This window comes from Falco punctatus, assembly GCF_963210335.1.
Source record: "Falco punctatus genome assembly, chromosome: 9".
Taxonomy (NCBI): Eukaryota; Metazoa; Chordata; class Aves; order Falconiformes; family Falconidae; genus Falco; species Falco punctatus.
In genome coordinates this window covers 46,757,850-46,819,543 of record NC_137589.1, presented here as the reverse complement: position 1 = coordinate 46,819,543, position 61,694 = coordinate 46,757,850, and the positions used below count along the sequence as shown (strand labels likewise).

Here is a 61,694-nt window from a genome sequence, read left to right as displayed (position 1 = left end):
GCAAAGCGTTGTGAGGAGAAGGGTCCACACAGCATTGCTGATGGTGGGATTCCTGTGGCTGGGTCTGTGGCAAGCCATAAAGCCAAGAGTATTAACTTTGGCCTTAGTTTTCTGATGTCTTATAATAATTCGTCTGTGTTTTTTATCTTTTATTTGCCTTAATTTATTGCTTCCCTTGGAAACATGTAACCTTGCTTTTGATGACTAGCTTCTGACTGGAAAAGAAATGGAGCCAGGGAGAACATCTCCTACGCGTGTGGGGAGAAGGTGAGCGGAGAAGGGAAAAGAGGGAAGGCATTCAGCAGGGTGGGAAGGAAGGAGAGATGTGTCCATCGCCTGGAGTCAGCATGCGGGGCTGAACAGGTTGTGGAGCAGCGGGAGGTTCAAAGCCAGCCGGGTGCTCCCGGGAGGCACAGGCTGTGCAGAAGGAGGGCTGGGTCTGTTTGCAGGGCAGCATCTCAGTCCTGGCTGCCACACCGTGCATCTGCCCTTGACTTCCTGCGGTGTCTTTGGCAACTGTACCCAGCAGCCTGCTTCTCTTCACCTCCTGCCAAGGGACATGTGATGAAAGCAGCAGCTGGGTTTGGTGACATTAAAGCAGGGGGAGGAGGAAGTACCCAGCCAAGCTTCTTCATTCTTGGCCATGTCAAGGCATGCATGTGCGTGGCTTGTGAGGCCTCCCAGGAAGGGCTGGTCGTGTGGGCAGCGCAAAGCCCTGGGTTGCTCAAGCTCCTACACAGCAATCCCTGCTGCTGGGTGCTGCAAAGCAGCTTCAATTGCCAGGAACCTGACAACAGTAAGATGATCCACACATGTGATAAAACTTCTTCCAGACCTCTATGTCAGTCTATCCACCCATCCACTGATCCATCCTCTTCCCTCTTTACCTGTCTCAACTAGCAGCTGGCTTTGAGAGACATCTCAGAGCCTGGCATCACTGCGTCTCATCTCTGTGTAGCTTGGGGTACAGAAAACAGCTCAGCATCCTGATACAGAGGTAGCCACACTGCTGTAGCTTGTTCCCATGTAGGCAGAGCTACTGACCAGTAACCTGGAGCGTCTTTGCATCAGTAAGCAAGGCTGCCCTAGGGGCTGACACCAGTAGGAAGGCATCACTGAAATCTTCTGAAAGTGTTGCCCTGGCAAGGACAGTGAAGAGTTCTGACCTGGGCTCCACTGTATCTACTGCTGTGCGCTGCAGAGCCCGCTGCAGGCCACTCGGCAAGGCAAGGCTGGTGGTTAAGAGCAGTTTGTGCAGAGGATGTGGGTGAATCCCATTTCCCTCCCAGTTGTTTCAGCTTAAAAGGGGCACCAGTGCATGGGAGGTGAAGTCCTCCTGCTACTTCTCATGTGGGTGGTATGGAAGCTGACGGCTGAGCCCACACTTGCACAGGCAGAGCCTCAGACTGAACCCCCCAGCTGCTGCCTTGGCTCCTGCTGCCCAGCGGTCACTCCCTTTAGCTGCTGTGCTTTTAAGCAGTAACACGTCAGCGTGCTCGTGACAACTGAGTAAACACTTGGGGAGGAACTGGACTGTCGACTCAGAGTGGTTTGAATGTAAGCACTGCAGTTACCCACAGGACTACGTAGCAACAGGGTTGCGTAAAAAGCAGAAGCATGAGATTGCTGAGCTGCCGTGGTGCTGGGGTTCTGCACGCACAGCCTCCGCTGGCCACTGGAAAGAAACACCCTGAGGGAGTTTGACTCTGGGAACATGCAACTAAGAGAGGAACATATTGCAAAAATATATTAGATATAGGTACAGAGCCTTCCTTCCTGTAACCTTTACTCACCATAACTCGATTGAGAAAGCAAGTGCGTTATGGCTCGGATGTTCGCTCCAGCCAGGCATGGTTTTATGGTCCCCATTTGTCAGGGCTGGGGTGCTTCACAGGTTTCAGACCTCACATAGTCTGTGCTCTGCAGGTGCCTTGGGACACCCAGCCCTGCTGCTTAACCCACCTAAAACCATTTCTCAGCCGTGCTTTTTAAAGATCTGCTTTCTCTGATCTTGTCTTACCTCTGCCTTGAAAAACGCAACCAGTTATTTAAATCCACCTAAGATACAAGGCTGATTTGGCATGGTGCTTATCCGCATGAGGAACACCACACAAGCAGCCCCACTAAGTGCCAGGGCACTGTCCCCTGGCTGTCAGTGAGGCTGGAGGTTGGTGTTTGCAGAGTCAATGTACCAGGAGTACACCCCAGCATGCTTCCCAGCACTGCTTTTTATTTTTTTCTTCTGGCAGACTGTGCCAAAAACAGGAGGCAGCAAAAACATGAGGCTGCAAGTTCTTACTGTTGCATTTGCATTTCTACACCCAGGCTGGAAATCCCCCTGCACCTGATGTTCTCTGCAAGACATCGCACCATCCGCCCCAGCTGAGGCTCTGAGTAAAATAATAGTGTACCAAGCACAGGACACAGCCTTGGAAACCGCATCTCCGCTGGCTGCAGCACTCGAGCTCCTCTGGTCCCAAGGCTGTAAAATTGGAATTGCTTTTCTTTTTTATTTTCCCCATTTGCAATAGGATTAGGCTTTTTCCCAAATGTCATGCATAAATAAAGAGAATCAAATTGTTTCTAATGGATTTTGTACTGGTGGAAGGGGCTGGGTGTTTGACCTGGAGACTGATGGACTGAACATGGAAGGCAAAGCCATTAGCCAAAGGCTTCTCTTGATGGGCAGCCTGGCACTGGAGAAGGGTTTGCTGTGTCTCCCATGTCAAAGACTCATCTCAGGAGGCCACCAGCCAGCAGTGGTATAACGTGCCCCACCTGGGCTGGATTCAAGTGATGGTGATGAGCTGTCAGGGCTGTGACTCTATTAGGTGCTTATGGCCAGCGCATGCCTGAGTGTGCCTGCATCATGCACACTGGTGCAACCTGCTTCTGAGACGGCAATCTCCTCATCCCCTCCTCTTCTGTTGCCTTTGATCCCTTTGCCGAGGACATGTAGCTGTAATTACAGGAAAGATGAAGATCCTGTTTCCCTGGGGAGCTGCAGTAATTACCACTGTGCAGCGGCCCCTGAGAGCTGGAGCAGCAGGAGACTGAAGCTTTGGGAGTTGAGGCAAGATGCGCCCCAGAGAGGAAAGGGAAGCTGATCTCTGTTGGGATCTCCATCCCTGCCTCCAAAAGGGCATTCCCCTTACTCCACAGCATCACTCGGTATCTGCTTGGTGCAGGCCCTGTTAGTAGGAGCAGTGCCCTCCCCCTCCCCCCGTACACAGGCAGCAAGCAGCATGCTCAGCCTTGGTGTTCCTGGGTCGCCAGAGCTGCCGGCGCTGTGCCGCAGGGTGTGCCAGTACCACGGGACACAGCAGTACCACAGGGCCTTTGGGATAAGCCTGTGAGTGCAACTGAACAGCAGCTCAGCTTCTGTGCCACGGGGCTGTTCCTCGAGCTGAGCTCAGCGCATGGGGAATGCACAGCACCTCCACAACCCCAGCTCGCCCCAGGGCTGCTGGTTGCTCTGCCTGCAATAGTGCACACCGCTTGCAGCGGTGCCACCGCCTCTCTTTGCAGTCAACTTTTATAAGCGATCCCATCCTCCTGCTCCTGAGCATGTCTCCAGCTCCCTTTTTTCCAAGGAAAAATGGACTCCAGCATCTGCATCGACACTTGCTGGGCTGAGCACAGGAGCTTCTTGGAGAAGAAAAATGGGTGGTGCTGCCACATAGCAATGGAAATGTACTGACATGGTTGGGGCAGAGCAGGAGGGAGCGGTGCAGCCTGTGGGGCTTTCAGCACAGAGACCATTTCTTTTGCAAAGACTCCAGTCTTGCCACAGGGATGAGCTCCCAGTCTTGCCTCCGGCTGAGCCACTGGGCAGGGACTGAGCTCAAACGCAGGGCTGGATCCCTGAGCAAGCTGCTGGGTCCTGTTGCACTGCTGCCAGGTAGCAACTGTATTTAGCAGAAGCACGACATGAAACCAGTACCCAGCACCTTGGGTATATTAAATCAGTACCTAGGTCTTCCTGGGGTACTTGTGTGGGAATGGCAGGTCTAGGCAATTTGGGGTGCTGAGTAGGATGCTGGGGTACCTGGAATCAGATGCCACGAACTCCCCAGCTGGTTCCCTCTCATTGCACAGTTTAACTGGAGCTGCCACTGTGTTGCAACTGGCTCAGGATCTCCTCCAAGTGTCAGAGTCCAGCACGGGGTGAATTCTTTTCCTGGCAGGCCTCCCTGGCCACTGGAAATAAAACATGTGCACCTCAGCGGGCTAAAATCCACACGGGCAAAATTTCTCCATGAAACAAACAGTTTCTCTGTTTCCCTTGTTATTGATTAATGCCTCTTAATGACTCCAGCTAAAAAAATCTTGTAGTTGCTGCCTGTCACGAAAGATCAATGGAGCAGCATTAGCGAGAGATACAGAGGCAAACTGTCCCGGGCGAGTTCTCGCAAAAGCCATCTCTGGGAGCAGCACCACCATCTGCTCAATCAATAGTTCAGCATGACCTCTCCCTCTTGCTTGCTTTTTTTCCCTTTAAGCTAGCTGGGCAGCAAAGGCTGCTCCAAGCTTTCACAAGGACTAGATTATAACTATCCCAATTGATCTGATATGTAAAGAATAAAGGAGCCTCTTAAGCCAGCTGTCTGCATTGGAAAAACTCAAGTGGCTGTGCAGACAGGGTCAGACCCTTATTAATTCCTGGATGCTCAGGACCCCGCTCACACGATGCATGAAACCTGTGCTGCAGCACTGGAGGGAGTCAATTAGTCATGACAAATCCAATCTGACTTGTCCCTGGAGCTTTCCCAGTCAGCTGCCTGTGCTGCCAGAGCCATTTCATGAGCCCACCACCACCGGAGCCACCATGCCCCATCTCTCCTGGCCCTCTTGTGATACTACCTTGTTTCTCTTATTCCCCCTTCTCCAGAAACCATGGTGCTCTGTGTGTGGGGAGAAGGGGGAAGCCCTTTGCTACTTCCCACATGCCCACCACCAGGCCACACCATAAGAAGCAGGCATGTGTCCCAGGTGAAGCGTGGCCATGTGTGGAGGTTCTGGGATGGTGGGGAGGTCTCTTTTGCTCAGGCAGCTGCTGTCTTCTTGAAAACCTGTGCTCTTTTGCACAGGAAGCCTCCAAACTGGAGCCTCTTTCCTGCAGCCACCTGAGGTCAATAAACTGAGAGTGCATGGAAGAGGAAGGTCGGCTTAAAACCGCAAGAGCTGTGTGTCTTTTCTCCCAGCACAGCACCACTTAGAGATGGTTCAGGTGGGCATGTGGGCTGATGCTCCGGATGAAACGAGTTTCCAGCTCCGTGCTGGTGCAGCTGTGTTGTGCTGATGCCATGGGCTACTTGATGTGGTTCAGATATCAGCTGGGAGAGCCCAGCCCCTTGTTCATGCACCAGCATGCTGGGCATGACCCCAGAAGGCTGCAGGGGTGTCTGTGACCACCAGTCTTTGCCTGGCTTGTGCCACACTGTGATGCCACCAGCTCTTGTTTGGTGGGGAGAGGAACGCTGAATGGCCAGCTTCAAGCCAGCAGACATTTGGATGCTGTCCCACTCCGAGCACACTGGTCTGTGTGTCCCCGCACACTGCAGGTGGGTCTGCTCATCCCACCTGCACACCTCTGGCTGCTCCAAGACCAGCTGAGTCCCGTGCCTGCTTCCAAAGAACAGCCCCTGGCCGAGCATGGCTTTGGGAGACAAATGCTCAGGGAGAAAGCCATGTCCTGGCTCTCGCAGCAGCAGGAATGCTCTACCTTGGGGCAGGGGAGTCGTGTGTAGGGGCTGGCAGGGGCTGTCTGCGGGTGCTGGCGAGGGAGGGATCCCCTGGGTTGTGTCCTCTAGTGCAAGCCGTGGTGATGAATAACTCCGTAACCAGCTAAGCCTGGGCAGGAAACTGCTTGCTCAGCCTCCTTGTCCACTTTTCCTCTCAGCTGGGAAGAGCCCATGGTTGGCACGTGACAGAAATCCTGATGAGTGGCTCCCCTTCCAGAGTGACAGAAATCCTGATGAGTGGCTCCCCTTCCAGAGCCGCTGGGCTGGCAGAGCCGCAGGGCTGCCGGCCACAGCCACCCCCCCAGCCCGCCTTTAACCCCAGCGCTGCCTGCGGCAGAGCCCTTGGGCTGCCCCCCTGCCACGCCATCCTGCTTCAGTGCTGGGGCTCTGGGTGAGGGCAGGGGTGTCCCCGGGGTATCCCCAGACCAGGGAGCTGGCGGTGAATGGAGGCTGAGACCCCCGAACTATCCCCAGCAAGCCAGCAGCTCTGCGGGGTCTGCATGCCTGGCTCAAAGCTTTCGACCCTCCCTAATTCCATAGTCCTTAATTACAAGTAGCAGGGATTTGGAGAGGAAGCAGAGGGGGTGAGCATAGGACAGATTGGAGGGAAGATTGTGCTGGGGGTGGCAGGACTGTCAAGCCAGAAACACAAGAGCTGATTAGCATTTCTAATTATAACCGCTGCGCTCAGGCTCAGCCCCATCAGGGCTCGTCAGACAGAGGCAGCTGACAGCGTTGTGCGGAGCCAGCTGTGGATGCCATGCAGGAAGCACAGGCAATCGGCCTCAAATCCTTAAAGGATGCACAGAAAAGAGCATTAGAGCTCAGATCTGTCACCTCCTGAGCTGCAGCGGCGTCTGGGAATGGTGGGTGCTGTCCCAGCCCCCCAGACAGAAACCCCTCGGGTCTGTGGCCACAGGGCCGATCCTGATGGCCGAGATCTGCTTGGAGAGGGGAGAGCATGGGCAGGGGGGGAGCACATGCCCCTCTTGGTTCTGGGTCCTGCACCCCCTGCCAAGCAGCAGCTCTAGGTACTGCAGGCAATGGCATTGGCCCGTGCTGTCCTTGGCTGTCACCCGCTGCTGACATCCCACCCGGAGGAATGTGGGTGGCAAAGGGAGTGCTCTGGAGGGGACAAAGGGACGGATGGGTCTGGGTCCTAGCTCACAAATCTGGGGTACTTCGCTGTTAGCACTGGCTGGCAAAATAATTCATTCGGTTTTGAATAACATTATCATGTAATCAGGTAAATATTATGGGCCAGCTAATGGCCGTTACAGGGTGTGGGTGCCACCCACCCCCCCCACCCCCCCCAGAGCTCCGGTGTCCCGAGGGCACAGTGCTCTTGGGATGTGGCTGGGAAGTGATCAGAGGCCAGCACACCACACGCTGTGGGTTTAGCAGAGATTAGCAGGGCTTTCATGGGCTGAGTGACCCAGGAGATACTAAAGTGATTTAATCAAGGGAGTGAGTGAAAGATTCCTAGGGAGGAGATCAGCACTGACTGCTTTTGGCATCTTCTGGATGCTGACAGCTCCTGGGGGACCACCTTCTCTTAACTCCATGCCACATGGAGCAGCTCTGGATGCCTTCCTGCTGCCAGGAGCCCAGCCTGGCAGTGCTGGGGGATTTCTGGGGAGCGGAGAGACCCCTTGCACAGGGGCAGTCCAGGCTGTAGAAGAGGGCAGCAACATGAACATCTCTGTGCCAGGTCCTCCAAGTGCCTGGGATATAAATGGGAGAGAGGCACTATGGGGAGAGATCTCACTGCCCTTGCGCATTGAATATAAGATATAATCACACCTGCAGAATTTTTATTACTCGTTTGATTGGATTAATTAATCATTCAGTGATAACTGCTCATTAGGCATTTCAACGATCAATACTAATCACTTAATTACTTGGTGTATTACAGCTGGGGAAGGTCTGCTCAGTCCTAATTAGATTCTCCGGCCAATCCACCCCTCAACGTTGCAGAGATCTGTGGCAGTTCAAGCCTCTTGCAGCTTTGGCACAGGCGTGTCATTTCCCATCTCTGACGAGGGTTTCATTCTGCCCGTATGCACCGCACTCAGCCCCCAAAATCAGGGTTAGAGGCGTGGGGAGATGCAGCAGGAGGGTGGGCTGGGGAGCGCTTGTGTGCAGTGCAGGATGCTGCTGAGCCCAGGTCACAGGCACAGAGGGGATGTCACTGCAGGCAGCCACCCCGGTGGGACAAATACCCAAAGGCAGCTCTGTGATGGGGTCCGTGGGCAGGAGTTGGGGTGGAGGTGAGGGGTACGGGGTGGGCAGGGCAGGAAAGCTGCTGCCACCGCTCAGCCTTCTTGAGACGGCACTGAGGGTGGTGGGAGCCAAATCCTGGCAGGCTCAGGCGTGCATGGTAATAACCGTCTTCAGGCTGGGAGGGAAATAAGGAATTTACTGGTGCTTGAGTAGAAGAGCTATTTCCCTGTTGCTGTGAAGAAAAGCAGCATGTTGCAGCACTGGGACCCTCCTCATCCTCACAGCTGACTCAGTTACTAGGCACCCAGTGATGCATCTTTCCTTCCCCACTATTTTCCGAATAACCAACCCCACCATAACAGAAAAAAAATAAAAAATCACAGAGGCTCTCTCTTTTACTGCTCTAATTAAAACTAAAAATAAGCTGTGTAAGCTCCAGAGAACCATCTCAGCTTCAGCAGGATGTAAAGACCTGCAGGAATGAGATCTGCAGGCGACGTTAACCTGGCCCTGTTACTGAAGCAACGCCGCAGGCAATGTCTGCTGGCTCAAGGCAAGCATGGAGGTCAGGGTGCCGCGCTGGCTTTGCACAGCGTGAGAGCAGCAGGGATCTTCGCAATGTTAAAAGAAGGCAGCAACCAAGCTGCAGGATTTGGGATGTTTTGGTTCGGTTTTGTTGCGATGCTCATTATTTATCATTGCTGTTCAGATCTGGCCAGCAAAGGCTTTTGCCAGTTAGTGCCTGGGCACCTGGTGCTAGACACTGAGGAGGAATCACTGGGTACGAAGGGACCAGCTTGTTTTCAAAGGTCATTTTGAGCCAAATTCAAATGGAAAGAAGCAAGCTGAACCAGGAAAAGGGGACATACGGATAATGTGAAGCCTTACTAATAGCAAGCAAGGAATTATCTTAACAATGACCTCATAACTGTCACCCCAGGACCATTTTCCATCATATTTTTGTCTCCCTTTCGCCCTTGCTCTAGCTTGCCTGTGTATACTGCAGCCCCCCTGGATGGGAGGCTGTCCCTGGCCTGTCTGCTGGCTGCCTGACACAAAGCAGCCCCTGTCTTGCCTTGAGGTTTCCCTGCCCTGACGCAGTGCAAACAGGGAGGACAGCCACTGCCGCCACTGCTGCTGGGCTTTAAGATTGAGAAGGGAGACAGCAAGGCAGTGAATGAACAGGGGTGGTGGTCTCAGCCTGGGGGGATGCAGCCCCCAGGCCATGCTCACAGGTTACCCACTGCAGACTGGCGGAGGGCTGTTCCAGGACGCCACTTGAAATAGCTTGAAATAAAATCTGAGCTGCTGCAAGTGCTGGGGGCCAGGGGGATCAGCGACTCCATGATCCCCCCCCCTCCACCAGGGTCATCAACAGGCCCTGGGGCTGGGGGAACCTGCGTTGCACCCCCTGGGTAGTAGGATGAGGCTGGGGCGGGGGGATGCCCAAGGGTTGAGATACCCAGGGAGATGGGATGCCTGGGTGGGTGGGACACCTGGTCAGTGGGGTGAGCCTGGGTTGGGATGCCCGTGGAAGAGGGATGCCCAGGGAAGTGGAATGGCTGTGGGTGGGACCCCTGGGTAGTGGGGTGAGCCTGAGGGTGAGATGTCTGGGGACTGGGATGCCCTTGGGAGTGTGATGCCCAGAGGAGTGGGATGCTCAAGGGGGCTGGGATGCCCGGGGGGCTGGGATGCCCGGGGGGGTGGGATGCCCAGGAATTGGGATCCCCAGGGAGGTGTGACGGTGGGGTGGGTGGGATGCCTGGGGGGGGTGATGCCAGTGTGAGTGGGATGCCAGCATGGGTGGCATGCCTGGAAGGTTGGGATGCCCAGTGAGGAGTGATGGCAAGGTGGGTGGGATGTCCGTGGGGGTGGGACCCCCGGGCGGTGGGGTGGGACCCCGAGTGGCATCCCCAGTTGGGGGAAGCTCTGGAGCTGGGCTGATCCGGCGTGGCTGCGGCCCCCGCGGGGCCCCGGGGCGGGTGGGGCGGGGGCTGATGCCGCGGGGCCGAGCCAAGCCGAGCCGAGCCGAGCCGAGCCCGGCAGCAGCCCCCCGCCTCCCCCAGCTGCGGCGGAGCTGCGTGCGCCGCCCCGCGCCGAGCCGGGCGGAGCCGCGCTGAGCCCCGCCGGGCCGGGCCGGGCGCGCTGCGGCGGTGCGAGCCATCGGCGCGGCTCGGCCCCCTCTCCGCACCCCCCCGGTCCCCGGCGGCGAGGCGGGGGCCGCGGCCGCCCCGGCCATGCCCCCCGGAGCCTGAGGCCCGCGGCCGCGGGGCGCCCGCAGCATGCGGAGGATCCGGCGGCTGGTGCATCTGGTGCTGTTCTGCCCCCTCTCCAAGGGCCTGCAGGTACCGCGGGCGGGGGGGGGGGAATGCGGCGGGACGAGGCGAGGGGGAGGACGCACCGGGCCGGGGGCAGCTCGGTGATGCCCGTCTCTGCATCCTGGCACCGGCCGTGCACAAAGGGACGCTCCGCTGCGATGCCCCCACCGGCCGGTGGCCAAGGGCTGCGGGGCAGGGGACCGGCACCGGGGGTCTGGACCGGCCCCGGGAGCCGCAGGCGGCTGCATAACCCGCTGCGCGGCGCCGGGGGAGCCGCACCGGCCGGGAAGCACCTGGGCAGCCCACCCGCCAGCCTGCATCGATGAATGAAGAAGCCGGTGCAAGCAGGGCAGGGATGACTCTTCCCTTCCCTTCCCGTCTTTCTTTCCTCCTCCCCCCGCGCCCCCCCCCCCCCCTTCCCATCCCTGAGCTGCCGGGGGGGCTGGCGGCCCCTCTCATCGCTCTGGGGACCGGCGGTGGCAGGGCCAGGGATGCTGGCCTGGGTGTTTTCTCTGCAGCCATGCGACGAAAACCCCTGACTCTGGTGAAGGTCCTGGACCAGAGAGGTTATCCAGCTGGAGGGGAGAGGCGGGGCACGGGGGGGGGACACCTGGTGAGCAGAGGGTGCTGGCAGGGTGTGGGTGCAGAGCCCTGGGCTCAGCGGGCGCAGGAAGGGCTGCGTGGCCGAGGGGAGGGTTCAGGGGGGTGGCTCTGTGGGTCCCCAGGACAGCCAGGAGCTGGATGGGTGCTGCAGCTCCACTCCCCGGGGAGATGGGCCTTTGGCTGCTGAGCTGTCTTCTTCCAAGACAAAAGGCCTGAGGAGCAGTTGTGGGGGGCTGCGGTGGGGGGCAGGGGCTGGGGACTGTGTCTAGCAGGGAGGTCGAAGCTGGGTGCGGAGTGAGGGTGGGCAGGAACTGGGGGTAGGTAGGCCTTGCACTGGCATCACCTGTGTGGATACCCCATGGCAGGGGGGTGACAGCGACACCAAACTGGGAGTGCACCAGCCCTGGCATGGTCCCCACTGCTGGGACCCGCTGTGAAACAACCCGTGTTCCCAGGGCGCTGCAGGGGAACCACGGGGATGGAGCAGGGTTTCATGATGCTGCATCCGTTTTGCCTTTGAAGTCAGTTATGGCCCAAAGTTGTTTCCAGGTACCCCAGAGTCACCTTAAAACTAAAGGGAAGGGTAACACCTGCTGGCGCAAGCTGCCAGCCGAGGGAGTGGGCAGGGAATGCAGTGGGCAGGGAAGTCCCTGTGCCTTGAGCTGAGCTTCTGGAGGAAATCTTAGCACCAGCTATGAATCCAAAATACTACCAAAGCCCAGCGGAACCTCTCATTGCAATGCATCCCCCACTTCCACATCTCTTCACAATGAAGCCCCATGCTGTGCTTAGGTCACAGTCCTGACCCCCCTTCTGCTTCAGGAATGTGGTGGATTCAAGGTCTGAATAAGCAAAATGGGACATTTGGGCCATGCCATGGCTTTGCTGTGCCAAGATGTGTCTCTAAGCGGATAGTCCATGGAAAGGGCCCCTTTGCTGAGGGCAGGGGCCCGATGGGTCACGTACCCACCACTGGGCAGTTTTCAGGGGGGCTGTTCCACTGGGGAGGATCTCACAGGTCGCAGTGGTGTGTTTGACTTCAGGGTCTTGAGCTGGTTTTCCACTCACAGGAGCAGCCACCAATCCTTTGTCTTGGCGAAGTCCTTGCTGTGCCCAGGTTCTCTTTAACAGCCGTTAATTAGCAGTGCCATTGCTCAACAGGCAAACCCAGCATCATGGCCCACTTCACACTTCGGCATTTCCAATTAACGTGCAAAATGTCACCATCTCGAGGCAGACCTGCCTGCTGATTCCTGTGCAGCCCGTTTGTCAGAGCCAGGGCGAGCCCAGCCGCTGGCTGCAGCCGGGGGTGGGGGCAGGCAGGCACTGCCTCTGGTTGCTGCCGCGGGGCAGAGCCCTCCCAGCGCTTGGCCGGAGGCCAGGGAGGAGGCATTTTGGAGGTGGGAACAGTTTTGGGCCACGGGAATTGATGCAACATCCACTCGGATCCAGCCCTGTTCCAGCAGCACCTCGCGGTCTCACCAGCTGATGCAGTGCAAGGAGAGAGGAGGGTTTGGAGGTGGCCACTGGTCAAGGGCTTACTCGGCCTGGTGTGAAGCAGGAATTATCTATAGAAACTGGAGGGAATGGAGTGTCTGATGCAAGGATTAATTCCCTGCCCTTAGCAACTGCCGGGGATCCATGCCATGTCATACGGGTCAGGTAAACCACCTATATTGCGGTGAGGCCAGATGGCAGCGCAGGGTCAGAGGGGAAGAAAGGAAACCAGGAAAACAAAATCCCACTGCCAGCCTCCGAATTGTTTGCACAAAGTATTACCCATGTGCTTCCAGGTTTGTTACTTGCCTGCTCCCACACGGCGATGGCAGCCTCCCGTGCCCACGGGGCTTTGCAGGGATGGTCTGCTGGGAAGGATCTCCCTGGGCAGGAGCAGATCCTCTCGCAGCTCCGACGCTGAACCCCGGCGTTGCAGAGGGCAGCGGGATCTGCCCTCGCGTTGGCAGGAGAGCGGCTGTACGTGGCTGCAGCTCCCAGGCACAGCAATGCACAGCATCCAGCTCCTCGCAGCCCAGTGCTGTAATCTCCCTGCTTTTAGGGAATTTTAAGTGACCTACTTGCAGCAGGAGTTGCATAATAGACTAGTGAATTTTATTTTAAAAAGGCTGAAGGTTTCACCAATGCTCAGCTTGGTTTGTGTAGAAGTCAGCCTTGTCCAACTGCCACCAACCTGTCCAGAGCCCTGCCCTTCACGAGTGTTTTCTTTTCCTTCCAGAGTCGCCTCCCGGGCATCAAGGTGAAATACCTGCTGGTGGTGTGGCTGGGCATCTTCGTGGGCAGCTGGGTGGCATACATGCATTACTCGTCCTACTCTGAGCTCTGCCGTGGCCACGTCTGCCGGATGATAATCGTGAGTGGTGGCCAGCAGCCCCCGTGGCTGTGTTGGTCCTGGTTTGGGGTGCTGGGGTGAGCAGGGCTGCGGGACCCCCATTTCCAGTGCCCCCAGCCCCCTGCTGCAGTGCCTTGCAGCTGGGCTGGCAGCACTGGGGCAGCATCCTGCACAAAAGCTGGGCCGAGGAGCTCTGCTGGCAGCTGCTTCACCAGCACTGTCCCTGGCATCACATGGAGCTCAGAGCGGGAGAGGTGACCTTATCCTGCCAGGGCGACAGTGAAACAATTTAATGAGATGTTGGAGGGAAGCAGGCCAGGGCAGGCCAGGCAGACACGGGCAGATTAATGTCTGTGGAGATGAAGTTGCAACGTCAGGGCAGTGAGCAGGATCTGCGGGCAGGGAGAGCATCGTGCCAGCCCCACTGGGTGACACAGAGCCAGAGAAAAAAGGGGAGCACCAGTCCCTGGGTACCTCTCTGTAACTACTGACATGCCCTAAAGAAAGCACCAGCCTGCACAAAGAGCAGACCCCTTGTGGGAGCTTGGCTTGGTGTGTTTTGCCCCTGCCTGGGGTTTGCAGTGGGGTGCAGCCTCTCCCCACAGCATCCCCGGGGCTGGCAGCCAAGCGGGGCCCCCCAGGAGTGCCGTGTGTGCCCCATGGCAGGGGAGCAGGTCGCCTGCCCAGCCCAGGCGAGGAGGGGGATGCCAGGCTCTGCCTGAAAATGCCTCGTTCGTCAATCTTTCAGCAGAGAAGGGAGGCAGGAATTGCCATAACAACAGCAATGAACGTTTAATTTGATTTTCTGCGTGACTCCGACCATGGGGTCTTGGGCGCTAATTCCTGCTCTGAGCTCAGGGTTTAAGACGCGGTGTCTGGCTGTGTCCCCTGTGAGCAGGTCCAAGGGTTAATTCCCGTCCACATTGATGAGGAGGGGGAATAAAAAAAGAAGGAAAAGATGCAGTGAATTTCTGCAGCTCCGTTTCCAGCCCTGAGGCTGCTGTGCCCTTGCTGAGAAGCTGCAGAGCTGCAGCCTCTCCTGCCCAGGGATGCCTCCAGCTCTGAACCCAGCCGCTCCACTTGCGGATCAGAGCCACCGTCTGTCCCTGTCGCTGCCGCTGCCTGGACCGGGGCCAGCCCGTTTCACAGCAGGGGCTGCTGCTCTGCTGAGCAGCCTGTGCATCCCCATCGCCGCCCAGCCGCATGCTGCCCTCTCCTCCAGCCCTGGAAGCTCCCCTAACCCCCTGGACTCGAAGTGGGAGTACCCAGGGGCTGTCCTCTGCTGTCCCTCCAGCAGCACAGGGGGGTCCCAGCTAGCCCAGCCCCACCGTGCCCACGGCACTGAGCCACCCCGAAGGGCCCTGCCTGCAGCCAGGAGCTCTGCCCACAGCTGCTGCCTGTTTGGCCAGGGCTCAGCCCCAGCTTTCCCTGCACCTCCTCTCCTGGGTCTCCCCTCTTAAAGTCCTTGCTCTGGGGCCAGGAGAAACCTTTGGGTCCTAGAGCAGAGAAGATTTTGGATTTCTTTGGAGGACCGAGAGTGGAGACTTTGCGGGTAGACTCTGAGCAACTGGCACTACATCTCCATGGTCTGAGCATAAGGCGCTCCGCTCCCTCCCAGACACCCTGAACTGGCTGAAGTGGCTGCCCAGGTGTGACATCACCTGAAGCCACCTGCACGCCGTGCCGGCACAGCCAGAATGCCCCATGGCTGGCACCATCTCATAGGTTGCCAAATCTGAGGCCAAAGTGATACTGAAGTGGTGCCCCCAAGCAGCCCCTCTATGCTCAAGTACCTCAAAATACCAGAAAAGGAAGATATTGTTGGCAATGGGAGATTCTTCTCTTGCCTCCAAACAGCCTGCGTGGCTTGGCAATCAGATGTGCCTCTTTTAAGGGGTGTTTCTCTCTTGTGTACGAAACTCGCATAAACTCGGAGGAAACGGGCTCACTGGGGTTGCGATAGCATTGATGATGCTGTCAGTTTACAAAGGTAAATTGAAAAACCAAAGTGCCAGCCCCAGCTCTGCTGCAGGAACAGGGGGATGAGGGGTTTGGGCACGGCAGGTGATGGGTGAAGGACTGGTGGGAGGCTGGGGAGGCTTGAATGCCCCCAGCTTGTGTGTGTGGGGTGCTCCACATCACAAGCTGTGGGACTGAGCCTGGATCCATCAGGCTTCTTCAGGCACATGGGGAGCTGTTCCCACTGATCTCCACTCTCTGCCTTCCCCTCCCCAGTGTGACCAGTACAAGAAAGGAATAATTTCTGGCTCCACATGCAAAGACCTGTGTGAGGAGCGCAGCCTCCTCTTCCAGCACTGCCTCTCCTCCTCTCCCACCCAGCAGGTAGGTCTCTGCGCCACTGGGGAAACCACCGCATGGCAGGGGATGGGGGCAAGCATCAGACCTGGGAAATATCCTCCTCCACCCACCCATGTGTCTGCTCCTCATCCCACCCCCAGTACCCGTCCCAAACCAAACCAGAAACCAGTTCTGTGCACTTGTTGCTGTTTTCCTCCTGTCTCGGGGGTGTTCCCCTCCTTTGCTGTAGGTTTACAGTGGGCTCTGGAGGGAGAGAGAGGTGATCATCAAATGTGGCATCGAAGAAGCCTTGAAGGCTGACAGCCACCCAGACTCTGTGCCCAGGAGGGACGTGGTCCTCTTTGACAAACCAACACGAGGGACATCGATGGATGAGTTCAAAGAAATGCTCCTCAACTTCCTGAAGGTCAGTGTGGAGGGTCCCTCTGGGAGCCTGTTGCCCTGGGATGCCGCTTGCAAGTCGGAAAGGCCAATTGTGTCTGTCCTCCCCCTTAAACAAAAGCTCCTTTGGCCCTTGCTCCCCCATCTGCTGCTGGGTGCCGGGCAGGGCTCCTGCCGTGTACTGCAGAGTGAGTACTGGATTAGCTGCGAAAAACCTCCATTCTGGCACGGAAATTCCTGTCGGCAAGATTTCAGTACCAGCAACCCTGGAGGCTGCCGTACCGCAGCTGTGGGTGGCATCTGCGCCGGGCAGAGCTTATTCGCCAGCCCATGGGCGGCCCTGGCGGTGCTGGCATGGCTGCAGCCGTTAGCCCTGTGCAGGGCTTCTGCGGCGGTGGCCAGCAAAAGTTTGCTCCCATCTGGGTTTAGAGCAGCCCTGAGGCTGGTAAAATTCTGCTGGAGCTGAATCTGCGCAGCCATACGTGATTGGTATGGTGGTTTTTTGTATGACAAAATTTGCTGGAGTACGATGGCGGTTTCTTCCTCTCCCAAGCTGGGTTCTCTGCTCCCCCAGTTCAGGTTTGCAATAGGAAGCCCGAACACCAGAGAGCTGCAAGGGTCTGATGCCGCTTCTTGTTCTGTTCACAGTCCAAGCTGGGAGATCAGCCTTCTCTGGCAGCCTTGGTGAGCCGGATCATTGCCATGGCAGATGTGAACCGGGATGGGAAAGTGTCTTTAGCAGAGGCCAAATCCATCTGGGCACTACTTCAGCTCAATGAGTTTCTTCTCATGCTCTCCTTGCATGAGAAAGAACACACTTCCAAGCTGCTGGGGCACTGTGGGGACCTCTACGTCACCGAGAAGATCCCTCACACCTCCCTCTATGGCGTGGATGTCCCCCCCTTCCTCCAGTCGCTGCTGCCTTCAGTCGTCCACCAAATCATCCACCAGTGGTTTGCACCAGCGTGGCCCCGGCGGGCAAAGATCGCCATTGGCCTTCTGGAGTTTGTGGAGGAGATATTCCACGGGACCTACGGGAACTTCTACATCTGCGAGACCGGCTTTAAGAACATGGGCTACAACGACAAATATGACTTCAAAATGGTCAATCTGAGGAAGGTGGCAACGGAGATGACAATCAGAGGTTTCCTCAAGGGACGTCACTGTGAGCAGAATGTGGACTGCACCTACGGGAAGGACTGTATGGCGACGTGTGACAAACTCATGAAGCAGTGCAAAAGCGACATGGTGCAGCCCAACCTGGCAAAGGTCTGCGGCTTGCTGCAGGACTACTTGCTGTACGGAGCACCGCTGGAGCTGAAGGAAGAGCTGCAGAAACAGCTCCGAACCTGCATGACCCTCAGCGGCCTGGCCAGCCAGATGGAGGTGCACCACTCCCTCGTGCTCAACAACCTCAAGACCTTGCTCTGGAAGAAGATTTCAAACACCAAATACTCCTAACAGGGGAAGCACGGCCCTGGAATTTAGAATCTGCAGTCTTGGAGTAAAGTCCAAGGGTTGAAGGCCTGTTTCTCCATCCTCTCCCCCACAGGAAAAATACACCCTGCACAGGGAGTTCAGCGTAGCTGCAGCCCCTTCTCTTTCATGGAAAACCAAGCATCATGACTTCCACCGCCCAGCAGGATCATCGACACAGTCGGCAAGAGTGTGCTGCGGAGCTGGGACACCGGGAGCCGGGCTGAACAGGCTCGAGGGAAGAAGATGACACGGCAAGCGATAAGGAAGTGGAGCCCAGCTGGATGCATCTAACTGTTTCTTGATTAACAGGAAAGCAGTGCAGAGAGACGAGAATGAATCATTCATGCTGTACTTGTCACATCTTCTTTTGATGAACGTCTCTGATGTAAATAAATAGCTTTTACGTGAATCACACCAGTACATCAATAGCAAAACAGCAGCCTTTTAAGTTCCAGCTTGCTTGTGATCTAAAAAGGAGAAAAAGGTAATTTCCTTATTCAAAAGTCTCTCCTTAAGTGTCTGAGTCATCTGCCAGCAGATCCAGCTGTAACTTAGGAAGCGGATAAGCTGCCTTTTCCACAGTGGAGAATCCTGGCAATTCTTTCGTTCCTTTTTCAAGTGCCTGACCCCAGACAGTGATGCGATGGCTTGTGTGAGGCTCCCGCCCGGCTGCTCCTGCCCGCGAGCCGCAGTTGGCAGCACAGGCCATTCCTCTCATTCAGCTCTGGAAGCGTCTAAGGCCAAGAATAGCTCAAAGGGCTCAACAAGAACAATTCTGGCTGGTTAATGGGTGCGTTCCACGTGTTACTTCCCACAATACTCAGAGCAGGGATAAGCCAACCTCTCGGTTTAATTCTCCTAAAACTAAGCTGGGCTTGCGCTGCAGAGGTTAAAGATTAATACCAGAATAATCCAGTGCTTCTCTCATTATTAAAATGAATTTCCAGGCAAGCTTTCAGCAGCTTTCAAGACATTTGTTTGGCTGTTGTATGTGCTACTGGGTCTCTAACTATAGTCTGTTTCCTTTAAATGCTCAATTATAGCAACATTTTAAAAGTACAGGTAGAGAGGAAGTTTACGTAAACTACCCCAAGCTTGTTCTGCTCCCAGCACAATCGTATTCCTGTTGATGGACCGTATGCCAGCGCTCTTGCCAACAATGGTTTAGTGAAGTGGAGCGTGTATCTGAAGTACAATCACAAAGGAAAAAAAAAATAATACATCTGACAGTGTATATCGCCTGTGAAGGCAATCGGTAGTGTCATGGCTTCAAATTCATGAGCCCTTTGGAGGAGAGGTATCAGGATTTCCTTCTATTAGTTCTATAGGATCATCATTACCTCTCAGGGTTATTTATGGAGGAAATGTTTCAGTGTCAACAGTGCTTTAAATCTAGCACGGAGCCAGCGTTGCTCGCTTCCCGCGGAGGGGCTGCCTTTACCACATAACTCATCCGCGGCGAGGCTGAGCATTTGTAAGGTTCCCGTGCTGGAAGGGCGGCACGGTGCTCAGTCACCCTTCAGCGCCCGTGCTGCAGCTGCACCTGCACGGAGCAGGAAGGAGAGGACTGGGATTTGGTTGCAAGGCTCCATGCAGCCACCCCAGCTCTTGTCCTGCATCCCCATGGCAACCAGCTTCACTGACAAATTAATTTTCTTCTGCTATTAGGAAAAGGAACCTAACCACCATGCCAAATCCTCTCTGATTTTCAGCAAAGCCATTTTTCACCCTCCCCTCTGTTTGTAATTTACTAGTATATTTTGTCCAGATAAACTGCATTCCCACCACACTTAATCCCCACTGCTCCCTCCCCTAAAAGCAGCAGGTAAGCACCTTGAAAGGTGGAGAAAAATCACCACGTTATCATGCTTATCCACATAAACGTGAGAATCTGTTTAGGCATTTCTGATGGGAAATTAAGTTCAAGGAGGACAGCCCCTGTCCCTTTAAGGAGCCGAGATAGCTTTATTCAAATAAACCCACATCCGACAAGCACTGTCACATCACCACACCAGTAACAGCAGTGGACGCTCCCAGGAGTCTCTTGTGATTCACACACCCCAAGAACACCAAGTTTTGCTCACCGCTAATAAAAAGCACAAGCATTTTCAGACACATGCTTAAGGTTTACAAGCTACAGTGCAATATGGGAGAAAAAATGACTAAAGACAAAGCTATTTTACACTCACGCCTTCTCCAGATTTCCCACATCAGCTGGAAAAAATGGAAAAGCCCAAACACTGGAAGACTGACAATCTGATCTCACCAGATGCTCTTTTAGCAGCATAGTAGATTTGTGCCACAAGGGGATGGAGGTAAGCAGCAACATTTCTGCCTTTCATGGTTTCAAGTAAAAATCCATCCCAGTTCTCATATCCACAAATAAAAAGTCTTAAATCCTAGAATGGTTAAAAAATAAAATTACTTGGGGTGCTACAAATACACAAGCATAATAATTTCAAACTTATTGTAGGTGGCATCTTTATTTAGGGGTGGTTTTCTTTTTTAAATCCTTCTTAACCACGTACAGAAAGCGCAGACTGAAACACCAGTGCTTTAGAACATGGCTGTGAAAACAGCGTACAAGCCGAGATGGCTGGGAAAAGGGCAAGAAGACAACTCTTACAGCTATCCCACAGCAGCACAGCACAAGCAGAAAGGACGCTTGCAGCAGAATGGTTATATTTTTTTTTTAATGGACATTTAAAGACACAAGTTGCAGCAAACATTCAGAACCACGAGCAGCACTGCATGCACTTTGGCTGTAGCATGCTTGAATCCACGTGAGGAAAGATGAACTTGGAGGTATCTACAGATCTTCAACTGCAGATGCTGCCAACCGTTTCTTTTGCTGTAGTAGCTAGATTTGCCAGAAATTCTAGGAAGCAAGGCATGATCTGCAAATAAAAAAAGGGCCAGGATGTTAAGACAACGTCAAATACAGCCAGCAAGAGTTAGCAATAAATGTCCATACTAAGAAGCTAATTAATCCATACCACCCAGACCCCTGCTGTTCACTATGGGACAGCAGCTGAGCCAAGGCACTGCAGCTAGTCCGGACAGAGAACTGCTTTTCATTTCAGAGGCAGCATTTTCAGCTAATTGAAGAATTGCATCAGGTTTGTCTTGGGACCGTCTAAAGATTTTTCACATCCCAGAGAAAAGAAAAAAGCTTTATAAAGTGAAAACAGGTTTTAGGGAAGTCATTAGCTGGGCTCAGTTATCATGATTCACAGGGAAACTTCAGAAAGCGATTTACTTAGTCCAGAACGACAGGAACCCCCTACCCTTGCACTGGCGGCTCTCACTGCAGTCAGAGGAAGCGGAGCGCCCGAAACTTGTGTGGATCAGGACCTAAAGCAGCGACAGAAGGCAGGTGGCACTAATAAATTAATTTAGGAGAGGTTCTTTACCACTACATCACAACGTGTTTTTTCTTTTTTTTGAATTATCTGGCTAAGCACAGTGAACTGTGGCAAGTCTAGGAAAGGGATAATTTAACAGCACAATAGCTGGGAGCCTGCTCTTAAGTTACTCCCTCACTCTTAGGCTCCCTAAATTCAACGGTGAGTGCCAGCTTCAATAGAGGCAAGCTATGAACAGCACAGAAAAGAAAAGCTGGGCTTATGCCAGCGTTCAAAGCCATGACATAAACCAGTTCTAAATGATGAAGGTCTAGTTAATGTGCAGAAAGATTTTTTAATTTCTCTCATAACCACTTTATTACAAAATATTCATCTTTTCCACAGCTGAGAGCCAGGTAATTCTCTCAGTAAAGCAATATTCATAGCCTGGGATTGCTGCTCAGTCTTGTAAAGATGGTTAACAGCAAATGCCATTATTTTAATAGCTATCCTATGCCTCACACAGTACAGTAAAGTTCTGAAGAGAGACTCATTAGGCACTCACTAGCCCTTCAGGACCCTTGATGCGAGCAAAGTCTGATGAAAAAACTCAAATATGTATTTCAGGGTTAAAAGAAGTCAGGAAATTTAAATAGAAGAGTCACATCTTAAGGCATGCCTCTTTGCATAACCATATCCCCAACAACCTTATTAGCATTCTTTACCAGAGCCACTGCAGGTAGGCAGTGACTTTTCCCAATTAAATGGCTCATTTTGCAGCCAGCAGCTACCCGCTTGGTTAATGGCACCTTTGGCCCTCATAATGCCCATTTAATGAGGACATTTTCCACCATTTAGCACTGCCAGATTTTGTCAAGCTATTAGTCACTGCAAAGCCTCTCGGAGTTTCACAATACTATCTTTGTGCAGCCAGAGCTTCTCTCACCACTTATATTACATTAACACTTAAGTGTTTAGTAACACTGGCACAGCAGAGGCTCTCGTGCACGTCACCCAAGAAAGGGCCGTGACACACTGAACTATTAGGATCTATCGGTATCTGTGCTCCTTAGCGGCTCGCTGTCTCAGAGCTCAGGTTCCTTTGCCATCACGCTAGCACAAAGACACCGCAGAAACCAACTCAAAAGTCATATTGTGCTCAAATATATTTTTGCTTTTTGCCTGCCATGTTACCAGCTAGAACATGATGCACAAGGAAGCTTCTTGTCTTAGGAAACATGGCAAAGCATTCCAGTGATGCACTTACTGAAAGTCAGAAGGACTTTTTAGCCCTTAAAAGGATGCACTTTGGGAGCACAGAAAGGCAGTTTGAGGAAGTGAAATGAAGTTTATCAGAAGAGTGTTTAAGGTTGCTTACAAAAATTATTGCATTAGCAAAACGGAGGAACCTGAAAGCACTCACCTGAAGTAGTTTACCAGCAAAAGAAGATGAAAAAATACTGAATTTTAAGTTCTTCATGCAACTATGCACCAGCAGCAATATATTTTTAAAAATTTTTTATTTGCCCATGTCCCGTAAGAAGTCAGAAGGACAAGTACTAACCCAAGGACTTCTACACCCAGACACTACTTTGGTAACGTACTGAGGTTTAGTACGTTTCCAAGAAATGGCATCATACCTACCTTCAACATTTGAAGCAAGTTCCAGAAGTCAGTCCTGTTCTCAGAAATAACTCTAGGAAGGAAAAAGACCTTCAGTTTGTTGGTTGTTTTTTTTTTGCCGGAAGGAGCACTGGGCTGGGTTTTCCCCCCCCCCCCCCCCCGACTGTGTTGTTCCCTGCCCCCACCCAAAAGCAAGCATGACTATAAAGCTGCATTTCAGAAGACTGCTAATTGCACCTTCTGGTCAAACACTCAACACCCTTGGAAGTCAAGATGTTGTTGGCTGAGCATTTTATTAATGTTGGGAACCGGGTGCAATTTCCTCCATATATACTAAATCCACACCCAACTGTTTCTACATGTATTTCATGCCAATACTTTGGAAACAACAAACTTAAGTGCCCTCCCTCCCCCCCGCCCCCCCCCCATCTCCTCTGCTGCCAGGTGCGATCATCAGTATCTACGTAATGCTAAATGCTGCAGAACTCAAGAGCTGCCCTTTCACAGACAAAACAGGCAGCAAGCAAGGACGTCTAGCAGGCCATAAAGGACTGTTCAAGGCAAAAATAGAATATAGCTGTCACTTCTATTTGTCCTTGGGAAAAAAAAAAAAAAAAAGGAAGAACCTTCTCCTGATGCAGTTAAAATTAGCATCATTTTAAATACTTTTCAAAAGAATTTTGCTCCATCTTCCGCTGATTCTCTGGAGAAAGAGGTAAGCAGGGAAACAACGTCAAGCTACTGATCTCTGAGCAGTTACAGGTTTCAGGCACAGGAAGTCTCAGTCTCTGACCCCTAACGACAATGTGTCAGGAGAGCAAACGTCCAAGGTCTCGGGACCGTTAAAATAAAGAATACTGGAATTTGCCATTCCTCCATTAATAAAAGACGTGGAGGAAACTTGAATTAGCTTTTAATGTAGCATGTTAGTAAAACATAGAACATGACGGCAGAAAAGTCACATCTCTTATCTGTCACATAAACAAGATATTCATTAAGAGAACGACTGCCACACCGAAGGACAGGGCTAGCTTCTGCACCCTGTCCATCCTTCACGATTTCAGATTAGCATGAAATAATTGTCAGGTTGCTCACCATTGCTGAGTGCTCACAGGTTTCAGAGCACTAGCAAAGGCACAGCCTTTTCCTTTCTGCCACCTAATGACACAAACGCGGCACTACAGCCACATCTGCAACACGAGCTGGGGCAGGGAGCTGTTCAACAGGCTGCTCACCTCGGGGCTTTGAGACGACCTCCTGGGTCTGCCACTCTGCCACGTCACACAGCTTTCTCTGAAAAAGAAGTGGAAAATATAAACAGCGTTTATTTTAGATTGTTAGACATGCTTCAAAGCCTGGTTATACTGTTACTGTTTCGCTGATGACAGAAATGTGAAAAGCCCAGTAAAGAGAAAGAAAATACACAGACGTATTGCTACTTTCTGATAGGAATAGGGTCAGGGCTGCCAGCATGTGACTCCCAGGATGTGCTTCCAGTGAGGTCACCAACTCACCACATGGTTTTAGACAATCACTTTAACTAATTCTTCTGTAATACAACAGGATCCTACCATTCTCAAGCCTAAACAGAAAACTACAGTCTTTCTGCTGCACGTCCACTACAGGTCACACAGAACACCCTTCTATTCTATTATATAGAGCTCTCACATCTAAGGCGATAAAAAAAAAACAGACCAAAGGGAGGCTCAGTTTCTTGAGTCTCCTTTATAAATAATGTCAGGCTATCAATCACTCTGAGTGCTCACGGGTTTCAGAACAACCGAGCGTAGAACATAGCCTGTCTCTCTATGCCACCTAATGACACAAAGATGCCACAGCAGCCACCTTTGCAACGCCTGTGGCAGGCTGAACTCCCCCCAAATACTAAAAAAGGTGAGTTACAGATATTTCGAGGTTGTATCACCTACTCAGAAAGTAGTATTACAAAGGTGTTTGGTGCACGTGTAGATACTAAACGGAACACACCATTTAAGAGAGTTAACAGGATGGCTGAAGCTTACTTAGGACAGTCTTTGTCTTAGGTACCACTTACCCTCGATTTTATAAGGCTCACAATCTTTTAAACTTCACCTTTTGTCTTCTGCCAGGCCGAAGGAAGATAAAAAGAATACAGTTAATAACAAGCGTTTAGTTGACTGTGTAACAACCTTCTTTGTGAACCGCACTTCACAGAAAACCAGAAGATTAAAACCCAATTTAAAAAAAAGGCTTGCTGGATCGATTCACTTTAGTTACTCTAATCTTTAAAAAAATATTTCCCTCAAAAGTGCAACCCTTAATTTTCTCCTGTTTTTCAATGGAAGTACACCCATACTTACCTTAAATCCTAGTACATTGCTATACATTAATTTATAATATACTCCATCACACCGCGTGCCTGGAGCCATGAGGGCAGCGGCCGGGGCCTCTCCCCGGCCATGTGGCGGAGCGGGGGTCGCTCTGTCCCGCCTGAGGCCCAGGCGGCTCGGGAGGGCGAGCACGCAAGCCCGGGGCCCAAAGCCTGCGTTGCCCGGGGGCCGCACGACCCAGCACGGACCGCACCTCACGGCCCGGCAGCCCGCCCTACTGGACACAGCACCCGCCCGCCCCGCCGTGCACACCTGCCGCCTCCTGGCCCGGCGGCCATCTCCTCACGCCGCAGCCTCCTCCTGGCCCGGCGGCCATCTCCTCACGCCGCAGCCGCCTCCTGGCCCGGCGGCCATCTCCTCACGCCGCAGCCTCCCCGCCTGCGGCGCCGGGGCAGAGGCGCGACCGGCCGCCGCCAGGGCCCGCCCTGAGGAAGCCCCGCTGCAGCATGGCGCGGGAAGGGCGGCCCGCGGAGAGCGGCCGGGCCCGACCCACAAGAGCCCTCCTGGGCCAGCGCCGCCTGCCCGCGCCCCGGCCCCCCCGCAGCACAAGCCGCCCGCCTGAGGGGGCGAAATGCGCCGTCCCCCTCCTCAAAGCCCTGGGCGGCTGCGGCCTCGCCCGCCTGAGGGGACCCCAGACCTTCCTCACCCCGCCGGGCCCGAGGCAGACCGAGCGAGTGCGCCTCTGCGCTCAGCCGCGCGCGGAAAGGCCTCCCACACTCCCGCCTGCCACTTATATAGGGCGGGCGGGCGAGAGCGTCGCGGGGACAGTCCGCGCGGCCCAGCGCTCCCACTAGCGCCCCCTGCTGCGCGGGAGGACGCAGAGTAGCAAGCGGCCCCGCCGCGACTGGGGACACGGGGCAGGGACAAAGCTGAGAACGCGGACGAGAACCTCCGGCCCAGACCCCTTCCCCACGCTGGGCCTGACCCCCAGCGCTGCGGGACTGCCCTACAGCCTCCCACCGAGACACGCGGCGTATTAGGGACGGGATTTCCCTTTTCCCAGGCGCACCCTGGAGTCCCCCACTCCCTGAGGTGCTGGCAGAGGCTGGACTCGGAGGGTGTGCCCTAGGACAAAGCGGGGACCCTCCAACTCTGTGACACACCAGCTTCCTCCTTCCCAGGCTGGGGACACCCTTTACCCCTTTAAAACCCATCCCTTGACCATAAACCTTTGCCTGAGACTCCCCCGTACCTTCCCTTTTCCTAAGAAAGCAAGAAAAAAAGATGGCAGGGCCCTTTATTTGCCAAGAAGAGGTGCGACACACAAGCTGTTTCACAAGAGATCACAAGCTCAGGAAGGCCACAGGACAGAGGCACCTCCTTGCAACAGGGACAAGTGCCAGGACACTGGCCCTGGCCTGGCTCCGTTTCCCCCTCCATTGCTTCAGGCAATGTTTTTTTGAGCTAGAGACCCACCACAGCTGTGACCGCCGTGGGACCTCTGTGCAGCTGCAGAGCTGGGGGGTCCCTTCCACAACCAGCCCAGCTCCACCAAAAGCTGGTGTTCTGGGTGTGGGGCAAGTCCGGCAGTGCCCGTGGGAGTGGAGCAGGACGCCCATCACTGAGCCGCTGGGCATGGCCAAGCTTGTCCCTAGGGCTTATTGCCCTCCGCTTTGCTCTGCAGCTCAGCAAAGGCCTCATTCTGCCGCCTCTTGTCTTTGGCGCGGATGATGGTCATCCTGAAGAGCTTGCAGTAGAGCTCCATGGCAGTGGGGCTGTCATCGTTCCCAGGGATTGGGTAGGTGATCAAACAGGGGTTGCAGTTTGTGTCCACCACCCCCACCGTGGGGATGTTCATCTTGGCAGCATCCCGGATGGCCACGTGGGGCTCAAAGACATTGTTGAGGCTGCTGAGGAAGATGAGGAGGTCGGGCAGGCGGACTCCAGACCCGAACTGGATATGGGCATTGGTGAGGAGGCCGCCCTGCCAGTAACGGGTGTGGGCATACTCCCCACAGTCCCTCGCTGTGCTCTCGACCAGGTGGCAGAACTGGCGTTTGCGGCTGACGAAGAGGATGATGCCCTTGCGGTAGGCGATGTGGGCGGTGAAGTTGAGGGCCAGCTGGAGGTGCTGCATCGTCTGATCCAAGTCGATGATGTCCTGATCCAGGCGGCAGCCGAAGATGTAGGGTTCCATGAACCTGCAGGGGGAGGGTGACACAAGGGGACGCGGGGACAGGGTGTTACAGCCATGGAGCAGCGTTTCTGAATGTGGTGTGGCACCGCTTCTGTGGCTTCTACCTTCCCACACTCCAGCCCCCAGCTGACACCAGAGGTGCTCTCTGCAGGGAACCCTCGCGCACAGTGTCTGCTCCACCTGGGCCTGGGGGCTGCAGGTCTCACCCCTGCTCAGTGCCTGTGCTGAGGGGGTGCCCTGCACTTCTGCGGGGCACTAACCATGGCCAGGCTGCAACACGGGTCCGTGCGGGCACTTCCAGACACAGACCAGTCTAGTGCAGCCTCCGCAGGCTGGTGTGGTTCCAGGGAATCGCTCCTGCCACCAGCAAGCGCTGGATCACTGAACAGGATCACTCACCTATGCCGACAGCCCTTTTTGTGCCCCAGGTGCACCCGAGCATCGAAGAGATCCTTCAGGGAGAAGAGCTCCTTCACATTGAAGAAGTCGGGGTGGCTGAGAGGCTCGGACAGCAGCTTGTCACCCGCAGCTGCGGGAAGGGAAAACACAAATAAATCCCTGTCCCCTCCCGCTGTGCCTGAGGGGACGAGCCGGACCAGGGCCACTCAATCGTGACAAGGGCCTGGTGACACCAGGGGTGACAGGCGACCCCGTGATGCCGGGACTCGGCTCGTCCCGTGTTTCCCCGGGGAAGGGGCCGAGGGTGGCAGGACTCACCGCGGGGCTGGGCCGCGGGGGCCGCTACGGTGCTGAGGAGCCGCGGGGCTGCTGCGGGGAGAGAAACAGGGGGGGTTCACCGGGGCGGGCGGGTCACCGGGGGGGGCGGGAGGGGAGTCACTTGGGGGGGGGGTGGTACCGCGGCGGGCGGGTCACCGGGGAGGTGGGAGGGGAGTCACTTGGAGGGGTGTCACCGGGGAGGGTGTCACCGGGGGGGGGCGGGAGGGGAGTCATTTGGGGGGGCGTCACCAGGGAGGGGGTCACCGGGGGGGCGGGTCACCGGGGGAGGGCGGAGGGCCGGGCCGGCCAGGACCCGCTCACCTGCCCGTAGGAGCCGCGGCACCGCCATGCTCCCTGCCCGACAGCCGCAGGGGCAGCAGGAGGAAGACGACGAGAAGGAAGGTCAGGCGGCGCCTTCCGCTTCCGGCGCGGCGGGCGGCCCCGCCCCCAGCCCCCCCGAGCCCCGCCCCCCCGAGCCCCGCCCCCCCGGCTCGGAGCGGTCGCTGCCCGCCCGCAGCGCCCCGTCGCCTGGTAACGCGCGGCCCCAGCGCCATGGCACAGCCCGGCCCGCGCACCAGCGAGCTGTACCGCACCAGCCCCGGCCTGCCCGGCCGCTTCCAGCAGCCCGCCTGCTTCCAGGGCTACGGGTGAGCCTGCTCCCCCCTCCCCCCCCCCCCCGCCCCGCCCCGCGGAGCGCTCCCCCGGGCAGCCCCGCTCCCACGCGCGCTCTCTCTTCTCCCCCTGGCAGGATGCCGCAGCCTCACCCCCGGTACCGGACCAGCAGCCAGGCGTACGGCAGCAAAGCCCCCACGGTGCACGAGGTGCCGGTAGGTTGGGGTGTGGGGCAAGCGGGCACCCCCGGGCATCAAAGGTTTGGCCTGTTAAACCACGGTACCTCTGCAGCATCCCCTGGCAACGACACCCCTCCCCCCATCACCCAAGGTGATGAAGATGAAGCACCTTCATCACCTCTGCAGCATCCCCTGGCAATGACACACACACACCATCCCCCAAGGTGATGAAGTGCCTTCATCACCTCTGCAGCATCCTCTAGCAATGACACCCCCACCCCCCCAAGGTGATGAAGTGCCTTTATCACAGCACCCAAACTCCAGCGCACGGCAGGTGCTGCAGGCATTGGCATTTAAAACATCTTCCTCTCCTTTTCCCGCTCCTGCAGACCTCTTTCCATGTCACTTCGCACACCTTTTCCAAAACTCTGGCACAGTGTGGCATGTACAGAAACAACGGGCTCAACACCTCCCTGGAGAAAAGCCATGTCACTGGTGTGAGCAACTTCATCACCGCCCATGACCACCTCGATTTCCACCCCAGCTACAACGCCAGCGGCCCCTCGCACTGCTAGCCGGCACCGGTGGCCATAGCAGCGTGCCGCCGCTGCGGTTTATTGCTGGCTGCCTCGGTGAAAAACCAGAAAAAAAACAACAACCAAGCAAGCAAACAACAGCACTGACCTTGGCCGAACCATGTAGCTAAGCCTCGTGTGAAGGCATGACAGGAGCACGCCACCGTCACGCTGCAGATGCTGAATGCTGTTATGGGCTATTTCATCAAGAATAAGGCGGGTTTTGGCTCCTGTCATGTTGTTAGCGCCCGTGGGTGCAGGTCACCTCTCAGCGCAGCCTTGGTATGTCACGGGTGTTGCCACTGAGGACAGTAAAACTGTATAGACCATCAGGAAAATAATGTGGCACACTAAGCAGCAGCAGGATAATGCATGTGCTTCACACTATTAACCACGTTAAGTCAGGTTTCAATGAGAATTTTGCTCCTGAACACAGGGGAAGAGGAAAATAAAAATCTTTCAGTTTGGTAATGTGAGACTTGCTATTACAATGTGATGAACAACTACAAAATTAGCAGGTTAAAGGCAGCAGCACATTTCTAAAAATACACCCCAACCCAAACTGTTGTATGTACTTTTTTTTTTTAACAGCACACTACCCATCCAAGGTCACAACTTTAGTTTTGGGGGAAAAGCAGTTAAAATCTCTGATCTCAAAACTGAGTTCAGTAATTTGTTCGGAAAAACACATACAGCCACTTTGGTACTAGACAAAACCCACTAATTTACAGAACTAACGTTATTAGGAATAGTATCTTAACTTAAAAAGTTTTAATGTGATTAAATGTCAGTTAGATAGCTCATATGAACCATTTTACTTAATTGTAGGCAGCATATAGTTATAAATTCTAGAACAATATATATTACATGTATATATATTCCCTTAACCTTTTCTCTGTCACTAATGAGCCTTTAAACTTCTGCCTCATGTACCACATATCATTACAAATTAAAGATTTTTAAGCTGTTTCTGTACTATTTAATGAATAACCAAACTGCATATTTTCCAGAGTTATTCAATAAGCCTTTGAATTTCTTTTAGAAAGCATGTTCATCTTTCTTACCTCTCAAAATGACAATATTTTAAGGAATTATTCAAATAAAGACAACTAATCAAAAAGAAAATGTTTTCTAAAGTTTTACTGTAACAATTATAGTTACACAGCCAGTGAAAGTGCATCATTCAGACAGTAGCTGTGCTAAAAAGGAACCTTGGCGTGTTCGGCTTAAAAACTAGTCTTGAAGAGAAACTAGTCTGCCTGTTTATGGATGAGGAACAGTCCTACTTTACAGGTGTAACATAGTGATAGTATATATTTAAAATGAGCATACTACTATTCTAGGTGTTTGCTGGAAAAAAAGATTAAAAAGTGAGTATAATCATACGTCCAAATACCACTGCAAATTATATTCTTTGCATGTTATAAATATTCCCTATTTGTGTCATTTTTATAAAGCCTTATAAACTGCACAGGCAGCATATACAACTACCTGATGGGCTGTAGGCAGGGGGGGTCGGTCTCTTCCCCCCGATAACAAGCGACAGGACAAGAGGAAACAACCTCAAGTTGCCCCAGGGGAGGTTTAGATTAGGTATTAGGAAAAAATTCTTCACCAAAAGGGTGTTGAGGCATTGGAAGGGGCTGCCCAGGGAGGTGGTGGAATCCCCATCCCTGGAGGTGTGTAAAAACCACATAGATGTGGTGCTTAGGGACATGGTTTTGTGGTGGGCTTGGCAGTGCCGGGTTAACGCTTGGACCCGATGATCTTAAAGGTCTTTTCCAACCTAACTGATTCTATGATTCTGTACTTAAACACACCCGTAAGGTATTCTGTTAACGATGTCACTAAGCAAAATTCTGAAGTCCAAAACAACTCAAGTGTGTCAGGTCTGTATTTATGCTTTTTTTTCTACACATTCAGACCACAGTGTAGCTACAGGCCAGGTTTCAATCACACCTACCAAACAATTCCAGTTTTCACTGCAATGCATTTGGTTATCTCAAACAGAAGAATAGCTGGCTAAACTCACCTTTGCTGAAAACACACCAATACATTGGAACAAGTAAATCTGCTAAGCAGAAATGGGTCTGAAAAGTTAACCTTAAAAATATTTAACAACCGTCTATCATTCACTGTTATTCTACTATCAGACTCTGAACAGTAACTTGAGCTTCTCATAACTTCCCTTTCTTTTCCTGAAATGAAAAAATAACATAAAGTGCTAAATGAATATAAACAGTTATGACAATTTTACACATACTTTTATCCACAGATTTTCTGCAGGTGGAATAATTCAGGGATAAGACTGCCTCTTAAAAATATAAATTTAGTGGCTTTTCTCACATAGCTTCCACTTGTTTTCATACTTCCATCTAAAACCACCCACCTCTTTTCTTCCTTGCCTTAATTTCTTCCCTTTTTTATTCTTGAACTGAAACCAGTTCCTTTGAACAGTTTTGCATCCAATTCACTTCCACTGAGGTTCTCTGAGAAGGGAAGACACAAGCTTCAGTCACAGCCAGCCCTGAGACATGCCTCTACACACTGATTTGTTTGAAGACTACGCTTAGTACTTGGGTCAAAGACTTATTTCCCTTGTATTTACTTTCCTACATCTCCTTATTTTAGTGGGCCTAAGAAATAGTGATCCGTTTGTTCAGATGTTAAGAGACCCAATACACACAAGAAATACCTGTACAAATTCAAAGTATCATCCCAAAGATGACAACGTTCACTGCAGATATTCTACCCAAAACAGTCTCTTTCTGCTCTGTATTTTGAAAGCACGATTTTCATGTTTGCAGACAAAAAACTATGTTGGGCTGTACTATCAGACCAAGCCAATCTGCAGTTCTTAAAGGTTTGAAAAAATTAAAAGCATATACATCAATAAAAGAAATGGTGGCAGAGATGGTGAGTGCCTTCCTTGTGTAAAAAGCAGCCACACGTCAAAACACATGTTCCTAAAATAGCAGCAAAGAACTGTTTATAAAAAATTAAGGTAGCCCTTGTGGTCCCCTGAGGATCCTTGAAGGCTGCCCTTCCTGAAGTACAGAAAAGTAGTCACTGTGATAAAAATAAACAATATTCCTACTTTCAAAGTCCTCAGCAAGCACAGATTTATCTGAGAACTCTGGTACTGCAATCAGGACGCTGCAGCAATAATAAAATATACTGAGTAGTTTAATAATGTAACAACCAAATTACCAAAAACCCACCCCCAAAACAAAACAACTTATTCGCATGCTTGAGCGTACCTGGGTTCATGGTTGCCTGCACATATCTACTGCAATAAAGGATCAAATTAATGCCTTAAGAGGGTTGAAATAATGGAAAAAGGAGCTTGTTCTGGGCAATCACTAGAACTATCATTGCAGCGCTGAAAAGGGCCAGGAGGGACATACAGTCCGTGCCTGCTCTACGGTTGGCTTCCTGTTATAACTGGTATCAATAGGAAGAACAAAAAAATGCTTTTGGTACTGTACCTATCAAGGTTCAACCTCAAGAGATTTGTACTGCAGCAGCACCGCATGTGTGGGATTCTTGCTCGTGAATCTATTCTCACTCAATATAATCTTTCTGCTCTCCAGTTGTTCAACCTCTAATCCATAATGTATAAGAGTTTTTTCTTATGGCTTCAAGACACCAGATTTTTCTACCTTGAATGAGTGATTAGAACTGTACCCAGAATGACGCTACTGCCAGAAGAGCCATGGCATTCTTAGTGCTGCGGCACCAATTCCAGAGATGTTCACTGACATGCTGTTCAGAGTAACAGCCCCTGTGGGTGCTTGCTCCTCCTTGGCAAGTCAGCAATTCTCATGGGACAAACTCTGGAAAAATCACTTCCTGAGACCAAGTAAGCCTTGGAGGTAGAAGGGGATACCCATAGCATACTGGTGCAGAAACACCAAGGGCACCAGGCTGGTTTGCATATCAAGGCAACCTGCCTTCCCTCCCTCCCACCCTGAAGACTAGCTCAGCCTCCTTGCCTTCTAGAACCTCAGTGCTGTGTATCACAACGTCCCCCCCATGAGTAAAAAAGCACGTTCATCCCACCTCTGCACCATCAAGGGCTCCTCGACTTGCTACCACCAGTCTTCAATGGCAGAACAGAAAGGATCATGAGCTAATCCTGGAGGCTGCAGAAGCTGTGCTACAGAGGATGCCATTTAGAGATGCAGTGTTTTCATCTGAATCACAGATCTCACCTGCTGAACTCTGCCTCAAAAACAGGAAGCCCCTTTTGCTAACCCTTCTGGCACTAAGAGAGGGGCAAGCACAAGGGAAGACTCCACTTCTTGACCACAAATGCCAGGAAAGAACACTGCTGTTAGGGTTTTGCTAAAATGACAAGCACATGACAGAACAGCCACAACTTTTTTTTGCCTCTGTCCTTCGTAGATTCTCCTTCTTCATTTTTTGTTATTGAGAACAATATCCCTTTAAACAGACACATCTTTAAAGATCTGGATTGCATTTCAGTCACAAGGAAATCAGATGCTGCTGTCACATAGGAGATCAGAGTCTTGGCGAGCGGGTGGCTGAAGACAATAGGAGGCAAGAAGCAAGAGCAGCTGGTGGCATGCGATCCTGTTCCCAGGTTCGGCTAACATGAATGCTGTGACTGTCTGCAAGGGTGACATCCTTCACTCACAAATCTTATTGGCGCAGGTTAATTACATCTTCGGAACACAGTCAGGAGGGAAAAAAGGTAACGCAAAACCACTGACACAAACCATAGCAGCACTCTGGTTTCATGGTCCATGGTCAGAACCCCATTTATTAAACATTATAAACTTAGCAATGTACACCATTTCCTATATACAAATCAAGTTTATCAATTTAAAAAAGTGCTGTTTAAAATTAGGTTTTAATTAAAGCACAAGATAATCAGAATTGTATCTTAACTGAATCAGTTCACTAGTAGTATTGAGAACACAGACACATCGACAGGGGCACAAAACACCTTTTAAGTCTTAATGTTGATTTACTGAAAACTTTGAGGAGAAACATTCAGCTTATTTTATACAAACAGTACATAGTGCTTCCACCATGTCTATTAAAGTTAAGTATATGGTTTAATCCTTTTAAAGCAAGGTACTCTGAAAACTTCTATTTTAAAATACCAGCCTATTTACCTATTCCAAACAAAAGGCCCAAATCCTGCAACTGAATCAAGGCAGACAAAAATATATGCCTGTGTTGAGGGACTGCAGGCATGTGAGCTAAGTAAAAAACACTTTTCCAAAGTATCCTACCACAAAAATGAGATGATCTAGCACACCCATCTTTTAAACAAACCAACCAGCCAACCTAAAGGACTATAAAAAGGTGGCCGGAGAGTAAGAAATGTCAAGTGACCACTATAAACATGTTTAAAATGTAACTGCACAACAGTATAAACACACAAACGATGTTATTTCTCTACATGCCACAGTTACTTGTTCCATTCTATGCTATGCTGTAGTTTGCCAATATTCTGCAAACACGATCACACCAGGGATACTATGCAATACTGGATCTGTTCTTGATGCTTTTGCTCCATTTTGCAACATTAAGGCCAGCCTCCAGGCTGCTGAACTGACTGAGAAACAAACTGACACTAAGTGGTAGTTTGGCTGAGAGAAATTCTGTAGAAGACCGGATTGAGAGGACATCGCATCAATTCACAGGGACAAGATGTAAGAACAAACTACTCAAAGGACTTCACTAAACACAAACAAAAAGGAAACAACCAGCCAATAGCTTAAATTCACACTTCTTGGATTTTTCAGTGAAACCAGTGTGGGGGCACTTTTTTTTTTTTATATGAACGTGCTACTTCAATCCCGTTTAAAGTTAGTACAAATAAAAAGATAGTAGTGAAAAATTGCTTTATTCTGGCTGCTGGAAATGGAGGCAGACAAAGCGTTACCAGTATGAAAGAACAGTGCTGAAAATATCCTTGGCGTTTGTGTTAGACTTCCTACAGCAAACCTAGCTTTATTCTATTGCACAAAAATTGTTAATGAAAATAAAAAGTTCACAGAAATGTAACATTCTAGAAACCACTTTTGAAAAAGGAAAGTAAGGGCACTCAATTCAAGAAAGTTCATTCAGGAAACCAAAAGCCATCCTGTGGGTAACTGCAGGGCATCAAAATCAGACTTGAGAATAACGAGGAATTGTTTCAGCCTTGCAGGCCCAACAGTACATAAATCTAGCAAAATCCACAGAAATCACGATGTCTGAACAGACACGCTCCTTCACTTTCTCAAACTGCCATTGTGCTTGGAATCACCCGCTAGCGGGACGTTTCAGGTACTCAAAAGGTACTTTCAGCTGCTGAGATGGCTTTACACAGGACGTGCAGACAGACTGATCCACTTTATTTCCCTGAATTTGCATGTGTATCTTCAAGGATGGATCTCCCCACCTACCGCTGTGCTGACATTGCCGGAGTTCTGCTGAATGAACTCGCCCAACGGTCCTCAAGGTGGGAGAACTGAGACCTCACGACACAGGATTGTCCTAAGGCAGCTTGAATGTGGCTTGAACGGGAACAGATGTCAGATAATCTGCTTCAAAAGTGTAGCATCGCCATCAAATGCTGTGTTTTTCTAGGATCTCTAACAGATTGCCAAATGTATTCTGTGCGCAAACAGGTTTCCTTTTGATATATGATTCGAGGCCTCATAATTTAAAGCGTGATTAGCCAGTATCTTCTTATCTACAGTAACTACAGCATCCTGTAGAAATGCAAGCCCTAAAAATCATTATAAAAATATTTTCTTAGAGCACTTTAAATAATTTACAAAATTCTACAAAAACTATGTATGTTTATCCATGATATCCCTGTTAAATAGAAGCATTTTTCACATTAGTGTGTATATGATATACAGATATCAGTGTCTCCCACCGACTCTCCTTTCACGTCTCAAGTTTTATCTGGGTAGTTACAATGATAGTTATTTTCTAAAAAGACTGTTACTGTAAAAAAAAAAAAGTGTACTTACATATTTGAAACCTTTCTTTTCAAGAGGGAATCTGGGCAGTCCCCTGCAGGTAGGTCAGTAAATTCTGCACAGGTTTTGTCTGAAACTTCCTGCCCTTGGTCCACTTCACAAGCAGTTTCCCTATTCTGCAGGACAGGTATTTTTCCTTCCAAACTGGAGCTGGAGACCTGAATTTCTTCCTGCCTGTCACTGTCCTGGCAGATAACTTCCTCCTTAATGCACATCTGCACACCGTTATCTGCACATGCTCCTCCACTAGTTTTATCCGCTGCTACTGCGGTCACATTTAGTTCCTGCAGTGGGCAACCTGAACTTGGATCTGGCCTCTTGTCCTGCTGGTTATTGTCTCCCTTACTGCACGTGTGTATACTTTGCTGAGATGCGTCTCTGCTAACTTTATCCACTTTTACCACTACTGTACTGTGTTCAGGGCATGGGGGATCTAAACCTGAATCAGCCCAGCTATCTTTGTGGGTATCTCCTTCCTCGATGCACATCTCTGTGTTCTCAGCTTTGGATGTTCCTCTGCAAACCTTATCTGCTTTTACTGCTGCCACGCTCTGTTCCTGCAAGGGGAGACTCGAATGTAAGTCTGACTGGTCTCCTGAAGCACTAGCCTTTCTGGAACCCTCCGCTTCCTCTTCGATACACAAAGGAGCAGCCTCCAGGCTTTCACAAGTTTCTGCTACCTGGGTACTTGACACTTCCACAGTGAGCTTCTGAGAGAAGTTAGATTCTTTTATTGCTGTCGTACTCTCCCCACTAAGTTCGCCTTTCGGCAAGGGGGCTTCTTTTCCCTGGTTAAGCATGTCTGTATCCTGTGAAGCAACCTCTGTCCCTAATGCACCGCTCTGGGCGAGCAAACGCTCTGCTTTCTGCCTTTTGTTCAAAAGCATGGACTTCTTCCTGTCCCGAGCATATTTTAGACCTGCAATAAATTTACTCGAAATTTTTAGGTGAAAGGTATTCTTTCTTTTAGATCTAGACTTTGCATTGATTACTTTTCGTACTTTACAACCTTCATTTTTGCTGGTTTTAGGTGGAAGCGTTTTCTGCACTGACTCTGTATGAGGGACATCCTTTTTACCTGTTGCATTTCCAGCTAACTCACCAGCAGCAATACCTTTAACCCCCACCACTCCTTGCTTAGCTTTCGACTGACCAGTAGTATGAAGATTAACATTCTCTGCAGAGGAAGCAGATTTCCCACTGCCTTGTAACATTGCACTTTTCCCTTCTGTTCTCGGAGAGTTCTTCAACTCATCAGTTTGCTGAGACACCCCAGTCTTTTTACTCTGAGCCAGCATGAGGTCAATCTCATTTTCAACCGGCTGTTGCTTTGCTTTTCCTTTATTAGCAATTTGTTTGGTCACTCTCAGTAAGTCCAGAGTTGTATCATCTTTTTGTATCTCTGGATTGCTTGCAGAGTCTTTAGCCTTTTCTGCCAAAAACTTCCTAATTTCCTGTTCGATGCTGTCATCACTGTCCACTGAACTGCTGTCATCAGCATCTGACACAGCTGTGAAAGTACCTTTTCTATTTTTAGCTACGTGCAGGTTATTCTGGTTTGAGACTGGTTTAGGTTTATACCCTTTTTTAAGTTGTAAGTTAAACTCTAAGTTCTTCATGGTTTCCGGTTTTTCACTGGTACATTTGACATTTATGTTGTCTGGAGGATTTCTGACTGCATTCTCTTTCACAGCTTTTCTAGGTTTTGAGAGGCAGCTTTTCAGTAGCATGGGATTTTTACATTTCCACTCGTTTTGTTGGAGGCTACTAAATTCATCTAGCAGCTGAGTTTCCGTCTCGCTAAACCTGACTCTCTTCTTGCACTGAGATTTCTGGTCCTTGGACTTCTTCTTTAATTTTCTTTTAGACCGTAAAAGGTCCTTGATAGCACTATCAAGGTCCTCATCGCTATCCAGAGAACTGCTCTCATCATTCGAACCATCCCTCTCTTGTGTTTGGATGGTATTTTTCATGAGCTTTGTCGCACTACTCTGAACCTGCACGAAAGGATTTACGGAGTCCAAGGCAACACATCTGCCATCAGATTCAGTTAGTTTGGAAGACATCAGCTGCTGCTGCTGCCTGGTTTCTTTACTGCTGAGCCTCTGAGCATCACAGAGTTCTGTGGGGCTGCCCAGGGCACACTCCTCTTGCACAGGAAATCCTGAGTAGCTACCTGGCTGGAAAAGTCCTATGTCCAGCTGCTCAGGTGGTTTTGATGCCCCTTGTTTTGCTATTCTGCCTTCCCTTTTAAGTCTCCTTTTACGACTCAGTGATAGCTTCAGTGTTTTGGGAAGAGAAGGCTCAAGGGTACCAGTGAGGCTGTTTTGATCGGAAGGCAAAGGCATCTGGATTGAGTGTGACAGGCTGGGAGGCTTTGTTCCAAGGTTTTCTGACTGTGCTTTCAGAGCCAAAAAAGCCCTGATTTCTTGCTCGATACTGTCATCGCTGTCCACAAGGCTGCTGTCACTTTCACAATGGGAGGACGAGAGAAGCTGGGGAGAAAAGGAGTAGTCTGCAGTGAGTGATTTGTTGTCACTTCCCATTTGGGATGGCATGATTGTTTTGGAAATATCAAGGATAGCTTCTGCACACATGAGTTCTGCAGATGTGTCTGCTCTGCAAGAGGCCTGCAATGTGAGCTCACAAGCAGCAATCTTGTTTTCTGGAAGTGCAAAATGTCTGGCTTTTTTCAGTGGTTTAAACAGATTGTTAAATTCATTGCTGGTGCTTTCTAATTCTGTTGACTTTGAGTTAATTTCTTTCCTCTTGTTGCCTGTAGGGCTTTTATGAATTTCTGGTGAGGCACTTTTTGTTGAGCTAATTGTCAGGCTCGCAGAAATGTCCGCCATCCCCTTTGTATCAAATTGTTCCCTCTGCAAAGGGACACAGTCTGTTGCATGACCTGCCTCCTTCCTGATTTTCTCCAGCTGATAAAGCTGAATGGCTTCTTCAATGCCATCATCGCTACTTGAGTCAGATGCGTGCACGCTCTCGTTGATAAGCACTCTTCTTGTCTCCCAGTAATTAGCTCCACTTTCTTCATTTTGCTCTACTAACCAGGGCTGGCTGGCAGTGGCCATTTCCAGATACGCTTGGTTCACTTGGCTGAAATCACTAGGCTCTGCCTGGATTTTGGACTGCAAACACTTGGACTGTGTGCTGGTTTTCTGTAGCTTGGCATGGTGTCTCAAGAGGAGTGCGTTACAACCTTGCTTTAGAGCACCACAGTTTGTTTTGTTTGTTGTTTCTTTGTTGCATTTTAGGACAGATCTGGCATGGGAATCTTTTTTATCCTCCCCAGTTACACACTTACTAATTTCTTGCTGCTTCTTCTCATTCAAGAACTGCACTATTTCAGCCTGTATGCTCTGTTCAAAAGAGTCATCGCTACTGATGCTCTGAGGGGAAGCAGGCTGTAGCCTTTTACCAATTCCCAGGTGGTCAGACAGGTACTCTTCAGAGAGCATCTCAGCTTTAAATTTCACGGGGAGCAGGTTACTAGCCATTTTGTTCTGTGAGAATTCTCTCTTAAACCTTTTGTCTCTGCTTAAATTTTCAGAACGCTCTGCACTCCTTTGCAATGACTGGTCACTTCTGCTCTTTGCTTTCAAGTACTCTTGAATAGCTTCCTCTATACCTCGGTCAACAGAATCGTCACTATCAGAATCAAGCAAGAGAGTCCCAAACCCCACGTTCTCTTCCACTTCAGTGTCATCTGAATCAGCAGGGCATCCACACTTGGTATACTGAGGACGCTTCTGTAGCAATGCGGTGCTAGATGCGACCCTGTTACTAGTGCCCTTTTCACCCTTTTGTTTCTTCTGCATAATACAATCATACTCATTGTTCATACCCAGGGGAGACTCTTGACTTTGCAGGTTGTTTATGATCATCTGAACTTTCGCACTTACAGAGGTTCTAGTGACGTCCCCTTCGGATTCAGAGAAGCAAACGGGGTATCTACAATTCCTTGCTGGTCCAAAGGACTCCCATTTTGTCTGAAGAGCTACCAGAGGAGAAGCATTCATAAGGAACATTCTAGCAGACAACAGCGAAGTCCACAATGGAACAGATTTTCAAGCGGGGCTCTCTTCCATCCTACAACAAGAAAAAAAGGAGGAAAGTATTTTTTATTATGCATCTACCTTCTAGAAGTTTCATGCAATAATACTGGTTACATAAATTGCAAATCATTTACGCTCAGACATACTATGCCAGATAATCACAAGAGTTACTCCTCAACATCACTTTAACGGGTAAATCAGTCACTACTGCCATTAAGGATAAGACAAAGCACTCATCATTTGTGGTTTTCAGTGCTTTCTGGCACAACCATAATCCAATTCAGGTAATTATCTTCACTTCTGAAACTCCTCCTGCACTTTCCATCGAAGGCTGCGCTCTTTACCTATGTTCCTAAGTAACCATGTATTGGCAAGACCCACAGAGAACAACCCTGAAGACACTTCAGTGCAGAGGTGTGTGTGATCCCCTTCTGCACTAACATTGTCCGAATATTTTTGCGTGAAATATTGGCAAGACAGAAAGAACAATTTTAAGGGAACCTTTCATAAAAAAAGTGGAATTGGTGGGAGTGGAAAGCCCTGCAAAATACTTTGCTCCCTGTGTTTCCTTTGGCATAATTGCCCTTTTTAAAGAACTCCCACCGTGTGTAGCTCAGCTTCTTAGTTGTGACGAAAGCAACGTTGACTATGTCCACGTAGTATAAAATGGACAGATGTGAAGCAAGCCTGCCTGTGATCTGAGATGGTGCAACACAAACAAACACCTATTCAAAGAGCGGAGTAACTGTGTTAGCACGATGCCTGGACTCACACACTAGCACGACACAGCTTTTACTAGTTCTGGCTTGGCATTAAACACATACAGCTGAGGGACTTGGGGCAGCTCAGAGAGGAAAGGGAGCTTATTTCTTCCCCCAAAATACTACAGAGCAATAACCCTCAGACATCAAACATTCTGGCCTCACTGCAGGATAAAAGCTCTTGATATACACAAATATTCAGGAGTTTGCAAAAGCAGGATGAAGATTATGAACTATTCTTTGTGCCACAGCAGAAAACCCAAACAGAATGAAGCCCCGTTTGGTGGAACAATGAAAAAAAGCCATCCAGAAAATGCCAGATAACACCCCAAAGAGTCCCACAGTCCCACGAGGACCGAAGGTTTCACCTGCAGCATCATTTGGTAGGATCAAACCAGCATCTGGCTGACAGAAGGCAGACAGCAAGCCCAACAAAAACCTACAGCAGCTGGGTGGTTCTTCACACCCGATCCACAGTCTCGCACCCCAAACCCAACGAACCCCCACTGCAGCAGGGCGCTGGACTCTACCGACCTACAGAGTCATGCTTCTGTCTCCGAGTACTCTCCGACCTTGCCTTTGTCAATTATTCTCTAGTTCTGGTTTCGAATTAATCAGTGGCAATAAATATTTTAAAGAATTAATGATTCTAAACTCTGTAAAACTTATAACTCTATTTATTTGCTCCCAAGAATAAGGTAACAGACAACTAAGGAAGTCGATTCTTTATCGTTTTTTAGAAGAGCATGGTGCTCCAACAAAGAATACGACTTCTGTCAAAATTATTCTGGGACCTGCACTCAGGCAGCAGTTTTATTGCCATCTTGTTACCAGACCAGAATATTCTTTAAATCTTGTTGACCAAGGCAGGGTCAGCCTGAACATGCCTTACATGACATCTGCAGAGCACTTAGCTCCAAACACACCACTGATAATGCTTTTGCCGCTTCATTCACCGGTTCTCTGCCGCAGAACATCTTAGCAGAATACACTTTAGTAGTGCAAGCTCTGGACATCCGTTTCTGATTTTCTTTTCCTCAGTGATAACTCATCTCAAAACATCATTCCTGCAGAATTAAAATTTTAAGTATAGTGATCAAGAACATCCCCGCTGGCTGGCTGGTACCCGGAGCAGCCCAACACACACTACTTTAACTTCAACTAAAGATTAGGTTTAGACTGACTCCAGCTCCGTGCACGCCGATAAAGCACCGCGCTCCCGAACGTTCGTGTATTTGGCCACGGATAAGCGGGAAGGCACCTCACCAGCAGCCACCACGGCTCAGAGCCCCAACTTCCAGAAAGGTGCGAATGAACGCACGATTTCTTAAACGGCCTCCAACACATTCACTAGGGCAAACATACGTTAAAAACATTTTTCCTTGTAATAAGCAGCTAAGGATGAAAAAAGACAGAAATCAGAAAACCTAATTATCTTGAAGAAATGCAATTAACACGCACAAGCTCCCAGCTTCGTTAAAAAAAAACAACAACAACAAACCCCAACTTATTTCCTATTTAACCTATTCCACAGTTTCCAGGAAAGGGGCAGGTGCCTTCGTTACCCCACGCCCAGGCTGCAGCTGCCCTGCAAGAACTGCGGGGGGGGGTGCGATGGACTGCCCGGCCCCAGCCCCCCAGCCAGGGCACCCACCCAGGGGTGCGGGCTCTGGGGGGCACCCACCCAGGGCACCCATGGGGGGGCGAGGGGACACCACTGGGGCATCTGGAGGCTGCCTGAGGGGGAATGTGAGGGAATACCTATGTGGGGGGCAGCCAGAGGGGAAAAGGGGACACCCACTGAGGCGAGGAGAGGAGGCCCTCACAGAGTTGGGGGACCCACGGAGGGGGTGAGGAAGGGACACGACGGGGACTGGCCGGGGGGCACCCCCAGGGGCTGACTGAGGGGCCAGGCACGCGGCGGGGTGTCCTCCAGAGCTCCGTGAAGGGAAACGAGGACACCCACCCGGGGGGGGGGGCGGGGGCAGCAACCGGAGCGCTGTAAGGGGCCATGAGGGGACACCCACCCGCGGGGGACACCCCCAGCGGGGCTGTGAGGGGACACCCACCCTCAGGGGCCGCCCGGAGGCGACGTACGCGGGGCCACCGCCGCGGGGCGCCCCGCCCGCTGCCCGCGGCCAGCCGGGCCCTGCCCGCGCCGCCATGGCTCCCCCTTCCCGCCTTCCGCCGCCCTCGGCCGGCCGCGCCGGGCCCGGACCTGGGCCTCGGCCTCCGCCTCGGCGGGGCCCCGCCGCGCCGCCCCGGCCGCCCCCGGCGCTCACCTGTGGCCGCCGCCGCCGCGGGGAGAGGCCGAGAGGGGTGGCGGTGGGGGCGGCCGAGCCCGGGCTCACCGCTCCGCCGGGCTCCGCTCCGCCGCTGCCCGCCGCGCTGGTGCAGGGGCGGGCGGCGCTTCCTTCCCTGCCCCCGGGGAGCGGGAGGCATGCGCCGCAGGGCTCCGCCGGGGAGGCGGGGGCGACCGCCCGGCCCTCGGCGGCCGCCGGCTCTGCCCGCCGGAGCGGCGGGGCGGGGGGGGGCCGGGCCGGGCGGGCACAAAGGCAGGCGCGGCCGCTCCAGGGGGAGGCTGGAGCCGGTTCGGCGCCCGGTAGCGGACGGTCCGGCGGGGAGGAGCGGGGCTCTGGGGCCCTTTGCAGGCGCGGGGCGAGGTGTGGGCCGCAGCCCCGGCCCTGCCCGGCACCAGGCTCGCTCCCTGGGCGTTCGGGACCGGAGCCGAGCGCAGCCCACGGCAGGAGAGTAACCCGGGGTGCAGCGGGGAAGGCTCCAAACGCGGGCACGACGCGCCGCTGAGTGTCCCAGACCCAGAGTTTGGGGATGCAGGACCAGGGCTGAGGTTGAGAGCCGAGGCCTGTTTTTTTCAGTAGCTGAAGCAGTTGGTGCGCGGGCTCCCGGAGTTACCAGGGCATCGGAGCTTTCACGTAGGGAAACAGGAAAGTTTTAGTGCTCTGTCTCTTCTCCGCGTGGCTGGTGAGCAGCTTTTCCCGAGGATGCGCTGCCAGCCGTGTCCTATCATCCCTGCGCTTCCTGAGCAGAACCAAGCCACAGGTTCCTTCTTTTTTGGGACACCCGTTTCAACCTGCTCTCATTCACTAAGAAACAGAGTGAGTCATAACTCTCGGTTTGTATCACAGGCAAAGTTTTCATTCCTGCTTTCTGGCAAACAAAATCCTGGTGTCTGAACCCAAAGTGCTGCCTATATTCCCTTTGCCAATGCGGTTTTTGTCTCCTGTGGTGCTTGAACACCTATGATGCTATAGAGGGAACCAGCATCTTCTGGCTGGGTGTTGCCAAAATCCCATGGGAAATGCTCAGGCTAGGAGATGTCAAGTGAACAGCGGTGGGGAACAGCAGGTACAAAGGGTCCCAGGCTGAAAAATGGGGTCCCAGCCCGTGGCAGTGCAGATGGGGCACCGTGCTTGTACCCCACTGGGCTCCTCTGCCCTAAGGGAAATTACTGCTGGTGTACAAGAGAGCAGTGGATGTCAGAATCAGGCCTGTTATCCTTAACAGGTGTCATCACATCTAATTATTCATTTTCTGTGTCACTTTTCATTCAAAGCTTCAGACACTTTGCTTGACTGATGTTGCCGTTTCTGCTGCAGCTTTGACAGCCTGTCGCAGCACCGCAGCACAGCTCAGAAGTTTTTTTAATTCAAGAGTTAGACAGCAATTTCCTTACACAGTGATAAACACTGGTGAGCATTTAGCCCGGCTCCGAGGTGAATATATTCTGTCCTTGCAGGAGAAGGTGCTGCTGGCAGACTGAACCTGCCCTGTCCCTGTCCCCAGTATCGGTGCAGGGTTGGTGCCAGATACCGTGCATCTGAGCTGCAAGGCTCTTCAGATGTTTTTGTGCTCACTCTGTGGGAACACACATCGCAAGATGTGGGGCTGACATATGCTGAGTGCTGTGGAACAAATTTCCACCTGCTTTTACCCCAGAGATGCTTGTTTTGGGGAACACATGTATTTTCATGCCCTGAGCAACTGCGCCTTTCCTGGATTCCAACCTCACGTTCTAGGGATTTTTTTTCCCCGGGAATTCTTTACCTACCAATCCAGGTCTGACCCTGAGGGTGTGGGACAAGACCATGTTTCAAAGTGTCAGACACAGTTATAGACTCATATTAATTTATCTGCTGCTCTTACAATAGATAAAATGGAGCCGCTAAGACTTGGCCTGTGTGTTCTTGTCCCTGGGATATGTAATATGCTTTTATATTCTGAAATGGCTCGCTCGAGCAGGACTGCTGAAAACAGCACAGCCAGCATCTGTGTGCAGAAGGAAACAATGAACTTGCTTTTCCTTAGCTGCAGAATTGCAGCCCGGAGGTGAGGACACTTTGCTCCTTTTACCATATCCTCCTAATGCCACGCCAGAGGAAAGAAAGGGCTCTTGTATTCATGTGTCCTCTCCGGCCAAGCCAATTTGCATGTGAATGCACTTTAAAAATAAAATTAAAGTCAAAGCTATGGCCAGAGGCCTGATAAATGTTTTTGTGCACATGCAGTTGCTTGGAAGGGGGGAGGCTCGTTGCCGCTGGAGAGCTCTGCTGTTACCAGCGGAGGTGGCATTTTATGGCTCTGCAGAGCAAGTTGCCTCCATGTGCAGCCTTTGACTTGAAAGAGGAGCAGAGCCTTTCCCCAAGGTCCCATTAGGGATGATTTGTCTTCCTGATCCATGATCTTTGCGGAAATGAGAGCGGTGGTCCCATCCCTGTGTCCCCGCTGAACGGATGACAAAGTCATGAGCGCTAATTGGACCCCTTGTTAGGATGGCTGGAATGGCTGGGAAACATTCATGTTTTCAAAATGAAACATCTTCCCTGACCTCAGGATCTGCTCATCCCATTTGCAGTTTATTGCAGGGGGTAGGAACAGGTGCTCATTAGAGGTGGCTCTGGATACATTAGAGGCAAAAGCTGCTCTGGGTTATCAGAGGCTGAAAATAGAGCTCAGGTGATGCTTCACCACCACCCCCCCCACCCCCCTCCAAGAAAGAGGACAAGATTAAAAACAAAATAGTAAGAATAAAAGGACTCACCTTGCAGATCTTGTTGTCAGGTAACCTGTGGCTTCCTGGGCAATTACAGTTCCTACATGGAGCTGTGTTAAAACACCAGGCATTTCTGCCACGCTGCTGTTTCCTTGGGAATATGAGTCACACCCAATGCTGGCTGAGGGCACAGCCATGTCTAGGACACGAGGGATGTTGATAGCCTCAGGTTCTACAAACCCTTTCCTCTGCTGGTGGCAGTTTTGCATTCCCCGAGCGAGTCCCTGGATTTTGGGGCAAAATCAGTCCACAAAAGTGAAATCCTCCTGTGACCATTGAGTTTTTGTTGGAAGAAGCGGTGGGGAAAGGATGCAGATGGAGTCCAATCTGAACCTTGAGGTCAGTTAGTATTTGGGGTCCATCTATCATCTGGCTCCACCAAGCTTCAGGAGGCTCAAAACTTCTGGAAAAAGAGGTGTCAATACCCGCTTTAAAATAAATCAAGCGGGCTTCATACCTCTGGTTCAAAACAGGGCTCAGGTGTGCCTTGAGGACTTGTTTGCCTCTTGCACAAATTTTCTCGTGCTACAAGCTGCAGTGAGCACCGGGCACATCCTGGGTGGCAGCAGATCTTGGGGAGCAGCAGGTCACAGTGGTGGCCCTGCTCCTATGTCCTCCTGCCCCACTCAGCTCCTTCAGTCTGATTGCAGGTGGTGTATTAGATGGAGTACAACTGGATCGTGTAGTAACATGGTAAATTGAAGAGTTTAGTTGTTATTTAATAAATGCCAAGGAGACCCATGAGGCCTTGAACTTATAATGGAAAGATCTAATTTAGAAAAGAAAAGGAACAGAGATGTCTGTGAAAGCTGCCAGCAAACAGCTGGGTATTGAACACTGAACATTTCTATCTACCCTCTGAATGGAGCAGAGGTGGTGTGAGCTTCCTTACAGCTGGGTGCTGCCCGGGGAAGCAGCATCTGGGACAGGAGGAGGTCTGAGGACAATTCTTGGCAGCTCAGTCCTGGGAAGCTCTGCTGTGTCTTGCCTTGACACTGTTGCTCTAAATTGCTGTTGGATGCCAGATTTTTTTTTAGGAAAAGAGACCCACCGTCTCCATGAAACACATCAAGTGAAAAGTATAGCGCAGAGGCATGGCTACAGAACACATTTAATGTTTTTAAGTGAAATCTGAGGAACTTCCCACTCGTTACTAACCATTATACAGACCACAGCTGAAGGTCTCTGTGGGACACAACTAATTGCTTTTGAAGATGTACCTTTTCAGTAGTAACTCCCAGTGTCGCTGGCATAAGAATACAACCTGAGAAATACAATTTAGTGCCAAGAGGTTTAATTGCAACCCTGACCTTTCCTTGCCATCGTATGGCAGCGACCTGTAAAATTTCGAAGGAAACAATGGCACCTCTCATATTTTGTACCTAGAACCTTTTAATGCTTTTTGTACCACTCATTCCTATATAGGTTAATTTATAAATTTTTCATGTTTACAAACATGGAAATGTGCCGTATGGGCTTTTAAGAGTTTTCTTTACGCAAGTCTTCCCTTTCTGTCCAGCTTTGTGGGCTTTGCTTTGAGGCAATGCTGTCTGTATTCCCACAAGGACGTTTCCAGCTAGATCCCGTTCTTGTCACAATTCTGCTTCTGCCCATTAGGTGTCAGACTGTTATCGGCACAGTCTCCTCCCGTTCCGGGGCTTGGAAGAGGGATATGAGAAGCTGGGAGCTAGCGTGGCTTATCTCGGGTGCTGGCTGCACGCTCGCCTATGGGTGCTACCCAGAAAGGGCAAACTGGGTGGAGTGGTGCTCATTGGGCCACCAAACTGGGACTTTCTGCTGGCCTTGGCCCAGGCTTTACCAGCTGTGGTGCCACCAGAGCCACTGCCAGCTCATCCCAGGGCTGCAGGCAGCAAGTCCTGCCCCAATCCTGCAGGGTTTTGCAGTGCATTTGTATTTTAGATCACTCGTATTTGCATTCCACAGGTCAGGTCTTCATATTGCAATAGCTCCTTCCTTCTGCTCTTGGATCTGCAGGGTCACTGAGGTGCTTCCAGGGCAGTGATGTGCCTCTCCACCTCGTCCATCATCCCCTTGGGAGCGAGCAGCTGAGTGCAAGGTGCCAGGGCAGCTCAGAGATTTCCTGCTTCTCAGGGTTTGGGAGCACTGATGAATGCACAGGTATTCATTCAGGGACAGAAAGTCAGTCTTTTTTTTTCTTTTTAATGAAAATTTTAATGTGCAGTTTCCTTCAGCAACACTTTGATTTCAGCCACAAGCCAGGATATAAACACAGGCACTAGGTGCCATGAGCCAAGGTGGACGGTGATGAAAATGGGTCTGTGAGCTTTAAAATGGCCTATTTAAAGGGCAGGATCAAAGATGTGTGGTGGGGTAGATACCTTCCCCGCTACACAAAGAAAAGCTATAATGAAACTGAGATGCTGTGCTTGCTATATATTTCAAAAGGAAACTGTTCTGCTTTGACTTTGTGCTGCAATCGCCGAAAGCTTGAAGGGGGCTGGGGGAGGAAAGGAAAACAGGTTGTGCTCCACCTCTCCTCATTACTGCTCCTCTGACTCTTCTGCTGAGAAGTCCCAGCATGGCTGTGGACTTGTCCATCTGCAATTATCTGTGTCTTGCATTTACAGAGCGCCTTTCCTGGCCAGCTGCTTGTTTGGGAGCATCCCTGCAGCTGCCACGAGGCAGGGGGCTGATGGCTGACTTCTGTGGAGCAAATCCCGATTCCCAGCAGAGCCTTCCCGAGCGCCGTCCCAGCCCCTGTTAGCTCTAAGCCAGTGTTTCTAGGAGGCATCTTCACACGCAGGGAAGCTTTGCAGATCACCTTCAAGGAGTACTCTATTTTTAGCATCCATGGACTGTCTTGGCTGCAAACAAGTGAAACCTCTCTGCAGTGAATTCACAACAGGGCAACTGGCAAGTGTTCAAAGCCTCCAACTGAAGCGTGGCACAAAGGAAGCGATGTGTCCCCGAGGTCCCTGTGGAGCGGGTTGAGTCCAGGCTGCCACCGTGGGATACTGCCTGCCTGGGGATGCTGGGGTGGGCAGCAGAGAAGGCAGGGGCCAGGGCCACGGTGCACAGCAAACCTCATTCACCGACGCCTTTGCAATTGCAAAATGCACTTTGAGCCAGCAGGATTTGATTAAGGATTTGCAAACAACTGCTCTTTGGTTCAGTGGTCAAAATGCTTCCTTAAATATGTTTTGGAGCAAACCAAAGATCGCCACTGTTTTGAATTTTCATCAAACTGAAAAAGCATGCTGGGCCAGAGAGTCTGTGCTTTGACTTGTGTTCTCCAGCAACCCAGCACAGAGCACATCATCCTCGGCAGAGCAGCCGTTCAGAACGAAAGCCGCCCTGCTGCTCTGCAGGGAGAAGGGACCTCCCAGAGCGGTTTCAGACTGGTTGAAGCAGTGTTTGGCAAACATGTTAATAGTAATTTTAAGTATTTATTTTTCCCCAGCCCTCGTTCTACTCTCCCTGAGGGCCAGTTGCCTCCCAGTGCTCCAGCCAAGATAGGCCCTGAGCACCCCCGCTTTGTGCTAGCTACATCTGCACACACTCCACATTGGCATCCATGTGTGCTCCTGCTTTTACAGGGGGCTTTCAGGGCCGTGGCATATGCCCAGGGATGGTAATTTTGGGCTAAGTGCAGTGTCAGGTTCACCCCCTCATCCTGCAGAGCTGTCAGGAATGGAGGAGTCTTGACTGGGCACTGCAAAAGCCTTCAGTGCAACAGATCCATAACAGCTTTGGAAACAGAGCAGGAGATCAAATCCTGTCCTTCAGGTAAGTGTTAAGAATAGCACGGTATTTGGAGAGGCATGCTCTCCTGGATTAACCTTGTGCTGCTGGCATTAATGGACAGCCCTTTTGAGATGTTTCCTCATCCTGGTCTTGAATCCCCTGGCAATGGTCTGAGCCCCTTGGAGAATGACCCAAACCCTCTCAGATCCATCCAGCCCCCCTAGGGCAGCCGGCTCCGTGGCAGCAGGAGACTGGGAGCTGTCAAGCTGAGATGACAGCATGGGGCTACAAACCTTCACTCCAAATGTGGCTCACAGACAGGGTCTAATGCTGCACCCAGAATCAGAGGGAAAAATAAAAGGCTCATTCCCAGTGACCTGACGTGCTTTGCATTTTGCTTGCTCCTCGCCACACCCTACACTGTGCAGGGCGAGAGCTGGATTTGACCCTCGGCCAGGCTTCCCTGCCTGCCATCCAGCTTGGCCATGGCTCGGAAAACCCACGGGCAGGGATGGGAAGGAGTGGAGGCAGTGCCCCAGGCTCCCGGCGCTGCCTCGGGCGAGCTGTGCGTGCAGCCACGCGTGGGATGGGAAAGCCGGAGCAGCTTGCAGACGTATGTGCCGCAGACCAGGAGGAAGGAACCGGCTGCAAGGAGCTTGTGGGAGGAGGAGGAGAAAACTGGGTGTCAGCAAACGAGGCAGATTGAGAGCTGAGATGTGTTAGTGGTTGTATTTGGGATATGATCAATGTTTCCTTGTGACTTGCACAATGTGCAGGGGCCTGAGTGGTACAAAAAAATAAAATCAGTGGGAATGGAGCTCCTACATCCCCTTATGTCGGAGGAGGCTGCAAAGGAGGGTGAAGCCCTCACACCCTGTGCATGGGCACAGAGCACGGGCTCACCTGGCTGCTGCAGGGCAGGAGGTGGGTGAGCTGGTGGGTGGCAGAGGGCAGCCCCCTGTCCTGGGAAGTGGTACATGTGTGGCTGGTGGGTGCTGCCAGCACAGCCAACCCCATGGAGTACATCCTCCCTTTCCTCTGGATACCTGTGGGCATCGCCCTGATGATTTGGTCCTGAAATCTCTCTCTGGGAGGATCTCCAGCACAAGGGAAAAGCTGGTGTCAGCAGAAACCTGCCACTTGTTTGGAGTGCTGGGCAGCAGCTTGGCTTCGGCACCCTGCGGAAAGGGGAGCACAAGAAGGAGCAGTGCTGCTGCCAGGGCGGGAGGAGGGGGGGCCTTTTCACCACCCACTTGCATCTCCAATGGTAATTCATATGAGTGTCACTGGCACATCTGTTCAGAGAGAGAGAGAAGTAATACAGGTCCAGCTGAGCGATGAAATTGCTTTCAGGGCTGTTGATTCCTGGCTCGGGGGTGTGCGGTCAGCTTGACTGCAGGCTGGGGATTTTAATTTATTTTTTCCCCTCTCCCTCGCCCTGTTCCTTGCAGCCAGGAGAGATCAGTCACATGTAAAGCAGGCAGGGCCAGTGTCTTTGAATCTTATTCCCCCTGTTCCCAATCTCTGGGAAAGACGGGCCATCTGGGCTGTTTCATGAGACGCTGAAATCGCTCATGCCACACTGAAGGATTTGCATCTCACTCATGAGTAGGCTGCTCTGCTCATCCTTTTCCTACAGCCCCTCTGCCTGCCTGGGTTTGGTCTCTGCTTTGGGACCCACAGCCGTTTCTCCTCTAGATGGTGCAGCTGCCTTTGGGCACCAGCCAGTCCCTGAGATGCAGCCAGACCCCAGCCCCTGTAGCAGAATAGGGGTGCAGCCAGCCCCGGATCTGCCCCCCAGCTCCCCACAACCCCTTCCAGGTCTTTCCCGCTGGCAGGATAGGTGCTGTGGGGCACAGCCCCACACACGTCACCTGCCTGAGGATCCGCGCCGGGTACCTGTGAAGCATCATTGCTCTGCCAGCCATGGGCATGGGGCTGTGTGGAACCGAGGGATGAGAAATCCATCGCCTGCTATTCCTGGCATCTCTGTCCTTGGCAAAGCACATCCTGGCAGTGCCCGGGGGAGATGCTGACAGACCGTAGCGGAAGGCGGAGGAGAGGGGACAGATCCTTGGGGTGACCCCATGCCTTGCAGCAAGGGGGCTGTTTCCGTTCACACCGTGTGCGGAGCACGCCAGCCGGAGGAACCGCAATGCCATCATAGTCTTTTGTTAGAAACCCCGCTCGCCTGCCATCCCCTGACTCATCTCCAGGAGAGGAGGGATGCGGCTGCCAAACCTGCAGGGCTGGGCTGGAGAATGGCCCCTGCAACGGGCAGCTCGAGGCTGGTACAGACCGAACCGCAGCGTCCCACCTTGGAGGTTCAGCCTCTCTGCCCATCCGATGGCAGCCAGGAGGACACACACAGATGCTCTTCTCCTCCAGAGCCGCTGCTGTAGGAGAAACATCTCCTTGCAGCAGCAGCAGGGCATTTATGACTTCGGGGTTGCATCAGGGCAGAGAGCTGGGTTTGCCAGCCCCTGTGAACAGGTGAGGACAACCGTCGGTGAGCCGAGCAGATCGGGTCTGGGACCCTGCAGACACAAGGGGAACCCTAGGCAGTTGTCCCTGCAATCCTCCCCATTTGTTTAGGCCAAAACCAAATAAATACAAGCCTAATGATTTGAGTGAAACAATAGGAAAGGTTCCAACATAAAGAAAGATCTCCTATTAAGCTTTGCCGGCAAGTTTTACAGCCCGTATTTTAAATCAATGTTATGGGTGCATTTAAAAACACACCATATGTTCTCTCGCAGATCTTTCTGGTAGCTGCTATAGCATGGCTTTTGACTGGATCTCTTCCTCCCCGTCCCGCCAGCTTGCCCGGGTGTGTTTTGCCGTGCCGCCCATGGTGCCCAAGCCGGAGCAGAGCCCCGTGCCCCGACTCCTCCTTGTACTGGTGAAGAAGCCATGTGCGGGACTTCCCGTGCCCGGTGGCACCAGTGTGTTTCTTGAAGTCTCTGCTGTGAGCATGGGTTGCAAAATAAACTCTTGTTAAAGGTTAGGGTGTTCTTGCCGGAGAGCCGATTGACTTGATGGGGACCTGCCCCGCATCCCTGCCACAACGCCCATGGCTCTGCCAGCAAAACAGCCCAAAACCCACCTAGGCATTTTCTGTCCCCCTGGGGAGTGTGCTCCCAGTGGGAAGGATGAGCAGAGGGAAGGAAGGCCTGGAGCTGAAGCAGGATTTTGGATTTCTTAGTTCTTCCCGACCGCTGTAGATGGCACTCCGGCCCCGCCGCCCGCCCAGCTGCCAGCGCTGTAATGCATGCTGGCAAGGAGTCAGGGGATGAGCTCTAAGTTTACAGCAGATTTTCCCTTCTGACAGATTACTGCTTCATTTGTAAGAGGAGAACTTCTCATTAAGTACATTTTTGACATTTTGTTGAGAGGGGGGGAAAAAAAAATATCCTCGTGATGCCGAGCGTGCTGGAGTGCAAGTGCGGCTGAGTCTTTGCAGGTTTTGGGGGTTGGGGTTGAGGGGTTTTTTTATGTTGCTTTGGCACCAAAGTCCCTTTTCATAATTATTCAGCTCTGAGCACAATTGCTGCGGGTGGGAGGCATGTTTAAAACAGAACCCAGCTGAAAAGCTAGGAGGACTTTGCAGCAGCTTTCCGTTCCAGTAACGCTCAGATTTCAATGCTAATCCAATAAGGTTTGATTAAAGTGCATTTTCAAGGCAAAATCAAATCTAACTGCTATTATCATTGCTCTCAGCACTGTGCGAGCGCCTGGGCATGCTGGGCTTTGCCTGTGCTCCAGGTTGGCGAGCGCAAGGCACAAGGTCTGTCCCGGCTCTGCGAGGGACCTGTGGTTGCGTGGCGGGGACCTGGGGATGTCCCCCATGCAGACCCAGTTTGCCTTGGACAAAGCTCTGCTCTTACCAGGCTCCCTTTGCAAGCTGTCCTAATTGTTAGGACAGAATGAAGACTAATTTTAGTGTTAATTATGCAAATCAGCCTTGATGGGAAACTCCAGAGTGAGGTTATTATTGCTCTTTTTTCCAGGGTGGGGAATAGCCCTTTTGAAAAATCCTTTTTCTTGCACAACCGTGAGCCTTTCTTCCCCTTGGGTTTCTTTCAAGTGAAAAAATTGCTGAGCAAGGTTGTTGCCGTAAGCTCCCAGGACATTTTCATTGATCCAAATCATACTTCTAGAGAAAGCAAGTATCAAAAAGCACTGGGTGACGTTATAGATGTATTTTAATTATGAAAAATGTTGCAAGCAGCTTAAAGAAAGAAAGCACTTCACAAGAAAAAAGGAATTTCACATCTTTTCTTTCAGAAAACACTTCTTCTCATTATCCAAGCTGCTGAAACCACATGCTCCTCAGGGACAAGGACTGCGCCGGCTTTCAGCATCTCACACTGAGCGCAGCAGCAGCAACAACAAAATTGTAGTGAAGTGCCCTGAGATTTTTGTCTCCTGCACTAATGGCCTTTGTAGCCCAGACTCTTCCCACCCCCTGTGCAAACACAGGTATAAATCACCTTGCTGTTGTTGCTTTGTGCAGCCCACACGAAAGGAGGCTGCCCCAGCGATGCCCCGTGCTCCTGCAAGGAGCTGCTCTCTTCTTTAGCCACTTTCTTCAAGGAACACTTTTTAATCAGCTTTTGAAGAACATTTTGAAACGTGGTGATGTGGATGCCTGTTCCTCTTGGTGCTCCCTGCCCCATCTGCCTTTCAAAGCTGGGATAAACCCTCAGCCACTGATGGTTCAAAACCTACCGCTTCCCTCCGCTGGTCCCAGGTGATGTCAGCCTCGGCAGTGACACAGGCAGCAGAGGTGGCCGTGGCTGCAGGAGCAGCACAAAGCGGCGATGGGTGTGGGGATGAGCCCCTCTCCAGCCGAGCTGCCCCCTCCCCGGCACTGCCAGGGTTGTAGCTCCTCTTTTGCAGAGGCTGCTTGCTCCTTGCAGAGTGCCCGTCTCAGCAAAGCTGATCCAATCTTTCTCCCCTGGTGAATGACATACTCCTGCCTGAGAAAATCAGATTACGGTGTCTTTTATCCATGATGGCTTGGAGTGCTGCTGTTTACTTGTTTTAGGGAAGGAGTCTTGTAGACAGAGATGATCCTACTGGAATTTACCCTGGAAGATGATGTTAGGACTGAGTATTAAAGCCACACATGAGAAGGTGCTTTAAGCCACGGACTCGGTCACCTTCTCACCCATGGGGCCATCGCTGCTGACATGAGGGGCATCCACAGGGAGGACAAAAAGGAGCTGCTTGCCCCCCCCCTCCAGGAGAAGTGCAAGGACTACCCAAGTGCAGATCTGTTACACCCCGAGGCAGGCTGAGTGGGCCCGGGAAAGGGTTTCAGGGTTTCTCTAGCGAGGGAGGGATGCGGCTCTGCACATGGTGGCACAGCTTCCAGCAGATGGTATACCCGTCTCATTGCACTTGATGGGGTGGTGGGAGAAGTTATTATGAAAGACTGCTGTGACATTCACAGCACAGATCTGCCAAATGGTGTCTAGAGGAGACGGAAGGAGCACATTGCAATGCTGCATAAATTGGTGCAGAGATATATCTATCGCTCTATTTCATAGCGGGGTGGAAAGAAGCCTTCGGCTAAGAGTGGAGGTTGTGTGTCCAGCCAGCCCCCTGCTCGAGGCTGGCACCGAGCCCTCGGAGGAGCAGAGCATTCGAGTCCCTGTTGATGCCTTTTGCCATCAGGATGTTCATAATTTCGAAAAACCGGTCCTTCTGTGACAGTGCCTAGCTGCCTGAGATGAATGCAAGCGGGGGGGTCTTCCTAGTGTCCCTTGCAGCTTTCATCTGCAGGGGCTCTCATGGATGCCCTCCCTGTCCCAGCCGTGGCTGAAGGTCTCGTGGAGCCACGTAGACCCTCTGTCCCAAGAGCCCATCCTGGGGGAGCAAGGGCTGCCTGTCCCGGACCAGCATCCCTCCCCACCTGCACCGCAAGCCTGGGTCAGAAGAGGGCTGCGCTGTTGCTGTCTGTTATGTGGAGACAGTTTCTCCTGAGTTATTATTTCTGCTTTTTGGACAGAAAGCAAACCAAAATTCATAAAATTCCAGCCTCAGTGAGAAGATGGTTCACCTCAGATTTAAGTGGGATTTATTTCCCTGTTTTTCCCATTGCTTTGCTTTCAGGGTTGCTTCCCCTCCACAGCTTGACCACCCTGGGCAATGGAGCAGAACCATCGCAACAATCCTGCTCTTTCATTTTTGCTACTTGTTAATTATTTCCTTAGCTTCCTCTAAACCTTGATGAGGGGTTTTATTTTTCCATGGCAACTGCACCCGCAAGACCTCCCCACCCACAGACCCATGCTGCGCAGGTGTGCCGGAGTGCCACGCTGTACCCAGCTCAGCTCCGAGCAGGACCTTCTCCCTGTCAAAGCACCTGCCCTACAAATGCAAGGGGTTGGGGCATCGGAAAGGGCACATCTCCCACCGAGGCAGCAGCACAGGGCATCTCAGGGATGGATCCTCCTGCTTCTGCTGTGGTACAGGGGCGGCTGGGGTGGTCTCCCTGTGGTGAAGGTGAGGTGCTCCCTGCTGGATGTGCGCCTTCGCTGCGGGGTCTCAGCAGCCAGGAAGCATCAACCTGGGAGTGGAAGCTCACCCTGTTCTCATAAACAGCTGATGAAAATTAACACCCACAGGACGACATTCATACCTACAAATTATCTCCACCATGGAGATGCAATTAAACAGGCTTCCACCGCAACAGCAGTCTAACGAGAAACCTGTGCAGCTCCCGCCCCATGGTGCCTCCTGTCCCTGTCCTTGGCCCCATGCCAGCTCCCCCGTACCCCAGGGTCCCTGGTCCTCCTCACCTGGGGCAGGATGGGTGCTGCTGACCCCGCCGAGCAGTGCGAGGGCTTGCACAGGGAGCTGTGCGTGCTATGGGCTGCTGTGTGCGGGTGTTTTTAATTCCTCAGGGGGTTTTCTAAGCGTGATTGGGAAGGAATCTGTCCTGCAGGTTGCAAGTCCCCAGATCTACAGCCACAGAAGGTGTAAAAGGGCCTGATCCTGCCCTGACAGCCAGAAAGCCACTGGCTTGAGGAAGGAGGCAGAGGTAAAGCAACTCTGTACGAGGGACTAGGGCTGAGTTCTAACCTCTTTTGCTTATCTCAGCAGGAAAATCCCAATTTCTGACCGTTCGCCGTCTCCCAGCAAACACCCACCAGCACCTCCCAAGTGCTGGCACCCACTGTCTGCATCCCAGGGTACCCAAAATGGATCTGTGCCTTGAAACTACAAAGGAGGAGATGGAGATGGGGGGTCTTAGTGGAGCATGTGGCAGCGAGGGACTGCGGGAGCTCAGGGGACCCCAGGACACTGCGGGCTGAGTCATGAGGCTGGCTCCCTGGGGCTGCCTGGTGCCAGTGAGGCAGAGCCCCACCAAGCTCCCCCGGCTTTCTGAGGGATCCTTTTCTCCCTCCTCAAATAGCTGGAGGTGGTGGAGAACCCCCAGGACACCCTAAATCAGCTTGGTGGGATGCCAGAGCAGAGACAAGCACTCCTAGGGACATCACGGAGAAGGATTTTGGTCCAAACTCTAGCATTTGCTCATTGCAGGCTTTTAGGAAGAAATAATTAGTGCTCTGTTTTTCACCAGGAGCTTCTCCCCCTCCATGCCCTCTTGTGCCAGGATGATGTGTCATCATGAGAAGCTGCAGGATCATTTCCATAAGATAAAAAAAATAAAATAGCTCCTATTCATCATCAGGCTTTGTGCTAATAGCCTGTGCTCTTTAAAAAGGGAGCATGGCCGGGGCTGTTCCTGCTTCCATCTTGTGGGATAAAGGATCTCTTTGCACTCCTATAATAACCTCTTTCATCTGACGCCCTCAAGGTGCTTTTGGACATAAATTAATTAAGCCTCACAACACCCTGTTGAGTTCAAGCTCACTCAAGGGTTTTCATCCTGTGTTCAAACAATTCATTGCATCTTTGCATTGCCAGTTTTCGGCAGCCCAAGGGTTGTGTCCAGCTGGGGTGTGAGCGGGGCCCATTCAATTATTTCGGCCACGTGTTTCCTGCTCCTGCCATGGCTCAGGCTGCCCTCGGGGTTAATGCTCCGTCCTTAGAGCCTCATCAAAAAGCACCTCAAAGCCACATGGGCTGAACCCAGGGCACAGCAGCTCCCCAAGGCTGTACAGCCTTGCCTGAACCTCTCAGCAAGTACTGAAAGAGCCACACAAGTGTGACTTTTCCATATTTCAGGATTTGGGGATTTCTGACCCATAGAGTGCCCCGTTGGCATCATCAAAGCTGGCTCCAGCAGTCCCAAGTGCATGCTCAGGGTCGCATCCTGCTCGAGGAGATGAGCTGGGCCCTGCTCTGCTGCAGCTGAGGGCAGTTTGGCAGCAAGCACAATGAGGAGTAACTCACCTCCCCCACCCCCCACCCCCAACCCCCGCTCCAGCTCACTGGGCCTGCCCGAGGCAAAAACCCTGGTGTGGGTGTTGGCATCTCATTGCAAAAAGCCGAAGTCGGGTGGGGGCAGTGACCCCTCAGTGCTGGCTGCCTGCAGCCGTGCAGGGCAGAGCAGGCAGGGATGGATGTGGCCCGCCATGCCGATGCTTCAGCTTTACTGCTCATTTTCTATTGCCTCTTGACGAGGTTCTTGCAGGATTCAGGCTGCAGAGGGATTTGCTGCCTGCCCCAGCTTCACGGAGCAAAGGGTCCTGTGAGACGAGAGGGGGGAGCGGGAGATGCCGGTGCAGAGACTGCAGAGCTGGGGATGCAGAGTGGCTCATCAGTGGCTTCAGAGTCCTAATTATATCTCTTTAATGAGCACCCACACTGTTATCAGAGGTTCCTCTGGGGCTAAGTGGCAATCCAGGCTCTTCTAATTACTTCTGACTCTTCATTTTCATGTCCGTGCTAATCCTTCGTAGTTCCCCTTCCTCACTGGATGCAAAGGACTCATTACCAGGGATGCATCCTCCTCCTCTCCACTCCTTGCACAAGCTCTTTCTTCCTTCTTGTTTCCTCCCAGATCTTACAGAAAGGGACAGAGCAGGTAGAAGCTGCCCACCTGTAGGGCCCGAAGGTGGGGAGTTAGGGTTTTAGCTTTCTGGAGGAAGAAGAGGAAGGTGGTCAGGATGGGGACCCCATCTCCCACTGCCGCAGAGGCTGGAGCAGAGAGGGAGCTGAACCCAGAGACACTGCTCACTGCTGAGTGGATGGGCTGTGCTCGCACCCCTGGGGCTCAGCACACCAAGCACCTGCATCAGGGGCATCAGGGGCAGACACTTCCCCATGGGCACCGGCTCTGCTCAGCCCCACTCCCCAGCACAGGCCAGCAAGGGGCCTGGCACCGGCTGCTCTTTGTGCACAAGCACATCTCACCCAGGAGCTCCCTGTGCTGCTCCAAGCTGGGAACCGCAGCCATTTGGGGTCCTGATTGTCCCTGGGCACTGGCTTTGCTGCTCAGCATCCCGTGATGCTCAAGCATCCAGGTACCTGCTGCTGGGGAGCAGCAAGGGCTGCTCCAAAGGTGCCATCGTGCTGCTTTTCCCCATCGCTTGCCCTGCCGGGCAGGTCTGGCAGCTGCCAGCGCTTGGCTCAAGAGCACATGAGTCCCTCAGAGAGGCTGGAGTTCCATTTTGGGATTTTTCTGGCCAGTCCTGCTAGCACAGGGAGGGGGCACTGGTGGATACGTGAAAGTCTGGAGGCACTTCAGAAGGATGGAGAGGAGGATGCTTGCTGGGAGAGAAAGCCCAGGCTTTTCACGCTGCCCCAGTGGTCTTTGAAAGCGGACTGGGAAGGCGTTCAGTCTCCAACCAAATCCTCGATTTTTTTTGTGATCGTGGTGAGACCTCTCTTGCCTGGGGCACTGGTGAAACTGCCTGTTCCGGAAACCCATCTCCAGGAGAAACCCTCCACTGCTGGGTTTAAACTGCCCTCTTGCAGGCTGGCCTCCGCAGTGGGGTCCTGGGGAGAGCTTGGAGGGGGAAGAAAAACTCTCTGGGGACATTTCTGCTGCTGGCACCAGGGCAGGAGGGCAGAGGTGGTGGGCTGCCACTGGCTCCAGTGCTGCCAGGAGGGCAAGAGGGGCGGGGGGGGGGCTCTGTGTGCCCCCTAGCCAGGGTCCCAGGTGCTTGTGCTGCAGGGCAGTAAGGGGGGATGCCCGTGTCCTCACAGGGCGGTGACTACCCAGTGTCTCCAGTCCTAGAGAAAAGGACCAACCGAGCCCCAGGGCAGAGCCTGCTGTGCATGGTCAGGGGAAACTGAGGCACAGAGCTGCTCAGAGCCTCGCAAAACACTTAAGTACATGCTTAAGTTAAGTTGGTTCCCTGGGGGCTCCGCACCAGAGGTGGCCTTGCCCGCCCTCCCCCCCCCCGCCCTCCGATGTGTTCCACAGTTTTTCCCCTTGGCTGAAGCAACCGGATTTTCAAAAGTGGGACTTGGGCCTTGAAGTGACAAATAATTGAAGGTGGTAATTAAAGGTACAGCTGAGCGCTGAGTGAAAAAAGGAAAAATAAAGGAAAAGTGCCAGTTGCAATTTTACGATTTAATTAGGTTTGCTGTCTGTCGTAGTGGGGAGCGTGGCAGGCAAACCCCGAAGGCACGGGACTTTCTGATGCTGCTGAAAAGAGCGGGGAGGTGGCAGCATGCTCTGCATCAGCGTTCCCGAGGATAACTGCACAACTCCGCCGCACATTCAAAGGCAGAGATTAGCAAGAGGCCCTTTTAATATACTTTTTTCCCCCTGAGAACGGGAGAGCTTCCTGAAGCAGAAACTTTCAATAATTAAAAAAAGCAAAAAGGAAAAATAATAACTGTTGGTATGGAAAGTATATGAAAATAGATCTCTGCTGACTTTCCTGCTCTGAGATCTCATCAGTTGGCAATATTTTGAATATCTCTAATAAGAGAGCTCCAGTCGGTGGCTTTGGCAGTGCTGGGAGGTGGAAACTGCCAAGTTCAGGGCAGGGACCACATGTCCCAGAGCCGCCCGGGCAGTTGTTTGAAGCCAGGGGTTGGTGCCAGCTTTTCAGCAGGACCCTGGGGTGGCAGCTTGGCTTTTGTGGGGCACAGCCCAGCCTGGGGGTGAGTGGGACCCCTGGCAGAGCAGCTCTGATGGCTGTCGTTTGGCATCGGAGTATTCTCACTTGTATAAATTATATAAATCATCCCCCCGGATGAGGGAGTGTGCACATAAATATGTAGATTCAGGCTTAAGCCCTCATGACTTATTCACCAGCAGCATCATATTGTTTCTAACTTCGGAGCAGTTCCTGGAAGCTGTTCGTTCTTCAAATTAAAAAAAGATATATGGGCACTGCTGGAGCGTCCCGCATGTTCTCGTGAAAGCGCTGGGTGTGCTGGGGAAGGGCTGAGCAGCAGCGGTTGCCTCTCATGAACTCAGGTCGCTCTGAGGGGCTGTACACCCACCCGGGGAAGGGATGGGGGGAGCCGGCCAGCTGCAGAGCAGAGGTTTGCAGGATCCTGCCCTGGCTGCGTTTCCCATTTTCACAAGGCAGTGGCTCTCCTGCCGTGCTGTCTGTGCAGTCAGCCCCTGCCCTAAACCTCCAGCTTGCAAATAACTGGCTGAATATCTTCAATTTTGCAGCAGCCTCCGCTCTCCTCCACCTGAAGCACTCTTGGTTGTGGGTCCCAGGTGACCCAGGACCCTTTTCCACACCCCCTGCCCGATGCTTGTGGTGCTGCAAGGTCCTGGAGACGTTCACCTCACCTCCTGGCTTGACGGCTTCCACCCCAGCTGCTCACCACTATTTTACTACGTTACTATATTTACTACATTTTCGTGAGATCAGGACATGAAGATGTGGTGGTAGTAGCACCAGCCCACGAACGAGGTGGTTTCACCCAAGATAAATGGATGAGCATCCCCTCCACTGGTTCCCAGCACGTGGGGCCATTGCCCGGTAAATGAGCAACCCCGAGAAGGCTTAATGACACCAGTTGTTGCACATCCCAAAATAATTCCGCTTAATAGACTCCATCAAGTAAGTATTGTCCTAAATGGTTCAGGGCGAGGAGCGGCAGAGGTAGTAACAATACGGACATGCCATTTGCAGAGAAATTATGTCTTGCCGAGATTTATCGGAGAGCTCAAATTGCTGTTAATAAAACCCACT

General features: G+C 52.0%; 4 protein-coding genes and 1 long non-coding RNA gene across 7 annotated transcripts; 2 read left to right on the top strand and 3 right to left on the bottom strand.

The window, feature by feature from the left end:
* Window positions 1–9,950: 9,950 nt before the first annotated feature.
* Window positions 9,951–17,823, top strand: DIPK1B (divergent protein kinase domain 1B). The gene is made up of 5 exons (XM_080400859.1): window positions 9,951–10,312; window positions 13,122–13,256; window positions 15,471–15,578; window positions 15,784–15,960; window positions 16,584–17,823. Exons 1-5 carry the CDS (start codon window positions 10,250–10,252, stop codon window positions 17,394–17,396), a joined length of 1,296 nt encoding a protein of 431 aa, XP_080256985.1. The 5' UTR covers window positions 9,951–10,249; the 3' UTR covers window positions 17,397–17,823.
* A 1,532-nt stretch (window positions 17,824–19,355) lies between these two features.
* LOC308069111 lies at window positions 19,356–24,497 on the bottom strand. The gene is made up of 4 exons (XR_013930289.1): window positions 24,435–24,497; window positions 23,617–23,674; window positions 22,403–22,454; window positions 19,356–20,311 (listed from the first exon to the last, which is right to left on the bottom strand). It is a non-coding gene; the product is annotated as an uncharacterized lncRNA (long non-coding RNA).
* A 1,474-nt stretch (window positions 24,498–25,971) lies between these two features.
* Window positions 25,972–28,036, bottom strand: MRPS2 (mitochondrial ribosomal protein S2). Of its 2 annotated transcripts, none has more exons than XM_080400866.1 (4): window positions 27,926–28,036; window positions 27,605–27,655; window positions 27,287–27,416; window positions 25,972–26,891 (listed from the first exon to the last, which is right to left on the bottom strand). In XM_080400866.1, the coding sequence occupies exons 1-4, from the start codon at window positions 27,951–27,953 to the stop codon at window positions 26,342–26,344; spliced, it is 759 nt and encodes a 252-aa protein (XP_080256992.1). In that variant the 5' UTR covers window positions 27,954–28,036; the 3' UTR covers window positions 25,972–26,341. The 2 variants fall into 2 exon arrangements, with proteins under 2 accessions (XP_080256992.1, XP_080256991.1); XM_080400865.1 differs by having other exon boundaries at window positions 27,854–27,968.
* Window positions 28,037–28,071: 35 nt separating this feature from the next.
* Window positions 28,072–29,035, top strand: PIERCE1 (piercer of microtubule wall 1). The gene is made up of 3 exons (XM_080400869.1): window positions 28,072–28,251; window positions 28,353–28,431; window positions 28,785–29,035. The coding sequence occupies exons 1-3, from the start codon at window positions 28,157–28,159 to the stop codon at window positions 28,968–28,970; spliced, it is 360 nt and encodes a 119-aa protein (XP_080256995.1). The 5' UTR covers window positions 28,072–28,156; the 3' UTR covers window positions 28,971–29,035.
* A 4,688-nt stretch (window positions 29,036–33,723) lies between these two features.
* Window positions 33,724–57,956, bottom strand: PPP1R26 (protein phosphatase 1 regulatory subunit 26). 2 transcript variants are annotated; one of them, XM_080400857.1, is made up of 3 exons: window positions 43,091–57,956; window positions 35,972–40,081; window positions 33,724–35,721 (listed from the first exon to the last, which is right to left on the bottom strand). In XM_080400857.1, the coding sequence occupies exons 2-3, from the start codon at window positions 40,018–40,020 to the stop codon at window positions 35,682–35,684; spliced, it is 4,089 nt and encodes a 1,362-aa protein (XP_080256983.1). In that variant the 5' UTR covers window positions 40,021–40,081; window positions 43,091–57,956; the 3' UTR covers window positions 33,724–35,681. The 2 variants fall into 2 exon arrangements, with proteins under 2 accessions (XP_080256983.1, XP_080256984.1); XM_080400858.1 differs by having other exon boundaries at window positions 33,724–35,704.
* Between the last annotated feature and the right edge of the window lie 3,738 nt (window positions 57,957–61,694).

Bases quoted from the DNA above. Each gene is read 5' to 3' on its own strand.
- DIPK1B (XM_080400859.1), top strand. From the start codon at position 10,250: ATGCGGAGGATCCGGCGGCTGGTGCATCTGGTGCTGTTCTGCCCCCTC. The intron at 15,579-15,783 runs GTAGGTCTCTGC...CCTTTGCTGTAG, and splicing joins CCTCCTCTCCCACCCAGCAG to GTTTACAGTGGGCTCTGGAG. The intron at 15,961-16,583 runs GTCAGTGTGGAG...TTCTGTTCACAG, and splicing joins TGCTCCTCAACTTCCTGAAG to TCCAAGCTGGGAGATCAGCC.
- MRPS2 (XM_080400865.1), bottom strand. From the start codon at position 27,953: ATGGCGGTGCCGCGGCTCCTACGGGCAGGTGAGCGGGTCCTGGCCGGC. The intron at 27,656-27,853 runs GTGACGCCCCCC...CTCTCCCCGCAG, and splicing joins CCCCGGTGACCCCCTCCCTG to CAGCCCCGCGGCTCCTCAGC. The intron at 27,417-27,604 runs GTGAGTCCTGCC...CCCTTCCCGCAG, and splicing joins CCCCGCGGCCCAGCCCCGCG to CTGCGGGTGACAAGCTGCTG.
- PIERCE1 (XM_080400869.1), top strand. From the start codon at position 28,157: ATGGCACAGCCCGGCCCGCGCACCAGCGAGCTGTACCGCACCAGCCCC. The intron at 28,252-28,352 runs GTGAGCCTGCTC...TCCCCCTGGCAG, and splicing joins GCCTGCTTCCAGGGCTACGG to GATGCCGCAGCCTCACCCCC. The intron at 28,432-28,784 runs GTAGGTTGGGGT...CCGCTCCTGCAG, and splicing joins CCACGGTGCACGAGGTGCCG to ACCTCTTTCCATGTCACTTC.
- PPP1R26 (XM_080400857.1), bottom strand. From the start codon at position 40,020: ATGTTCCTTATGAATGCTTCTCCTCTGGTAGCTCTTCAGACAAAATGG. The intron at 35,722-35,971 runs GTAAGTACACTT...AATGATTTTTAG, and splicing joins AAAAGAAAGGTTTCAAATAT to GGCTTGCATTTCTACAGGAT.